This window comes from Aethalodelphis obliquidens, unplaced genomic scaffold, assembly GCF_003676395.1.
Source record: "Aethalodelphis obliquidens isolate GAN/ISIS:26980383/991018 unplaced genomic scaffold, ASM367639v1 scaffold69, whole genome shotgun sequence".
In the NCBI taxonomy this organism is placed as follows: Eukaryota; Metazoa; Chordata; class Mammalia; order Artiodactyla; family Delphinidae; genus Aethalodelphis; species Aethalodelphis obliquidens.
Genome location: NW_020838013.1, coordinates 6791775 through 6854850, shown reverse-complemented (window position 1 = coordinate 6854850; position 63076 = coordinate 6791775). Strand labels below are relative to the sequence as shown.

The 63076-nt window shown below is 53.1% G+C and overlaps 2 protein-coding genes and 1 long non-coding RNA gene across 20 annotated transcripts in view; 1 reads left to right on the top strand and 2 right to left on the bottom strand.

Annotated features, from left to right (window-relative positions):
- Positions 1 to 3852: 3852 nt before the first annotated feature.
- On the bottom strand, positions 3853 to 37060 carry CTTN (cortactin). 8 transcript variants are annotated; one of them, XM_027090128.1, is made up of 19 exons: positions 36964 to 37059; positions 33064 to 33160; positions 30744 to 30830; positions 30534 to 30607; positions 28382 to 28511; positions 25049 to 25162; positions 24664 to 24774; positions 23568 to 23622; positions 22290 to 22400; positions 19953 to 20063; positions 19300 to 19410; positions 18430 to 18540; positions 17133 to 17188; positions 13380 to 13449; positions 11175 to 11323; positions 8430 to 8519; positions 6445 to 6586; positions 5568 to 5639; positions 3853 to 5119 (listed from the first exon to the last, which is right to left on the bottom strand). In XM_027090128.1, the coding sequence occupies exons 3-19, from the start codon at positions 30828 to 30830 to the stop codon at positions 4983 to 4985; spliced, it is 1731 nt and encodes a 576-aa protein (XP_026945929.1). In that variant the 5' UTR covers positions 33064 to 33160; positions 36964 to 37059; the 3' UTR covers positions 3853 to 4982. The 8 variants fall into 8 exon arrangements, with proteins under 8 accessions (XP_026945929.1, XP_026945932.1, XP_026945930.1 ...); XM_027090131.1 differs by lacking the exon at positions 36964 to 37059 and adding an exon at positions 36940 to 36960; XM_027090129.1 differs by lacking the exon at positions 36964 to 37059 and adding an exon at positions 36814 to 36933.
- A 1337-nt stretch (positions 37061 to 38397) lies between these two features.
- On the top strand, positions 38398 to 43829 carry LOC113611324 (uncharacterized). 3 transcript variants are annotated; one of them, XR_003429401.1, is made up of 3 exons: positions 38398 to 39033; positions 39713 to 39848; positions 40221 to 41473. It is a non-coding gene; the product is annotated as an uncharacterized LOC113611324 (long non-coding RNA). The 3 variants fall into 3 exon arrangements; XR_003429400.1 differs by lacking the exon at positions 40221 to 41473 and adding an exon at positions 42390 to 43829 and having other exon boundaries at positions 38401 to 39033; XR_003429399.1 differs by having other exon boundaries at positions 38403 to 39033; positions 40235 to 41471.
- Positions 43830 to 49099: 5270 nt separating this feature from the next.
- The window catches only part of PPFIA1 (PPFI scaffold protein A1), a 121728-nt gene continuing 107751 nt past the window's right edge, over positions 49100 to 63076 (bottom strand). For 6 of the 9 annotated variants that reach the window (XM_027090412.1, XM_027090410.1, XM_027090408.1 and 3 more), the window contains 7 exons: positions 58318 to 58496; positions 58121 to 58218; positions 56101 to 56276; positions 55322 to 55390; positions 53932 to 54097; positions 51194 to 51262; positions 49100 to 50520 (listed from right to left, as the gene is read on the bottom strand). In XM_027090412.1, coding sequence (XP_026946213.1) covers positions 51204 to 51262; positions 53932 to 54097; positions 55322 to 55390; positions 56101 to 56276; positions 58121 to 58218; positions 58318 to 58496 — 747 coding nt within the window. In that variant the 3' untranslated portion in view covers positions 49100 to 50520; positions 51194 to 51203. The remainder of the gene's footprint in view (positions 50521 to 51193; positions 51263 to 53931; positions 54098 to 55321; positions 55391 to 56100; positions 56277 to 58120; positions 58219 to 58317; positions 58497 to 63076) is intronic. The other 3 variants (XM_027090413.1, XM_027090414.1, XM_027090415.1) reach the window with 3 other exon arrangements.

Below are 63076 nucleotides of genomic sequence, written 5' to 3'. Positions count from 1 at the left end.
CACACACACACACACACACACACACACACACACACACACACACACACCCTGAGCTGTGAGCTGTGAGTTGAGTTTTACTCAGGTTCTTACTGAACGGAACCTGAACTGGAGACCACCTCTGATACCTCTGACGATCTGCTCTGAGAGGAAGGGGGAGGGGCCTATCTGTATATGGCCGGCTAGGACCATGCACGGCCAAGCATACATCTCAACAAAAGGTCACTGTTGGGACTTCCCTGGCGGTCCAGTGGTTAGGACCCAGCATTTTCACTGCCAGGGGTCCAGGTTCGATCCCTGGTCGGGAAACTAATATCCCTCAAGCCACGTGGTGCAGCCAAAAAACATTTTTTAAATAAAAATTAAAAAACAAAAGGTCACGGCTACTCACGAGCAACAGGTATGCATCTCATTTAACGATGTGTGTGTGTGAGTGTGTGTTTTCTGTGTATGGGAAGATGCAAGAATCTGGGTTCATTACAATTCTTCTGAGGTCTCTATCTACCTAAGGGGCCTGTCTTTCCGAAGTAGCTTTGTGCTGTCCTTCGTCCTCAGTCCCTCTCAGGGTGCACTGTCCAATAGCAGCTGCAGTGACTAATGATTTAATCCTTGTAGAACTGGATGGTGGGCATCATTCTTTATTTTAGTTTATTCCTCTGCCTCATTAAAAAAAAAAGTACTGAAGCGGCAAGACTAGTGTGGCCACTCCATGACGCCATCGTGAACCCAAGCTCTGCTTCTGCTCCGCCATCCTCAGAGGGGACCTTCAAAATGCCTCATAGTCCAAAACAGCTGGCAGAGGCCAGCCATCACACCCATATTCCAGACGACAGAAAGGAGAAACAGGGGAATGGGGACTGGCTGTGAATGAGCACGGGATCAGGGCCTCACCTACGAGGGACACTGGCCAAGGGGAACGACTCTGGTTTGAAGCCACTTCTCAACACTCACACCACAGCAGCTTGGGTCACTCGTTCAATCACTACATCAGCTGCGGATCATCGATCCAGCACCTTCTGGGAACCTGATATCAGCCTCGTGGGGGAGGAGAGGGAAAACAGGGACCCTGCTCTTCAAAAACAGCCTAAGGACGGGAGATTAGCTCCCCGTGGCTGCTGTCACAAATGACCCCAAACCTACTGGCCCAGAACAACAGAAGTCCATTACCCTACAGCTCCGTAGGTCAGCATCCAGCGGGCGTCTCTCTGGGCTAAGATCAAGGTGAGGGCGGGGCTCGTGGCTGCAGGAGGCTCCCAGGATGAACCCGTTCCCTCGCCTTTTCCGGCTTCTAGAGGCGTCCCCAGTCCTTGGCTTGTGGCCCCTCCCTCCACCTCCCAAGCCAGCACCGGCGGGTCGAGTCCTTTTACAGGCCATCGCTCTGATCCCCCTTCTGTCTCCCTCCTCCACTCTTAAGGACCCTTGGGATTACATGGCACCCATCGGATAACCCCAAACCAAGGCCAGCTGATTAGAGACCTTACTTGCCCTTTGCCATGTAGTGTGACACAGTCACAGGCTCCCGGGACTGGCACGTGGACATCTTTGGGAGGTCACTATTCTGTCCACCTGAGGGTTATCAGGCCTACAGAAAATGTTCACACGCATCTCCTCACACAGCCCACTCAGGAGGTGGTGTTTCCATTTCTTTGTTTTTTTTCTTTATGTTATTTATTTATTTTTCGCTACGTTAGGTCTTTGTTGCTGCACACGGGCCTTTCTTTAGTTGCGGTGCGCGGGCTTCTCATTGCGGTGGCTTCTCTTGGAGCATGGGCTCTAGGCCTGCAGGCTTCAGTAGTTGTGGCACGCAGGCTCAGTAGTTGTGGCACGCGGGCTTAGCTGCTCCGCGGCATGTGGGATCTTCCCAGACCAGGGCTCAAACCCGTGTCCCCTGCATTGGCAGGCGGATTCTTAACCACTGTGCCACCAGGGAAGCCCGGTGTTTCCGTTTCTAATAGGAGGTTTAATCAACAGAGAAAATACTGACATTAATCTAGAGACGGCAGATGTTAGTGGGAAATCTCTACAGCTCACAAATGACAACTGAACTGTTTCAGATGGTTCTGAACATCACTGAAGAAGCAATATTATAACTCTGATTGTGGGCAGGAAAAAGGAAGCTTCTCAGCCAACCTATTTCTATTTGCCACGTTCCCTTCCATTTGTCATTTTCACAACCACAGATGCAGAGTTTGTCTTCCCAGGGTAGAACAGACAGGTCAGAAGAAATATCCAAAGGGATATTGGGAGGAAAAAAAAAAAAAACACAACAGAATTTAAAACCTGGGTCTGAGAGGATAAGATTAGGGTCTCCTAATGTTTCAGGAAAAACAAATTCCTAAAACGTATTGTTATGTCTTACTGGTAAGATGCATACACTCTACCCATCAGATCCTGAAGGTGTATCCTGGCAAAACACTCCAAATTCAAGCATGGAGAATGAGCCCTGAAGCCCCTGTCTGGGAGGAAAGAAGACATTGTTTTTAATCCCTTTTTCAGATGAAGAAATCAGAGCGTAAAGTCAAGCAGGTGCACGCCCCACGCGGCACGTCCAGGGCGCAGAGCATCAGAACAGGCCTTCCTTTCCCGAGAGGCCCCACCTGCCCGCCAGGCTCTGCGGTCAGCAGGACACACACAGACACGTCACACGGACACGGCCAAGAGGTGGTCACAGGCGGAGACAGGCTGGGAAGACGCTGGGCCAGCGGGGCCTTCCTGCCCCTGCCTTTGTCACGTTCTGCCCTCACCCCATGGTGGGGAAACCTCCCTGCCCCGTTTCTTCAGGAACAGCGTCCCCCGCAGGCGGCTGCAGGCAGGGCGGCCCGACTCCCAGCACTGGGGCCTCCCATCCGACCCCACACATTGCCGTGGGGGGAGGGGCCTCTCAGGCTTGGGTCCCGCGAGCAAAGCTGGCCCAGGGGGCAATGGTGCTACCTCCAGGCTTGAAGGGGCTCAATGGGGCAACTCAGCACCACGAGAAGGTTCCACAGGGGGGTCTGGTGGGAAGGAAATGAGCCCAGGAACTCAGGCTCCCAGCTCCCAGGTGACCCAGGTCAGCTCCCACCAGACCCGGGGAGTCAGGAACACGATGGGGGGTAGCCAGGGCCGACTTCCAAATTCCTGAATTTTCAGAGAGCGCCACTGTAACAGTCCTCCAGCCTTAGCTTGAAAACAAAAGGTCACCACCTCACCTGCCTGAGGGTCTAGGCAGCCCACCAGGCCAAGGTCCTCAAGAGGGGGCTGGGGAGAGCACATCTTCCAGAAGCCTCGAAGCTCTCGTTCCGCCAGACGAGCCGCCTGCAAGGGGAGCCCTGGGAACCAGGGAGCCGGGTAGCACGCAGCACACCCCACCCCTCACCGTCGGAGGCTCCGAAGCAGGAACCTGCACAACTGGGAGCGGACCACCACTGAGCGGGGCGGCCTGGACGGGTCAGTCCTGACGCTTCGCTGCTGCCGCCCACGACCTCCGGGGCTTCTCGGCTGACCTGGAGGCTGCAACCCCTCTCCCCCCACCACCCAAGCCTGCCCTTCCTCCGCTCAGCACCACTGTCTCCTGGACACGGACTGCTGCGCCCCAGAGGAAAATGATACCTTTGGCTACACGGCAATCGCCTCGCGATGTATTTTGAAAACCGTAATTCAGAAATGAGTTTTAAACACAGCATTTTCCGTCTTGCTTGGGATCCTTGCACAAATTTCGAGAGTTAAAACGTTTCATCTCCTAAAAAATACCTTTTAAGGAGCGTGCTTCTTCAAAAGGGAAGCTGGTTGGCCCAGAGCTGAGAAATACAAGGCTTTACCTCGCCGGGTGGTGACAGCAAGGCCGTCCCCCACTGTAGAATGAAGTGAATCAGCAGCAAGTGGATCAAAAAAAGTTTATTTTGAATGTTTAATTTAAAAAAATCATACCTATGAGGTGTGCTACAGAAATTCAGATACAAGAATTGCATATAAAACCCGACCTAATCGTGGTAAAGCAAATGCACTTCAGGAAAGAAAACGTGTACCTCTTGGTCACTGGCATCCCAACACCAGAGACATTTCCACGTGGTCCCCCGGGAGGACACTGCCGCGGCCACGTGCGGGAGCCGGGTGGGCCTCGCGGTCCCTCCCGGGGGAAGGGCTCCCCGCAGCAGCCACGGCAGCGTCTCGGGCCACAGCACTCCCTCTTGTTCTCAGCCAAGTCAATCCATCAGATTTTGCTGTCACTTAACATGATATTTTGGCAAAAAGAGCACGGCCTCCTTGATGGGAAGCATTTCTGCGGTTCACCATGGGGAAGGGACCTGCCTTCCCCCAGCAGCGGCTGTCTCCCCACAGGGCGGACACAGGCCAGCTGCCCGGGGCTGGGGACAGCGGGAGGACAGTCTTTAAGGGACTGGTGACACTGAAGCGGGGGCGGGAGCAGGGGCCCAGCAGCCCTCCTGGAGGCCGGGCGTCGGGGGGAGGCGAGAGAACGAGGACAAGAGGAGGGAGCCGCGGAGAAAGGGGGGGTCTTTGCTGAAACCCAGCAAAGACTGTGGGATTTCACAGCGCAAGGGGCTTTTCCGACCGAGCCGACAGCTCCCGTACTTTCTAGCGACTGCCCCACAATTCTAACTTCCTATCAGGCCCTCCCTCTTCCTCCAAAACCCTGGGCAGGGACTCCTGCCCCCACCTCGTTGGAGTGGAGGGCGAGAGGCGGGCAGGGACAACACGCACTCAGGACCAAAGGTCCCCGAAGTGGCTCCAGGCAACAGTTGATTTGGCAAAAAAAAAAAAAAAAAAAAAAAAAAAAAAAAAAAAAAAAACAACTTAAATGCATAAAAACAATCACCGAGTCCTCCAAGGAGCATGATTACAATATATTAGCAAGTTCTGTGGCGTAAACATTTTCAAAAGCATCAGCAAAGTATTAAATATAAAAGCAGTGCACACTCCCCTCGGCACCCTGAAGAAAACACCGGAAGGCGGGCGTGGCCACAGACGGCGAGGGCGTGGCCAGCTACCTACTGCCGCAGCTCCACGTAGTTGGCGGGGAAGAGCCCATACCTGCCCTTGCACAGCCCGCGCCACCAGCCATCGTCAATCATCTCGATGTTGGTGATGATGTCGTCGGGGTCGAAGGAGATCTCATCATCGCCCGCTAGGGAGGAGGGCACAGAGAGAGGGCAGCGGTCACACTCGGCGTTCCCTGCTCAGCCACCAGAGGAAAAGCCTCCAGCAGTCCCTCGAGCTGGCGGTCTCCCACTGAGGCTCCATGGGGGTGCAGGGTTCTGGGGGTGCAGGGTCCTGGGGGTGGAGGGTTCACTGTCTCCCCTACTCTGTGAAGGGGGCTTTGCACGCACAGGGGCGCACACAGAGACAGGGCAGAGCCCTTCGAACAAAACCCTAACCCAGAGCAGATGAAGTGTGGCTGAGGGAGATACAGGAATTCCTTGGACTGTATCTGCAACTTTTCTATAACCTTGAAATTGTTCCAAAATAAATTCTTTTTAAAAATCGTAAATAACGCTCTGAGAGTCAGACTTTGACGAGACGAACGACTGGAAGCCCCGCCACCACCATTTCCAGCCCTCGGGGCGGTGTCTCACCAGCCTGGTAGTCGTAGAGGGCGATGGCTGTGATTCCAAGATCGTTCTCATATTCACCGTAGGTACCCTCCTCTAGAATAAACCAGAACAGGGTCTGAGAGGGAAGCAGAGCTCACTCTCACTCCCGTCAGACGCCCCTTCCTCAGGTCCGGGTGGAGGAGCCCGTCAGGAGAGGACGCTGCAGGGGTGCCGAGCGTGGATCGGGAGGGTGCGCCGTGGGCCGTCGGGCTCCTGCTCCCAAGGGGAGGAACCGGCTCCGAGGAGCGAATCCACGTGTAACGATCTCGATAGAGGCACTGGCAGTTCTCAGGGTGTCATTTTTTACATTTTAAAGATTGAGCACTACTTTTAGGAAAGGTCATATCATGAACAAATGAATGCAAGCAGCAGACGGCTGATCACACCTCGCGCTGCGCTCAGGGAAGGTGAGAGCCCTGCCCTGGTGTGGATTCTGATACTGATTCTCATGTCACTCCAAGTGGGAGAACGGGCTTGTGTTAAATCTGTCCAAACACATTAAAGGAAACCTCATCTCTAGAAATCAAAGACCACTTTGAGTGTTCATCCATCCATAAGATGTTCAGAGCGCGCAGAAATCTCCCTCTTCAGAGACCTCAACGTACTCTGGCTTCCTGGAAGACCTCACGAGCTTCTACTCTGATACCACTGCAGCAAGAGCCCCTTCCTCCAAGCCCACCCCTCTCAGCGCCCTCAGCACAAGCAAGGATCTCCTGGAACCCCCCGGGAGGCCAGGCCAAGCCCCCTGGGGTCTGGGGCCCGCAGCAGGACAGGAGCCCCGCAAGCATGGCAGAGGTGGGGCAGGTCGGCCAGCAGGGGAACAGAAGCAGAGGGGGTGGAATGCAGGAGACCCGTGTACCTGCTTGGTAGTGGCCCGGGGCCTCCGTGCTTTCGTAGACGGCCTCCGGGTCATAGGCCTCCCGGTACTCGGTGGCCTCCGTGCTGTACACCGGCTCAGGCTCACCGGTGTGGCTCGGCTCGGCCTGGAACGGAGCCGCGGCCTGCGGAGAGTCGAGGAGACAGTTCCCGTGGCCCGTGCCGGGTCACGGCCACACGGCCAAGAGAGACACGCGGACCACTCTCGGCCCCGGCTGAGACGAGACAGACACAGGGACGGGGAGGCGTCACCTGCTCACACCCCGCGGATGCCTGGGCCCTAATGGGTCCCGCAGTGCCGAGGGCCAGGCTCCCCTTCACAAGCCCGTCCTCACACCCCCGATACCCTGAGTCCTGCCGTCACCAAAGACCTGCCAGCTGCGAGAGCCCCACTTTCCTGGGGCAGGTCTGGCCCGTTTCCTCTTTGGGTCCCAGCCCTCCCGGGCCTCTGCCGGCAGCTCCACGGCATCACCCCATCCCACTGGCTAGGGCAGCTGAGCCTGCGGGTGGCGGGTTCCATCCTCACCGAACCCTCCGTGGAGGTGAGGCAAGGAAGTGACCAACAAGTCCCACGCAAGAGGACATCAAGAGCGCTCTGCTGACAGCCACCTGCGCCACGACCCCAGTTCCCAAACATCCACCACCGACAGCGGCTTCAACCAGCGTTTCCGACCAGGGTCCACCTGAGGGCACCCTCGCGGGTCAGAAAAGGAAGGTGCCCACGGAGAGCCCCAGGAGAGCCGGTGGTCAGGCCTCGGCTTCCCACAGAGGGTGACAGAGGGGTGCGGCAGGCCGGAAGCGCTCCTCCAGAGGCCACAGGGCAGGGCTCCACCTGGGCCGGGCACCGGGCGCCACTCCAGGGCTAAACAAGGGGGTGACGGACTCCTACTGGCAATTGCCCCTGGACGTGAAGGGAACAGACCGGAGGGTGAGGGGCCAGACGGTGCTGCAGGGTCACGCGGAGCCGCTCAGTGGTCAGGGGGTCACCCCGAGCAGGTCACTGCACACAGCCGCCAGCAACGCCCTAACCTCCTATCTTCCCGCAGCAGCCCCCCCACCCGTCACGTGGTTGGGCAGGGCTCCCTGCCCCACCCAGGACAACGTGTCATTCCAGCCTTCTTAAGGGACCAACCGCTAGTGACGGGCCCAGCAGTGGGCCCCGACGGGCGGATGCACAGGGGCCCCCTTTGCACGGGATTACAGATTCTAAGACCGCACCCGCCATACCTGCCACACCCGCCAGGCAGAGGGGTGAGCCTACGGACCACCCTGAGGCCCAGGCCCGCCCACGGTGCTCCCGCACCCTCAGCCCCTTTAGGCCCCAGCCGAGTTGAGCCAGTTTCAGTCCCTGTGACTCAGTGAGCTCTAAGTGGTGACGTCCAGGTGAAAGGGACAGCGGGACAGAGGGGACTCGGGCTGGGCCGGGTGTGGGTGTGGACGGCAGGGGCCGAGCTGCTCTGGAAGGGGGGCCCGCAGAGCCTGTGGAGACCCGGCCGTGGGCAGGGGGGCAGGTGGCTCAGTGACACAGGGGTCAAAGGAGCAGGTCCTGGGGACTGAAGACTGAGGAGGAAGGGCCAAGGACAGAGCCTCCGGAGAACACGGTGCTCGAGAGAGACCAAGGGAGGAGGGCCGCGGGGCGGCGGCCAGGCGGGGACGAGGGTCCTGGAAGGGGGTGTGGTCCGGGTCGAGGGCAGCAGGGAGTGGGTGAGGGAAAGACCCGGGCACCGGCTGACCCTTGGAGGCTGACTCAGGAGAGCACAGCGGGGCCGGCGGGCGGGTGAGAAGGCCGGTGGGTAAGCCGAGGCAGCGAGCGCCCCCCCACCGCCCCCCCCCTCCCCCCGCGCTCAGGAGGGCTGCCCTCGGGGCACCTAGCAGCACAGGGCGGGACCCCATCCACGGGGTGCTGAGCTGGGAAGGGCGTCTCCAGGGCGTCAGAGACTCATGGGCAAAGCGGATAAAAGCACCAACCTCGCAGACAGGGCTTGAAGGCAGCCTCTCCTGGGCCGGCTGGGGGGTGGGCGACGCGGGGGGCGTGGGCTTCTGGGCCCGGGCTTGCTCCTGGAATGCAGAGACAGCAGCAGTCAGCACGTCGGCAGGCCTCCCCGCGACTGCTGCTGCTGCCGGAGGAAGGAGCGGCAACACGGAGCAGAGGCGGGGCGCAGAGACGTCAAGGGAGCGTCTGCTCTGCAGGCAAGGTCATGCGGTCAAGTCTGCTCTCAAGACACGGCCCTGGTGGCCCACGCAGTCCTGCCCCCAGGGCTGACGGAACCAGCCAGAGGCGGCAGTGCCCCCCGCACACCTGATCCGCACGCCGTCCCCTGGGCTCCAAGCTGATGCTGTAACGGATTGAGACCTCCGGGGACCTTCTAACGGAGTGAAGGGATTTTGCACGTAGGACGGACGTGAATCTTGGGGAGGCCAGAGGATGGACAGCGGTGGACAGATGCTGACATCCCAACCCCCAAAGTCCTGTGAATGTGTGCCCTTACAGGGCAAGAGGCTGCAGACGTGACCATGGTAAGGATCCGAGACAGGAGGTGACCCTGGATTACCCGGGTGGGCCCAGTGTCATCACAGGTCCTTACAAGCGGTCCTTACAAGCGGGAGACAGACAGTCAAAGCAGAGCTTGGAAGGGGCCACAAGCCAAGGCGGGGGTGGGGGGGAGGGGAGGGGGGCTCTAGAAGCTGAAAAAGGCAAGGACGCGATTCCCCTCTGCAGCCTCCAGAAGGAAGCAGCCCCGTCACCCCTCCCAGGCCTTCCGGCCTCCAGCCTGTGAGGCGGTAACCGTGCGCCGTCCTAAGCCACGGCACGCGGCCCCGGGAAACCGGTGCTGACGCCTGTGAGGTGGACCTTCTCCACACCACCGATCAGGAACCTGACGGCCCGGGGAGGGAAGTTGCTCGCCCAGGGACAGGACGGGGGCAGCAGACGCAGGAGCCGCACCGTCCCCACCCACTCCCCGCCTGCTCTGCCAGGCTGCCTGACAGCCGGCGGCGGCACTGCCCACTGGAAACCACCCCCTCCGGAGACCACGCGGCTCTGGACCCCAGTGTGGCTTTGCCTGACCCGCACCAGCAGGACGGTCACGAGTCCTCACGGCGCCGGCAGCTCGCCCACGAGTTAAATCCCTGAGGCAGCGTGATTCCCCGAAGGGGCCAGGCCTAGGCCGGGCCTGCCGCCCACCACGCAGTGGCACGAGGACCCGTGACGGCCCCCCTCCACCCCGCCACACCCCAATCTGGCGGGGAACAGAGACGTTCCTTCTCGGGGGCACGCTCGCTCCCGAGAATGTGCGGGTCGAGCATCCGTGGCCGCCCCACCCGCCACAGGGAGCGCTCGGACGCGTGCGGGCCGCGTCCTGCCCCAGGAGAGCGCCTCACAACCCAGAGGGCTCTGGTGCGAGCGGTACCGTGCCCATCGATGGGAGCCACTCGGGGGACAGGCGGGCGGGGAGAGGCTGGCAGGGGCTGGACACAGCGAGGGACAACACGGCGGAAGGGACGGCGAGAGAACCTCAAAGGCAGAGGGGCTGGACAACAGCGACCGAGAGCCTCCTTCTTCTCAAGCCCTCCAGCCCTTCTGCAGCTTTCAGACTGCAGGGGTCCAATTCCGAACCATAAAACGAGGAAGGCGTTACGTGAAAACGAGACCAAGTTATCGGAAAAAATGCCTCCTAGTGTGCACGTGTGCGTCTGCAACAAAGAAAAACTTACAGGCGCCTAACTAAAAACTTAAAGGAGAGGCAGCTTTGAAGTTTCTGACAATTAAGGGGCGGCATGTGGTAATCATACACGTCTGCCACCATCCCAACTTCACCACGCGTGGTAAGAGCGTGCTATCAGGGCTTATTTAATTCCCGGCTCCAGCGCCCAGCGTTTCCTGCCCGCTGCATGTTAACTGCCTCAACCGCCCACTCACCCTTGACGGGCTCTTCAGAGCCCTAACCACTGATTTGAGGAGGAAACGTCCTTAGGTTTAAATAGAGCTTTACAATCTACAAAACGACACACGCGTTATTTCAGATTCGACTTCCTAGCCACCCGAGTCATGGCGCCCCCACACCCGTTTCACGGGCAAGAACGTGGGCCGCGGGACAGTGCGCTGATCCGCGTCAGGCCGCCCGGCTGGTAGGTGGCGGAGGGGGACCCGGGCCATCAGACGTCAGTCCAGCTACAGAGTTTTAGGAAGGAGCGAGTCCACACTCTCCGGCTCACCCCTCACAGCTCGCACCTTCTCCAGCGCAAAGACAGTTTGTAAAGTATCACAGAAACACCTGCCGACCCGAGCTCCAGAAGCAAGGGCTACAGAGCCGGCAGACGGCCTCCTTCACGGGGATTCCTTCTGTGTCCTCAACCTGCCACCCGAGGGGACAGCGCGTTCCCGAGGGTGACGGGTGGGAACAGACTGAGGGGGAGATGTGTGGACGGGGGCTGGGCCAAGGGCACGGGGGCCGCCAGCCTGACGGGGGAGGACAGGCCCGCAGTCGCCCAGCACTGGAGCAGCACGGCTGGAGCCGGGGCACATCGACCGTCTCGTGTCTGGTGGCAAGAGACTGGATCGTCTGTGTGGCTGAAGGCTAAGTTCCTGAGAGCACAGCCTTCGGCGCGAGTTCAAAACGCTTTCTACTGACCACTTTCTGCAGCAGATGCAGGAACGAGCCAGACACAGGGCCCCGCGCACGCAAGGGGGGCCTGGGCGCCGCCCGCACTCACGTCCAGCTGCCTGCGCGCCGCCTGCTGTTCCCGCTGCTGCCTCGCCATCCTCTGCGCCCGCTCCGCCTCCGCCTGCCGCCTGTCCTCGTGCTCCTTTTCCCTCGCCAGGTTTTCAAAATTCGCTCTGATGTCACTGGTTTTGCTGCTCACTGCAGAGAAAGGAGAGATTTACTCAGGGCACCACCATCTCCCCCGGACCGGGCCCGCGCCAGGGCGGCCTGTCCCTTGGGAAGCAGGCACCCCAGCTGAGGGCGACGCGCCCCCTCGGCTGCCGGCTCAGTCCCCCACCAGGAACGGCCTTCACCGTTGCGTGTGCTGTACCCACAGCGGGAAGATGGCATAGCCCTGCATCTGCAATGCTCTTACATTCCGAACACCACTGTTTTCTTTACCACCAGACACTCACAAGGAAAGAAAATCCCCCTAAGGATGCCCTTGATGAAACAGTAGAAAGTACTGATCGTGAGTAGATCTCAACCCTTTTAACATTTTGTGTGACAAAATGGGAGGGCGGAGCCCACTGCGACTGCCCCTGTGGACGTGCCGTGGGGCCTCCAGGGAAAACACGTGCAACTATCTGAGATGCAGGCCGAACTGATTTTTTCCTGGAACATCATTTTCCCGGAATGGACAAACTACGGTTACACCGTTTGGGTACGTGCCAGACCCCTTCTCCGAAAGGAACGAGCTGAGCCTATCCTGTTAAAAAACAACTACAGTATTTGTTGTCAGTAGGAAAACTCAAGCTTTCAAGCAAAATCAGAATTTTGGAAAATCCGTGTCCACTGCCGTGAGTATGACAATTTCCCGGTTTTACTCAGAGACTCCGCGACGAGGTTGATACCGTCACCGAACGTGACCTGGGGGACGCTGTATAATGAAAGGTGCCAGGGTGTGGAAGATCAGCGTGACTCAGTGATCGATACTCTCCAATGACCCTGACGTGATGTCACAAAGTCTTGCTGCGCAAGAGAGACCAACCTTTAAGAAAACCACTGGACAGCTGCCTGCTGGACTGGGGTACAGAGAATACGACCGGAAACGGCCAGTAGAATACTCTTCCCTTTTCCCACTGCTTATCTGGGAGTCCAGATTTTCTTCACCACCCTAACGTGTCACGAGAGACTGAAGGAGTGAGAAGCACCTAAGAGAGCTCAGCTGGCCAACACTGAGGAGATTCCACAGAAACGTAACACAACGCTACCCTGGAACCTAGCCAATATCGTATAATAACTGTAAACGGAGAATAATCTCTAAAACTTCTGAATCACTAGGTTGTACATCTGAAACTCATATTGTAAATCAACTAACTATACCTTAATGCAAAGAAATGCTACTCTTCTGCACTTTCTGGTTTTGAAAATGTAGTTATTTTTTTCATAAAAAGTATTATGCTAATAAGTGATAGTTTCACTGCTTTTAAATGTTTAAGTGCATTAATAAAATGGTAAATTCTTCTCGCCTCTATTTTAATTCTAACACAGTAAAGATCAGAAAACATAACCCATGTAAACAAAAGTTCTTTGGGGCCTCAGCAATTTCTGCCAGTGTCCTGAGACCAGAGTGTGTGGACTGTTGGCCCACAGGGCGTCCACAGGAAATAAAGGGTCGTCTCCACTTGCTGCGTTTAACTGACCACTTCTATCACGTGTAATAATTCCCCCAACTAAACGATGTCCTCCCAGGCTGGCCCATGTTTAACGGCTCCCCAGCAGACACCAGGACCGCAGGAGGCCCACGCACGCAGCAGGCACCGGAAGGGCGGGTTGCGAGCAGCCCGGTCCTCGCCCGTGAGTGAGGAAGGAGAGGGCTGCCTGAACTCATGCAGACGCGGTGACATGCTGCTCAGACATGCCACGGCCGGGGCAGCGGCAGGTTCCGCAGGAACCTCCCAGGGCCCTTGAGGACGTGCAGTTAACCTAGCTCTGCTTTGGGAAGCACCCCCCAAAACAGATCCCCGCCGCCAGAGAGCTGCAACGCCCGTGTCTGAAAGGTGCCTCTGAACCTCTGCAGGAATGAACAGCTTCAAACGGGTAATCAACTGCTGTCCCCAAAATACACAGATCAACCACGGTCTCCGTCAATGCTTCATCTGCTCCTGCCGACGCTCCTCTCCCCCTTTAGCACTGTCCTGGGGACACCACACAGCGTGGAATTTCTCCCAGGAAAAAACACGGTGCTGCCAGGGGGTCTGCTAGGACTTACCTGCTTCGACAGGGACAGTCTTCTGGTAAGTGGGGGCCACCGTGGCAACGTCCTCAAAGGTGGAAGCGTTCTACCAAGACAGGAAAGGGGAGATCAGGAACGTATTTTTCTTTCTTCCTTTCCTCTCCCTGCACAAAGGCCTGCCCCAGGTCTTCCAAAAGAACCAACCAGAGAGCCCAAAGATTTCATATCCACCTGTTCTGCACATTAACAGAGGAGTGAAAAGTGTGTTGATAACACGTTGGCTGGTGACCATACGGGTCACAGTCAGAGAAGAAACACACCTATGGGGAGTGGGGGGTGAATGGGCAGGGCCAGGATGTTTAGGGCAGTGAAACTACCGTGTAGGAATCGACAGTGGTAGATACGAGTCACTACACGCCTGTGCAAACCGGCAGAATGCACCATCCCGGGAGAGAACCCTAAAGCCGACCTCAGCGCTGGGTGCCTACGACGTAGGCTCAATGCAGGTTCACAGACCGTAACAAATGGACCACTGGGTGGGGGAGGGGAGGTAGGGAGTATACGGGAAATCTCTGCACCTTCCTCTCAGATTTGAGCAAATTGCTCAAAAAAGCAGAAAAACCAAAAACCCTACCACATGCCTCCACTTCACAACCATAAACCAAGCACGTGTTCCTCCCAAGCTCTCGCCACGGATAGAATTTGCAGGGGAGCCCAGAAGCCTCTGCTGCGCTGGGAGAGGACCCTGGGACGTACAAAGGCCCCCCGATCGTCCACCTCTCCCAGTAAGCGCGACTCTAGTTTGGTTCTGTAGGGACCCAACTCTGTGAGACTAAAAGGACAGCGACAACCGGCCACGTAAAGGCTGACACGGCGCGGACTGACAGCTCAGGGCAGCACTGGCCGCTGGGCACAAACGCTTCCCAGGGAAACACGCCAGGGGCTCAGGACGGTCACTGCCTTCTTGACACAGGAACCGTGAGAAAGGATGCGTGGAAGGAAGCCTGTGACCGGCTGACCCTGAGGCCGGCCGCGAGCAGCAGCTTTGGGAGGTGCGCACGGCCCGCACCAAGTTCAGGTGCAGGCAGCTCCACGAGGGCGGCAGTGATCCATGGGCTCTGGTCGGCACGCCTGGGGGCCGGCCCCGACCCTCCCGCCAAAGCCCCCTTCTCCTGCCTCCTCCAACTCCGAGGTAGCTGCTCGGCTGCCCAGACCACCCCCCTCCTCTGCTCCCCAAACCTCCCCATCTCTTTCCAGAACAACCTCTAAGGCCCCGCCCCCACCGGCTCTCCCACAAGGCTCCTGCCTGCCCTGCGGCCTCGGTGGGGAAGGGGTCAGCGCCCCCCCAGCTTCCGGGCCGTGGCTCCCGCACACCCGCTGCCCGTCCCGTCCGACCAACTCTCCAGCACGATGCTCAGAGCCACCTCTCTGCCTTCGCCCACAGGCTTCTGGCAAACACCACGACCCCAAGCCTCTAGTTTCCAGCTGCGGGGTCCCCACCACACTGCACCCCCATCACCAAGACCCGCCCACCGACTACAGCCTTCCCCTCTCCTGCTGGCCACCCTCCTCCACCTAGACCCAGCTCCCCGCTCCCCACCGTCCAGCCTGACCGACTCAAGGTCTCGGCCTCTCCTGGGGCTCACCTGCCGGAAACCTCACACCTGCTTCCACCACCCACGGGGACTACGTCAGACCTGAGTCCCTGCGCCGCCTATCCCCAGGGATGATCTCATGCTGCCGCCAAGGCTGAGACCTGGGCAGGTGCCTCACCCTTCTAAGCACCGGGCTTCCCAAGTGCACAGCACAGACCACTAGCTGGCCGCAGGGGCACCCCGCGCACCCCCGCCACGCCCCAGGGTCTCCCTGCACCTCCCTGTCTATGGCCTGGGCTCCTCCCACCTTAAAACAGAACCATCCCCTCGGCTGACCAGTGCCCAGTTCTCCCCGATCATGGCCCAAACGTGGTTGGCACGGCTCCCTCCCTCCCACAGCCCAGACCCCTGCCAGATGCCAAGTGCCACCACCTGGCTCGCCCAGACAGGATGTCCCCAGCAGCGCCTCGGGGCAGAGACGGCCCCTCCCCCCCCTCACAACTCTCCACCCTCAGACCAGCACCAGTGGACCCTGTGGGCTCCCCGCACCTCACCAGGTGCCCTGCCCAGTCTCCTCAGACCAGCCTGCCCACTGCCATCCCACAGGCGTGGCCCATGGCCCCCTCGCCGCTCTGCAGGCTCCCCAACTCCACCTCCGTCTGCAGGCACCCCCCCACCCCCTCCATCCGAACTACCTGCGCCGCCTGGCAGCCCAACCAGACGTGCCCACGGGGAACTCATCCCACCCAGCCCTGCCCCTCCCCCAAGTTCCTGAGCTCAGCAGACAGCCCCACCATCCACCCGGGAGGCCCTCCCCCTCACCCCTTAAGCGCAGGGGCTTCAGCACCCACGCTGCCTCAAGGAAGCATCTCTCTCCCTCCACTGCCATCCCCAGGCCGAGCCAGAAGCACCCCGATCAAGGCGCTGAAGCCGCCTCCTAACCGGGGCCACAGCCTTGCGGCTTCCCGCGCGATCCACTCTCCACCCCGGGGCAGGGAGGCTGCTTGGTGCACGTCCTATTCACGTCATTTGCCTGTCAAACCCTTGCAGGGCCGCTCAGAACCCATCTGACGAAACACAAAACCTCACCGGGGGTCCGCAGGGCTCCCTGAAGTGGGTCGTGACCAGCCACTCACCACCTGCCCCCCTGCAGCGGGCCCCGTCTGGCTTCTCTCAGACCTCCTGTATCTGCCACAACACCGACCGCAGGCCCGCCAGGTCCTCGGTGTCCCCGTCCCCACGTCCACACACACACTGGCCTCGTCCTCCCTGGCGAGCTCCCACCATCCGCAGCGCCGAGCTCAGACTCGCACGCCCTCAGGACACTCCCGGCCCCGCGGCCAGAGCCCTGTGCCCTGCCGCTCGCTCCCAGGGCCCACACGCGGTCACGTGATGGGGTCCCCCGAGGGGTCAGCTGGGAGCCTGATGGAAGGGGAACTCCACAGGGACCGGCCCTGGCGCCCAGACTACCGACCGGGCAGGGCAGCCTCAACCTCGGTCCAGCTGAACCGACGGGAGACAGACCACGCCCAGTCCCCAGCGAGGACCGCTCCACGCGGCTCGTGGGTCTGCTCCTCTGACGCGGTTGGAATTTAGACCAGAAACCCAACCACCTGACGCGCTGAGACTCTGAAACCAAGCAGGAGGGACCAGCTGGACTAGGGCACCACAGGGAGAGCAGAGCGTGGAGCCGCGCGGCCGTGTCACCCTGCCTCTGGGGACCCCCTGCGGCGACGTGCACCTTCCGGATCCGCCTTCCCCAAGACGGCAGGCCCCGCGACGCGGCCAGCGTGACCAAAGAGCTCGGTTTCCAGATGGGTTCACTGCCAAGTACGGTCACAGCCACGTGTCTGGGAGGCGTTCGCGACGGTGGCCCTGTGCTGCGCCTGCCTGGCCAGGGACCCCGCCCCCCCCCATACGTGACAGGGACAGCAACTGCCTCACAGCGTGACCTCGAGGGGTCGAGGAGAGGACACCCGTGACACAGGAGACGAAGCCCGGCACGTGTGCCAGCTAATGGCACCGCCACGGTGATGACACACGCCTGCCTGAAACGTTCACACTTCTGCAAACACGCGCCAGGCACCCACCAGAGACCAGAGACCACCCAGGGAACAGCCATCTGCCCGCCCAGAGCGTCAGACGCCCGATCCTCTCAGCAGAAAACCCCGAGCCCTGGACGTGAAGCACTCACCTTATCCATCCGGTCCTTCTGCACCCCGTACTTCCCACCGAAGCCTCTGGAGTAGTCTGCAACGTGACAGCACGGCATTTAGTCTCGGGCTGAGGTCCGCCAGCTGCCGGCAGCAGGCGCATGCAAACAGGTCCAGAAACAGCCCGAGAAAATGCACCCAGAGCGACAGAACGAGAACGTGGAACGATGAGCCTCTGCTTGCGAGTTGGGCTTCTACCCGTGGTGCTCGGCAGCAGGCAGGTGAGAGGCAGGAAAGAGGTGTGGCATGCTCCCCGCGTGCTCCCGGGGGACAGGGGTGCGGGTGGCAGGCAGGGCGCCACCTCCTAGCACAGTCTCTGCTCTGCGCTCCTGCTCTACTGAGTGCTAAAAAGAGGCTCAAGTGCAGGGATTCTCTCGTTTTACTTATTTTTTTTCTCTTGCTTTTTTAAAAGAGAAAAAGTTTCCCGGAACTTCTACCAGCCAAATACTTATGTTGCAGCAACACAGATCTACGTGACAGTCACACTGCCGTGCAGTATCAACGCCACGCCCACGCGGTCTGCCGGGTCAGCCCGAGGTGATTCTCTCCCTGAACGCTGGGGCTGAGCGCCTAAACTCAGCCCCGTAAAATGAGGACACGACTCTTTGCCAACTGTGTGTCCCGGTTCTAATGATCAAGCCTGAATTTTGACAGACATTAGATAACTGCTCTGAGCAAAAGCACGTTTGCCATCTGGACTCCCAATATATGCACCCAGAAACCTCCTGTCGAGTTCCAGCTTTGCGTACGTACTGTCTGGTTCTGTGTGAAGGAGTCACACAGAGATGGTGTCATCAAAAAAACTAGCAAAAACCAAAAAAACACAAATGAGACACAGAAACCACGTGGACACGCCTGCCCCACGCCCCTGGTCCAAGGCCAGTGATCGGGCTGAACCAGACACGTTTCTCCCGGTCTCGGAGGCAGGGAGGCGGCCTACGCGACACTCACAGGAGTCCCGGCAACAGCAAGCACTGCTGCGGAAGGCCGCCGGGAGACCAGAGACAGCCCACCCCAGGAGCGAGGCGCGTCACGGGGTTAGAGTGACCTGCACCTCGCGCCACCTTTGACCAGACACACACCCCAGCGGTTACGGGAGAGAAAAAAGTCAACAGGGAAGAAAGGGTGCGAGTGAATTCCGCTCCGGCACAGCACTGGGCTGGAAGTGCCCAGGGGCCCCTGCAGGTGACAGCGGGTGACTCGGAGGCTGAGCCCTGAAGTCTGTGCTAGAAGTGGCGGCACTGGGCGGGGCTGGGGGGAGCCGGGGAGCAACTGTGCCTTGCTGGGACTCGTGCTTGGCCAGTCTCTCCTTGTAATCAAAGCCCACAGCACAGGGGTCCTGCCTCTCGGACTGAACACCAAATCTGCCTCCGAAACCAGTCTTATAATCTGAAAATCCACAGGTGACAGTGGAGAAAACAACCGAAAGGAAACACAAGTTTGGTTAGACTCAAACACGTCGCCTGGAGGAAACAAGGGCTGCGCCGAGCTCGGGGACGACAGAGCCAGCTCCCAGTCTCACCAATAGTCTCACAAAGGGCTCAAAAGGTTAAAGGACAGACAACGTCTGAACACGCGGCCCAGGCCCGAAAGCAGGTTAGCAACTGTATTTGAGCCGATTCGGAAAGGCCGCTCCGTGCTCCGGGACTCTCTGCAGGGCCCCACCCACGCTGCAGACAAGAGCACGCGTCTCTGCTCACTTGAAGAAAGAGACACGTTACACACACGGCCCACCCCACAGCCACGCGGCAGCCCCGCTCCCCACCGCGCTGGCTGCAAGCCCAGGGCCCCGGCGGCCACGCTCCCAGGGACGGGGCGCCTCTCGGGCTGGGACCACCGCGCCGCCCCTGTGGCCGCCCGGAGCGGCAGGCAGCAGCCCCTCAGGAACCCTGCTGCAGCGGCTGGGGCTTCAGGGCCCAGGCGAGCACAGGTGCCCTGCCCCGCCCAACCGCAGCCCCCCCAAGGGGGAAGGGGGAATCACTACGGGCGGAGGGGTCCTTCCAAAGCCGTGGGGACAGAGGACGCCTCCCCCACTGAAGACAGGACAGCACCGCGACACAAGTACCGTGAGGCCAGGCACACGTGGACCTGTAAACAGAAATGAACTTCTCGAAGGGCCTCGCGGGCGAGCAGCCAGCATGAACGTACCTTTTTGGGATTCGTGCAGATGCAGCTTCTCCTGGTGATCCCAGCCAAGGGCACACTTGTCCTGTCTGTCTGTCTGCACACCGAACTTCCCTCCAAAGCCTTTCACGTAGTCTGCATAGACAATAAAAGGCCATAATCGAGTATTAATGGGCAGCCTGCGTAACAGGGAGAAAGCAGGTTTTCCGTGAAGTTCAACATACACAATTCACTAAACCATCCTTTCTCTTCCTGACCTTTGGTGAAATTTCAGATGACATTAAGAGGACCGCCTCGTAGTGTGTCAGGAAAATAACCTCATCTACCATCTCCGCACCATGGGTTAACACTGACGGGACCCCCTACAGGAACCCGCGAAGCATGCAGCGTCACAGCACTGACGCGCCACTGGGTCTCACCACTTACACAGACGTGCGACACGTGGCCCCTGCTACAAGCCACGCCACTGCAGTGTTCAAGCTAAAAGAGGTCTAAGGACCGGATTTCTTAGTTAACGGCTCTGTTTTTGGATTTTCTGTTTTACAGTTCAATGTTTAACAGAAAGAGACATCCACCCTAAGTGTTCCCGGTTACGTTCTGTGTTTCCATTTCTGTTCTGGTTATCACCTATCACGTTAATAGCTGCTAGCTGGACAATAAGGTAAAGCTGAAGCCACCTTTCTGGGACTCGTGCTTCTCGGTTTTGCCTTGATACTCAAAGCCGACCGCGCTCTTATCCACCTTGTCCTTGTCGATACCATACTTGCCACCAAAACCTTTGGAGTAATCTGAAAACAAGAAGAGTACTGTTCATAAACCAGTCACAAGATCAGCGAGCACGCTGTGGATTTCAGCAGTCTTTAAGGAAGTATTTTGATCACTCAATTTAAAAAAACAAACCTAAAGTCTCCGAGGCTCACTCTAAGATCACTTACGTAGGAAACATTTAAGAGTATTATTTGTATATAATGATGGAACTATGAAGTGCAGCAAATAGAGCAGACGAACAACTGCAGCGCCTCTCCTTCACCCCAAAAGACAGCATGAGGTAACAGGTGACATCAAGTTTCTGAACTCAGGATGAGCCACCGGGGAAGCTCTTGGAGGGTCACCCTACCTCTGAACCAAAGCCAGCAGAGCTGTGCCGGGGACACCGCCAAAGGAACAGGATAAACACGGACTACCTTCCAGAAATGTCAGTTCAACTCAAAGCTAAGTTATTATTACACTAAATCGCTATCTTTACACTAAGGCATGACTCCATCACGGACACATTAACGGAGTAGAACGTGCACAGAGATCAAATCCCTTCCCAGCACGCCTAGGGCTGCTCCCGGCACTTCGGCCTCTGCTCCCCGACTGCCCAAAGGCGTATTTATTCTTCTTCAAGGGCATCTCGGGGAGAAAATCTGGTAAAAATGAACAGGATCCAACAGCAGGTGCTGACTGGCAGCAGGCATACAGTGCAAAGGAGTACAGGTGTGTGCCTAGCAGAGAGAGAAGGCAGAGTTTAAAGGAACCCCACGCAGCAGGCCCAGCAGCCTCAGGGCAGGCAGGCCCTGCCAGGTGTAAGGGAAGCACCGCCCTCATCAAACAGGAGCCCCTCAGGCCCAACGGCCATCCCCCTGGGGAAATGCCAAGCCAGTGGGGTTTCCGGTGATGGCTTTCATTTTTGTTTCTTAAAAAAATCTGGGGTTTTAAAAAGTACGTGAGCTCCCAGTTTGTACGCTGGCCAATGTTCAGATCATTTAAATGTGCCAAACAAAACTAACGATGCAGAACCACCAACAGATCAGGAGCGCTGCAGCGGGGGCTGAATCTTTAAGCCAAGCTCCATAAACACACCCTCAGAGGGCAGAGGGCCGTAACTGCTCACTCACATCACAGCGAAGGGAAAGTCAGGATGGCTTCTAAGGACAATCTAGAAGGCTCTATCAAAATTTTAAATTCAACGTCTTTTGGCCCAGCAACTCCGTTGCTAGGAATTTATTCTTTTAAATAATCACTTATGTATATAACAGAATATTCCCTGCAATTTTTTTTTTTTTAAACGAATTTACTTATTTTATTTTCGGGTCTTGGGGTTTACTTCGGGCTGGGTCTGTTGCTGCGCGCGGGCTTTCTCTAGCTGCGGCGAGCGGGGGCTGCTCTTGGTTGCGGTGCGCGGGCTTCTCCTTGCAGTGGCTTCTCTTGTTGCAGAGCACGGGCTCGAGGCGTGTGGGCTCAGTAGTTGTGCCTCGTGGGCTCTAGAGCGCAGGCTCAGTAGCTGTAGCGCGTAGGTTTAGCTGCTCCGCGGCATGTGGGATCTTCCCGGACCAGGGCTCGAACCCGTGTCCCCTGCACTGGCAGGCAGGTTCTTAACCACTCCACCAGGGAAGTCCCTGTAGGCAATTTTTAACATCAAAACTTGGAAATAACCTAAATTCCACATTCCAGAGAGGAACAGTTAACCTGACCACGGAACAGAGGACTCAGCAGTCATCAAAATTACGACAAACCGTGACTTCCTTGGTGGTCCAGTGGTAAAGAACCTGCCTTACAACACAGGGGACGTGGGTTCAACCCCTGGTCAGTGAGCTAAGATCCCACATGCCGGGGGTCAACTAAGCTCACGTGCCTCAACTAGAGAGTCCTTGTGCCGCAAACTTCAGAGCCCACGTGCCCTGGAGCCTGCGCGCCACATCTAGAGAAGAGAAAACCCAAACGCCACAACTGGAGAGAAGCCCACGCACCACAACGAAGAGCTCACGTGCCACAACTAAGACCTGACGCAGCCAAAAATAAACAAAATGGATAAATAAATAAATCTTTAAAGAAAAAGAAATAAGACAAACCACCTACACCGTCCAGAAAGTAACAGGGACATCCAAACACTTGAAGTTAGAAAAATTATATAAATATAACATAAACCGATTTGCATCAGGGAGAAGTCCCCTGGGTGTGTGTCGGTGAATGCATGAGAAACAACGGGGCCCGGGGTGCCTGACGGTCAGCAGGGCGCCGCTGCAGCCCACCTCTCTGCGACTCGTGCTTCTCCGTCTTGCTCTGATAGTCGAAGCCCACGGCGCTCTTGTCCACGCGGTCAGACTGCACGCCGTACTTGCCACCGAAACCGCTCGAGTAGTCTGGGGAGACAGGGCAGCGGTCAGGAAAGTGTGTCAGGCCAAGTGCCACCTTGGTCAGACGAAGCAAGACTCACCAGGAGGTCAAGCACGCATCTTAAAATGTACAACAAGCTACCCGCTGCCACACACGGGTGACGCTGGACGCGTCTATGCGCCTCTGCAGTCTGGTCCCCTTCGACTACTGAAGGGCAGAGGTGAGCTGCAGGCCCACTTTGGGAAGTAACCGTTCAAATAAAGGTCAGTGTATAAAGACAGCTAGGCAGCTGCATGGGTCTTTCTAGAAAAGACACGACCCCTCCAACACATCGAGCCAGGAGGGCTGGGTGGACCGGCGGGGCCTAGAGCACTCCCAGGCCGAGCTACTTCCCTGGGTCATCGGATGACCCACAAGAGGCAGAAGTAAACAAGCTTGCAAAAACCACCTCAAGGTGGCTTCCCTGGTGGTGCAGTGGTTGAGAGTCCGCCTGCCGATGCAGGGGACACGGGTTCATGCCCCAGTCCAGGAAGATCCCACGTGCCGCGGAGCAGCTGGGCCCATGAGCCACAGCCGCTGAGCCTGCACGTCCGGAGGCTGTGCTCCGCAACGGGAGAGGCCACAACAGTGAGAGGCCCGCGTACCGCAAAAAAAAAAACCTCAAAGGACTTCCCTGGCGGTCCAGTGTTTAAGACTCCACGCGTCCACTGCAGGGGGCACAGGTTTGATCCCTGGTCAGGGAACGAGGATCCCATAGGCTTTCATTTACAGAAAGGCTTTACCAGGGAGCACTACCTCATAAAGATTAGCCTACGCCATGTCAAAAGACGCACGTACACGCTGAAAATGTCAGTAATTTAACGGCTGTTTCCATCCTCTGGGGAGAGTTAGTTTTGCCAACCAAGTTAGAGAGGGAACTGTTCGGGGGCAACGCTGCACGGATGAGGGGAAGCAGCTTCTGCTGCCACACGGGAGGTGGCACAGGGACACGAGATGCCAGCACTTCATGGGCTGCGTGGCAGGGACCCCACTGTCACACCACACCCGGAAGACCAGACACCTGAAGGCGACAGCAGCGAACTGCCCGTGGCAACACCCCTGCCCCCAGGAAGAGGCCTCGAGTGACAACGTGCTCCTGCCCTTCAAAAGCAGGCGGGGCTGCCTTCCCATCACCGGGGTCTTTCACATCTCACCTTTCTGCGAGGCGTGTTTCTCAGTTTTCCCCTGGTACTCAAAGCCCACAGCAGACTGCAGTCACAGAGAAAAGGGAAATGCAGTTTTAAATGCCTGGATCCACGATGCATAGGACACTTTAAAAAACATGAACCGTGTTACCTTTTGATCTTTGATTTCTCAAAGCCCTGCTGTTTTGAATTCGTAACCCATAAAATGCTCACAGAAGCGGGGGCGGGGGGGGGGGCGCTGCCCAGGCCAAGCTGCAAGCATAGCGGCCTGTCCCTCCCTGCCTCCCCCCGGTGGCCGACCCCCCCACAGGACACCGACCTGGGCCGACTCCCATCAGCCCGCTTCTCAGATGGGCTCCCCAAGAGCCACACGAACGCAGGAACAAGGCCCGGCGCTGAGGTGGGCACCACGCACGCAGCCCGGGGGAAGGGCGAACGTGGGACCGTGGCCACACACAGCCAGGCCTAACCCCCAAGCCCAGGCTCGCAACGCTACGACATAAAACAAAGGGGCTGACGGCCCTGAGCCAGGGACTCGAGAACAGCGGGGCAGCATCCGGACGCTCAGCACAGCGCGGGAGGCGGGAGGCACTCTGCCAGTCCGCTCTGAACACCCTTGGGGGATCCCTGTCACAGTGACATCCAGGCAGGGACAGTGGGTGTAAACAGTCCCCGCTGGCATCCTTGGACGAATCTAAGGCTGTCCCGGGGTCATCCGATGAGTAGATACCAACATGGGGGTTTCTACAGCAATCAGTAAAAAAAACCCTTACACTTGACTGTTCTTCTGTTTGTCTGTTTGGCCACACGGCCTGTGGGATCCTAGTTCCCCGACCAGGGATCGAACCCGGGCCCCTGGCAGTGAGAGTACGGAGTCCTAACCACTGCACCGCCCGGGGAAGTCCCTGTTCTCGCCTCTTAAAGGGCCAATCATCTCAAAGCAACTGGAAAGGCGGGCCCTGTGAGCCCTGTGGTCAGGACACCCACCCTGCAGTCCCACGGAGTCAAGAGGCCCGGAGCACACACACCTGGCGGTGGGCTCTGACCTACGAGGACTGGCTCCTTGCCCTCCCCGGGCGCCAGCTGCCCAGGATGCTTCACTCACCTGGTCAACTCTGTCCACCTGGACGCCAAACTTGCCTCCAAACCCCCGGACGGAGTCGACCTGCGAGCAGTGCTTGGAAAGCTTCGACTGATACTCGTGGCCGACAGCTGACTGGAACAGGTTGCAAAAATAAAAGCGTCAGACACCCGCCGGTATCACCACAGTGCCCACCCCCCATGCGGGGTCTAAGGGGGCAGCCCGCACCTGTGGTCAGCGTGGGTGACCCTAATTGAAACCACTCAACGTGGAAGTCAGCCTGGGGGAAGGTGCCTCCCGGGGGGCATCGCAAGCCATGGCCACTGGTCAGGTGTTCCCCAAACTCTCTCCGTTACCGGCCTCCCCGGAGACTGCCCAAGAAGCCCGGCCACAAGGGGGGGCTTCTCACATGACTGGGCATGAAGAGCCAGGAGGCCAGGCCCCATCCGGAAACCGCAGAGCCAGCAGCCTGCAACATGACTCCTGAGACCCAGTTCCGGGAAGACCGCTGGCAACCATCACCCTACTCCAACAGGACATTTTCACACCACAGGACCCAGGAATCAGGACACAACATGCATTTTGCTAACAAATGCAGACACAGACAGGTGCGCTGGAGTCACGCCTCGCGTTCAGAGTCAAGAGCCACTGTGCGCCCAGCCTGTCCGGGAGCGGAGTGGGCCCGTCAGCACATCACCAGCCCCACGGACGGGCAGGAAGGGAGTTTGGTGCCATCCTCTCAAGGTCACGTGCCGAACAAGCAGTCCACCCCAGGGTTCCCGCGGCGCTTCCCACGTGCGCTCAGCAGACCACGGCCCAGGGCCCACGCCCGGCACTGAGGCTTTTTGCAAATAAAGCTTTTGGGAGCACACCACCTCCACGCACTTGCAAAACGTCTACGGCTGCCTCTGTGTCTCGACAACGCAGCTAGTTCGGGAGCTGCCTGAGACCCCATGGCGGCCGCGAGGCTGAAAACACTCCCCGAATTCTGAGTGGCCCCCGTCCTACTCCAGCCTCCCAGGCCCCTGACCCTCAGTGCTCGGCACCAGGGTCCCAGGCTCCCTCAGCAGGATGGACAGTGGTCACGGACCCCTTGACGGACATCGAGGACACAGGACGCGTGCCTGCCACGTGACCCAGCGCGGGGCGAGAAGGCACACCCAAACCCCGGTTAACTATGACTCCAGTGAGCCACCCCGCCTCGGGCCCTCCTGCAGTGAGGGACCCGCTAGCGCACTGTGGACCCCCTTCCTGTTCATCTACAACTTCAGCAGCTGGGTTTGGGATCCAACCACTGCGGAGTCACCGCCACAACTGAGAACTCTGCAGGCCACTCGGAGCGTGCATTCTTTCCACAGCCCAGGGAGCAAAGTAGATTCTACTTTAAAGTTTGGAGCTGTTACTTTCTCTCCTTTCCGGGTTGGTTCCGATGCCTGTAGCTAACAGCAGATCCACGGCACCGCAGCCTCGGAAAACCTCTGCGGCAGAGACCACCCACCCGCAGCTTCTGGGTCTCACCCAGAGAACGTCAGCAGAGTACCACGGAGGCAGCAGCACGCAGAGAGGATCCCCAACTTGATTCTTCATCACAAAGAAGTTCTAAGGACACTGCTCTGAAAATATGGCCAGTGACAGCTTATTAATTTTTCCAACTTTTTGATCAAAACAGATTTATCCCTCAAATTGCCCTTGACCTTACGTTGACAAGACAGTATTTATTATCGAACAGTCAGCACCGGGCAGAGCGCTGCCAAAAGCAGGAATGTACACTGGTCCCGACATGTGCCTGGCGAGGAACAAAACCTGCATCGTGGACCACGGCCCCCGTGAGCCCCGAAAGAGGCGTGGGAGATGCTCAGACCACAGCGCACATGGGATCCCGATGGCTGCTGCACCTTCCCAGTCCACAATCCTCTCACAAGTAGGAGCCTGCCCAAGATGTGTTTTTTTCTGGAAGTCTCTATCACACATTCTCAACACGCAGATCTCAGGGCTCTTTTTCAACGTCTGGAAAGGACAAGTTACAAACAGCTTCAGGGTCACTTGTTCCGGTTTGGAACCTTAGTGATTTCTGATGACAGGTTGGTCCAGTGGCGCTCCCGTGAGCTGCAGGGGAGGAAGCACCCACCGACCGCGGCGCCCCCCGCTGGGTCCACCTGAGGGGAACCGCCGGCTGGAGTGAGAGCTCGGTTCCCTGAGCCGCCCGGGTGCCGTCAACACGTGGCTCCAGGCGCTCACACACCGTCCGCTGAGCGCCTTCACGGTGCCAGGCCCAGCACGAGGCGAGCACAGCTTGTCCAGGCCTCGACAGGAAGGACAGCACAACGCAGGAGTGACGCTGACAGAGGGCAGCACAAAGCACGGGGAGAGGCAGCTGCGGGCCGACAGGAAGCCTGCAGGAGCCGAGGGGCCTGGGCCGCGGGTGCCGGGGGGATGAGGCTCAGCCCGCACAGGGCAGTCCGGCAGCAGCCCCGACAACTGTCTCACTGTCCTCATCCAGGGCTTCCTGGTGCATCTGCAACGTTCTCCCCAGCAGGTTTTTCCGACCCAGAGCTGGGGACCCAGATTATACTGAACGTCTCTTTGCTTTCACTCCCCGTAACCCTGAGAGCCTGGACTCTGTTAGGTGGGAAAGGCTTCTACCTACATGATGCTTTCATTGCCCGAAAAACATGGGGATTTTGCCCGTCTGTGCTCCTAAAAGCCACCACACTTTCTAGGATCCAAAGATGGTTTCTGCTCCCCACGCCCCTGTGTGCTGTCCAGACGTCTCTGGGAGTGACGGGGTCACTGGGGGCGTCCCTGTCTCTTTCCTGCAGCCTGCCCTTCATAGACTCCGTCTCCAGGCTCATTTCAGACCTGGCCTGGGGTGCCCACAGGTCCCCATGTATCCACTCTGTGGTGACACAGCCCAGATGGCATACTGTGACACAGCCGCGTCATTCCAGGCCCAGCTCAGATGCCGAGTCCGATCCAGGCACAAGGGGGACAGGGGTGGAATTACAGCCCAGAATCCAACCCAGTTGATACCTCTGCACAGAATAAAGGCAGACATCTCGCATTACCAGCCTGGGAAAAACCTACCTCTCTGGGGACGTCTAAAGACTGCAGACCTGCTTCACTGCAAACGCGCTACGGTCTACCATCCTCTCTGCAGGGCGGACACCAGCCCCGCCAGCTGATCCAGTCCCTTCTCTAGTGCCAGCAAAGGCTGCTGCACTGTTAACAGCTACAGTCTCCACCTACTTGGACTTGCCTGCCCCCAGCCTGGTGGGCAGTGGCATGACGCCGGGGGCCAGGGTCCTCTCTGAAGTTCACTAAATGTGGGAAGGACGACAGCACGCCTGGCGGCTGAATTTCCACCCTTGACGTGAACCAAGGCCCGCAGACTCGGCTCCGGTCTGCAGATGGGTAGCATTCAGGCTGCAGGCTGAACCGCCGTCAGGCCGCTTCCAGGCCTCCATCCTGGTCACAGAGCGGCCTCTGGCAGAAACTGATCTCCCGCTCCGGGGCTCCCGACACACCACCCACTCCCCAGCAACTCAGCATCTTAAAAGACCTTCCAAAAACGGGAGCCCTTCGCGGGTAAGGTCAATGGAGAGAGGATTACTTCTGGCAAATCCGTCCTCAACAAGTAGACTCCCAACTTTTCATCTACGGGGGAGGCTCCTGAGTGACCACTGTGCCGACCATGGTGAGGTCAGGCACGCCAGGACCCACCGCGACGTGGCCGGGCACTTACTCTGTCCATTCTGTCCTGCTCCACACCAAACTTCCCTCCGTAGCCGTGCGAGGCTCTGGGTCCCGTTTCGAGCTCCTTCTCCTTGAGGGTCTGGTGTTCTTGAAACACATTCTCCCTCAGCTTGTGTATGCTTGGGGGGAAGAGAACAAACAGGAAGAAACCGGTCAGACAGACGTGCGTCCTTGTTTTCCAGTGGGACAGACGAGGACAGGACGTGTCATCTCGGCAGACCTGCAAGGTTTCCCTACTCCCCAGTCCGTCTCCCTTGTGGTCGCTTTACTGTCCCACCAGCTGGTCCCCCAACTTCGGCAGTTCTCAGATGCAAGTTAACAGAAAAAAGAAACTAATCTGAATTCACACAGTGAGTCATCCCAACGCCCCCCCCCCCCAACACACACACAGAGCTGTGCTGAAACGTGGACTTTCTCCCGTAAGGGGAAAAGCTCCTCAGGGTTTATCAGACACCTGACTTGGGAGAGCTAGTTCTGTAAACGTCCCCAGAGGCAGAGGGGAAAAGCAGAGTCAACAGCCCCACACCCCAGGCAGCCCTAGGACAGAAGCCCAGACACACAAAACACTTAGACGGTTGCTCTTTCCTTGGAGCACTCCAGCTTTTCATTCAAAGGTGAAGTGAGGGGTTTGCAGAATTTACAATGTGAGCGCCACTTTTACTTTAAACACTGGGAACAGTGGGACAGATCACAAGATGTGGCCAAAACCGGGCAGGCCAGGAAGTGTCTGCAGCTGTCTCCGTCGGGAGACCCACAGCAACACGACGGCCACCTGATCCGGTTCCTCTCTGCCCAAGGGACAACATGTCCACACCTCAACATCTGGACAACAATCCCAGAAGTTCGGCTACAAAACCAACCAGGCCTGGCCACCTCCCGACCCCCTGACGAGCACAGGAGGAAGACCAGCCTCCCAAGAACACGGAAGGACCAACAGCCGTCCTGTCCCTGTGTGCTCTCTGAGCTCTACCCACCCAGAGGCTGCCTGATGAGAGAGCTCCTTTCTCCTCCAACCTGCCCTCCCCAACATGTTCTGATGCCACAGGGAACAGAAGAGATGAGGCCCAGATGGCATCAAGTCAGAAGGCAGCCTAACCCCACAGCGGGCGACCCGAGTCAGCCCCTGGCACCACCTCCTCCGGCCGGTCCCAGGCCCTTCTTCAGGGGCTTGTGGGGAGAGGGTGGGCTCAGCGACTCAGGGCGGGAGGAACACTGGTGTCTAAAACGCCTGAGCTGCAGACTTCACCTCCTTTTCGGGACGATCTACTGAGTCTCTCTCAAGAACAGCTTCATTTTACTGCAAAGATCCCAGGGCCAAGCAAGACCAGCTCTCTGCCAGTGACCAAAGCGGGTCAGCAGTCCATGAGGACACCTTCACAACCAGGGCATGGGAGCACACACTCTGAAGCTGGCACAGACTGAGCACATTCTAAAAGGTCCCTTTATCTACACCTCCCGACAGGAAAACAAGCTGCCCCAGAGGTGGCCAGTTGCGACAGTGCCGAGTCAGACAATGACACGCTTCAAGCAGCTCTCCTATTTGAGGTTTTTAAGAGAACACAATGCTGAGAATTCAGCTCGTGGCATCCAACTGATCACGATAAAATAATAAAAGTATAACAAAAAAATTAAAGAAGGGTGTTTATGGTCTAAGGTATTCAAAGACATCCACACTTTAGAAACCTCCCATCAGCAGAGAGAAGAGCTTAGGTAACTGTGTTCCTCGATGAAAACCACAATATTGAAAAACAGACTCTAGAATTGGAAGCACGGAAGTCACTTGCCATGGGAATTTTTAAGTTACCGAGCACGTCCGTATACATACACGTACACAAACACGCAGATGTACACATCAGGTCTTACATTCACCTACTGTATAAATATCGAGTCACAGCATGCAGCGACAAAGACCCACTGCAGCCAAAACATACACACACACATACATACATACACATACATACATACATACATACAAAGAACAATGCTGCAAAAAATAAAAAACAAAATAAAATAAAAAATCGAGTCACAAAACAAAACAAAAGCAATTCCACCATATGAAGCCATGACCTTATCTCTTATCCCTGCCTTATCTTCATCTTTCAGAACATCACTGTCACACAAATACCGAGAAAGTCTCTTACTTGATGTGCTCCTGGTGACCAGACCCCTGGACGGTTTTGGCCCCCCATCGCTGCTCTTTTTCACTTACGTCATTCTGAAAAGAAAAATAAATGACGAGTGCACCCCACAGCCTGGATTGTAAGACAACCACCCACCCGCCCACCCAAACCCAAACCCTGGGGAAATCCACTCCGGGAGACGTGAAAGGCAGGCAGACTGGTGACTTGTACCACGAAATCAGGGTCGGTTTCCCAGTCGTCGGCTCCCGCGTCGTCCTGGGTGATGGACACGGTGTGGCCGGCCGAGGCTTTCCACATCTGGAAAAGCAGCCCCGCAGTTACAGAGGCCCGGGAGAACCCTGCGCAGAGGCCGACGCAGACACCTTTGCCTGTGACCCCAAAACCCTAGAGGGCACAGAGCAGGCTGGGGGGCTATAAGCTCAAATAGTCACTCATAATCCCTGAGTGACACCCGTAGGAACAGAAGAAACGCAACATTTTTTAGCTCTAATACTGCTGTCGACCGGCATCAGAAACAAATAAGAAATGCTCCTGGCTTCAACTCAAGTGAGGAAATTTTCTGGAAAATAAAAAAGTCACATGTGCACTTACTTCACTCATTGGGAATATCTTCCTCTCCCACTAGGTCTCATGACGACGATACTGTCCAACACTGGGAGCGCACCGAATGTCACCAATGGTAAATTTTGTTGTATTTTACCACAATTTTTTTGAAAAGCACCCGTCTTAACTTCAAAGTGGAAATTTGGAAATTACTGGAAACCTAATAATGATTTTCTTAACTCGGACTCTGACAAGTCAAATATTTCAAGCGTTGCTTTGCCATCTACTTGGGAAAATAGCACATAAATGCCAACCTGTCCTCTACTAGGCAGCTCTGAAGACTGGCCACCCTGCTTCCTCAGCAGAGTCCTGAAACTCTGTATGTTTTATCTAGTGGACAGAACCATGATGCAGCTTCACAACTGAACCACATCGTTCTTTTCTTAACTGCAAAGGCAAAATCTAGCTTTTAAGGGTTTCAAAAGAAAACTATGTATGAGAAGAATGGATTCATTCTCCCCAAAAGTACTTATAAAATTTCACATAGGCCAGGAAACAACTGAAAGCTTATTTTCATCTAATCAACCAGAAGCCCCATCCCAGCATCTGAACTGAGGACGAGCAAGTCTCGCTCTGTGGGGTCACCGTGCTTCTGTGTGAACCCAGACTGGACGAGAGCCCTTCAAAAGCCTGAGACTCCCCTGTCCAGGTCCACCACCCCCGCCAGCTCCGCTGGGTCACAAGTCCAAGGCGGTGGCAGGGGCGAATCAGGGTGCAGGGCTCTCAGATTTCCAGATGCAACTCCCGCCATGTCACCTGGGCAGGGAATCATGTGCCACCAGGTGGGACAGGACCAGCAATGTCCCTTCATGGCCACTTCAAACCTTGTTCCCCTCTGACCAGGTACGGCAAAGCATGGCAACAATTTCCCAGACGTGGACTTCCCTGGTGGCTCAGTGGTTAAGAATCCGCCTGCCAATGCAGGGGACACGGGTTCGAGCCCTGGTCCAGGAATATCCCACATGCCACAGAGCAACTGAGCCTGTGCGCCGCAACTACTGAGCCTGCGCTCTACAGCCCACGAGCCACAACTACTGAGCCCACGTGCTGCAACTACAGAAAGCCTGCACGCAGGAATAAAGACCCAACACAGCCAAAGATAAATTAAAAAATAAATAAATAAGTAAATAAAAGACCAGTTTCTTTTGAGATTAAAGTAAAACATAGAACTTAACCAAGGAATAGTTTCTTTAAAAAAAAAAGAATTTCCCAGACGTGAACTGCTTTTGACACAATTTTCGAGAGCCGACGGACTAGGTTCAGCACAACCAATGCGCCCATTCACAGATGGGGAAACAGCTGCCTGAAGCTAAACGGTTTGCCCTCAGCCTCTGACTCCCTAAGCCAAGTGTGCCCCGTGACACCACACTGTCCTGGAGAAGGGGCTGCCCACCTGCAGGACTCTAGCTGCCTAGAGTTCCAACCATTGAGGAGACGGTCACACAAAAGTCGGGGGTCTCCAGCGAGGCTCACTTCCCCCCGAAGGCAAAGGTGAAAGCCGATGTCCCAGCCTGAGACTTTTCCAGCCTCATGGGGCTAACGCTAGCAGAGCCCACTCTTCACCCATCTTTCTGGAAGCCGGCTTCACTCGTGCGCAGGTGAGCACTTCCAGGCTCTCCCTAACATCGTGCCCGCTGCCTCCCCCGCCCAACATGGGACAGGAAGAAGGCGCCAGGTGGCTGCTCAGACAGGACAGAGATGCTCCAGGTCCTGCACTCCAGAGTTCTGCAGAATCCCCTCCACTTCCTAGACCACAGGCAACACTGGAAATTGACTTTATTTTTCAAAGAAGGAAATTTCCTCCCAGACAGTTATCATCCCAATCTCTGCAAACCCAGCAAAAGAACACCCCTCGTGTTCCCTGTCAAAGGGGTTTTACCTTGCCCACCCACGGGAGAGCACAGGAGAATGTTCACAGTGCACAAACCTTTCTTTTCCAAGTAAAGATGAAAGGTGCTCACAAAACTCTGTTTAAAACACGGGAATCCAACGAGGAATTTCCAGGCATTTGTGAATTATTCTGTCTGTAAAAAGATTAAGAGTAAAAAGCTCAGAAGGATATGTGCTGACGGGCACCCAGGGCAAATCTTTACGTGTGGAGGCCCTTTTAGAATATCTCTGAAATCCTCGCAAACATAACGAGGTTTTGCAGAGCAATCTGAAAGGAGGGTGGGAAGAGTTACATTTTACTAACCAAAAAACTCAACCGATTTTCAGCCACAGTGAGAAACTACAGAAAATAAAAAAGTTCCAAAAGATTTATAACTGTTTGAAGTTTCTTCTTAATGCAACCAGAAACTATTGCCTCAATTGCTAACATACATTTCCTGTTCGCTAGAATCCTGACTGCTTTCCATTTCTGGGCCATCCTAATTTATGACTCTACTAAAAATCATAAAATTCTATTACCCTGGGTTTTTAAGAAAAAATAACATAAGAGAAGCACTCCCTGAAGGAAGGGATCATGATGTGGCTGGGATGAAACCCAGGGTGGCGACGGCTATTGGAATGTGAAGGGGGCGACTCGGGGAGCAAAGGAGAAGCAGGCTGCATCTCTGATGAACGGGTATGGTTACTGCACAGGACCAAGACTCTAATTCCCCAAGCCACCAGCTCAGCACCTCTTGATTGGACACTGCACTCCCAGACATTACAGATGAATACAATCCCCTTGTTCTCCAGGAACAAACCAGTCACAGGCAAACACCATTTGTATCGGCACACGGCTTGCCATGCTTTAGGAACTAGAGGGGTGATGCTCTGCTGGCCCTCCTCACACTCAATTTCCCCTTTGGAAACCCTAACTTCTGCAGGTTGCTTACTTAGTACATTCTGGGTATCGCAGTTATCAGCCAGCATCTATAAAAGTCTACCCAAGGGCAGCTAGTGATAGGCTCAAATCTACAATAATTTATTACCCGCTCAACACTTTAAGTTTTTGAAAAATTAAAAGCCTGGCATTTTTTGGATCCAGAGGTAATGCCTCTGGACCCCTACCTCACACCATACACAAAAACTAACTGAAAAATGGATCAAAGACCTAAATGTCTGAACTAAAACTATTAAACTCTTAGGGAAAAAAAAAAAACATAAGCATAGATTTTTATAAGCTTGAATTTGGCAATAATGCTTAGATATGACACCAAAAGCACAAGTGAAAAGAGAAAAAAATAAATTGGACAAAGTTTTAAACTTAGTGCTTCAAAGGACACCTACCAAGAAAGTGAAAATAATTCACAGAGAGACACATATATTTTCAAATCATAGAGAATATATAAAGAACTCTTACAATTCAATAATAAAAAGGACAATTAATCGTATTTTTAAATGGGAAAAGGACCTGCACAGACATTTCTCCAAAGATACAGAAATGGATGATAAGCTCAAGAAAAGACAGTATCATTAACCATCAAGGATATGCAAATCAAAACCAATGAGATACCACTCCACACATTCTAGAATGGCTACTATCCAAAAAACAAACAATAATAAGTTTGCTAAGGGTGTGGAGAAATCAGAACCCTCTTATGTTGCTGGTGGGAAAGTAAAATGAAAAAGTCCGGCAGTTCCTCAGAAGGTTAAACACAGAGGTGCCGCAAGTCCCAGCAATTCCACTCCTAGGTATATACCCAGAGAAATGAAAACTTCCACAGAAAACTTGTAAAGGAATGTTCATAGAGCATTACTCCTAACAGCCCCAGAGTGAAAATAACCTAAATGTCCATGTTATGTAATAGATACATAGCAGGTAGTCTATGCATACAATGGAATAGTATTTGGCAATAAAAAGAGTGAAGTACTGACACACGCTACAACATGCATTACTCTTGAAAACATTATGCTAAGTGAAAGAGGCCAGACACAAAAGACCAGATATTATACAGTCCCATTTATATGAATGGCCAGATCTGGCAAATCTACAGAGACCAAAAGTAGATTGGTGGTCGCTTAGTGCTGGGGGGCTGGGGGACAGGGACAGGGTTTCTTTGTGAGGTGATGAAACCACCCACGCACAATTAGCTTTCCATTAACCTCACCCTCTCCAGGGCAGCAGGAAGCCAAAGGGAACAGAAAGGTATCTGAGCAGCCAAAACAGACATCACAAGGCCCACTCTCTGCACCACAACTGCTCAGAGGACTCCCCTCCCACCTGGCCTCCTCCAAGGTGACTCAAAGCACCGCCTGCCCAGTGAAAGAGGAGAAACCTGATGGACAACGCGCCACCCCAGGACATAGGCCACTGCAACACAAGGCAGTTCCCGGGGCTCACCACCATTCTCTCCCTCAATCATGTGCCTCCCCAGCCCCTACTGAGTGCCACGGACCAAAGATCTGCATCACCAATGCCATTCATACAATTTAAGTGTTTTATAGATACGTCCCGCAAAATGTTTCAACTAAAAGTCACAGGTAGTGCGGGCAAACTGCCAGTTGGAGGGGGGAGGGGCAGAGCATCAAAGACAACCCTGCATCCTCCGCTCTTCATTCTTGTGTCCGGAGGGGCCTTTAGGACCCTTCCTTGCTCCTTGGGCTCCAGGAGTACCTTCCATCCAGGAGAAGAGCAGGCCCACCTGCGGCACCGGCGTGGTGACTCACCCCGCCGTCAGGCCCGGCCCAGCGCCGGCCTGCGGGGCCGCCAGGCCGAATCACGCGGTCGGGCCCCGGCGGCTTAAGCCCCGACCAAGCTCCGCGGGACCAAGTCACCGCGGAGCCCCAGCGGGGAGCGCTCGCCAGGGACGCCTCCGGAGCTGCGTCCAGCGGGAAGAGGATTCCTCGCCCCGGAGCCCGACGCGGCCAGATCCCAGGGGGAGGAAGCCCTGTCCCCCTCCACCCGAGACCCTCCGGCAGGGCCATCCAGCTCGCGTCGGAATACTCCCCAAGAGCCCCTTCCAGCTCATTTCCAGCACCCCCAGAGGAGGGGCTGTTCCCAACCCACAGCCTCTCAACTCTGCAGCTGCGCCGGTCGCTGCATTTCCACTGACCTGATTGCAACACCTCCCGCTAGGTGCGGGCCCGGGAGCGGGGTGGGAACTGCCCCGCCCGGCCGCCCGGAGACCCCAGCCCCTCCGCCCCTGACCCCCCCCCGGGTCCCGGACCCCTTCTTGTAGGGCTCCTCTCCTACCCTAGTCCCCCTCTCAGCCCTCCGCCCCGGCCCCTCCCTCTCGGCTCTCTGCCCCCGTCTCCTAACCCTCCAGGAGGTCCTGGATCCCCTCCCCGTAGGCCCCCTCTCCTCCTAGTTTCCCTCGGCCCTCCGCCCCCTTCCCCTAAATCCTCGGGGCCTGACCTCTCCCCCTAAGCCCTCTCTCTGCCCCTTCCCCCGACCTCGCGGGTCCTGCGTCCCCTCCTGGAGGGCCCCTCCCCTCCCCTAGAACCCCTCGGCCCTCTGGCCCCTTCCTCCTAGGGACCCGGGCACCCTCTCCTCATACCCCGGACCCCTCCGCCTCTGGTCCCTCTCCTCCCCCTTCCTGCCCGCAGCCCCGGGCCCCTCCCCCTCCATCGCCCCCGACCGCTCAGAACCGCGTGCCCTTCCCCCTCAGGCCCCGACCCCTTCCCCTTCCCCCAACCCGCCCCCTTTCCTCTGACCTCAGCCTCTCCCTCCGGCCCAGGCCCTCCCTCAGCCCCCAGCCAGCCCATCCCCTTCTCTCCGACCACAGCCCCCTGCCCCGGGAAGCCTCACCCGCGCTCCCCCCGCGCCCGAAACCGCGAGCGGAAATGCGGCGAGACCGCCGCGGCCGCCGCTTCCTTCCCGTTTCAGGACCCGGCGGCGCCCCGGGACCGCAACTGAGGAACCGGCCCTCCCCACCTGGCGGAAGGCGCGCTCGCTCACCACCACTGCGGTCGCTCCGGTCCAGCCCGGCTCCGCCCTGCCTCCGCCGCTCCGCCACTTCCCGCCGCTCCCGCTTCTCCTGCCGCTCCTAGGCGCCCCTCTCCACTTCCGGTTCCGCGTGCGGGGGCGGGGCCGCATCCGGGTCCCCGAGGCCCCGCCCCCTCTGGCACGCCCCGCCCCCGCCCGGTCAGAGGCCTACGGCCTTGCTGAGACAGCGGGGTGGGAACCGTGGTCAAACCCCGGCTGACTGGCCCGCGGTCCCTGCAGCCTCCCTCGTCCACGTGGCGCCGGAAGCGCCCACCGCTGGCGCAGGCGCGAGCTCCGCCCAGGTGCCAGCCTGCAAAGCATGCTTAAAAGTTAGATGACTGTACAGAGTACATTTAGGCCCACCATGCGCGGGCCAGACTGTGCTCAGATGGACACAATCCAAGGTGCTCATACTGAATTCATAGCACAGCCCGAGGGAGCAAAGGGAAAATGAGCCGGGAACGGGGACAATGCCGAGTGCGCTGAGCCCTGAGGACACAGGAGGTAACTGTGACGGCCAGTCACCTAGGAGGAATAGCGCCCTCCTCATCCATCCGTCTGGCCATCCATTACCCATACGTACATCATCCATCCATCCATCTTCTCCATCCATGTTCCATCCATCATCCATCCACCCACCCATCCATCCACCTGTCCATCCAGAGAAGGCCAGATATGTGTCAGGAATAGAGGTCAGCAGAATAAACGTGGTCCTTGCTCTCAGGGACCTTTCAGCCTAGAAGAGGGGTCAGGCATTAATCGAATAAGTATATACTTAGGAAACAAGGTATATGCTATAGAAGAAGTCAAAGGTCATGACATTATATTGGGGAGAAGACGGGACCCGAGCTCATCCAGGAGATTGGAGGTTTCTGTGAGCGATTAACATTTGTGCTAAGATCTGAAGGCCAAACAGAAGTAAACAAGGTAAGATGGGAAAAATTTTCCAGGTAAGGAAAGAGCCTGTGTGAAGGTCCTGAGTCAGGAAAGGTCTTGCCACATGGGAACTGAAGGAAGTTCAGTGCAGCAGAAGTGTGGTGATGAAGCAGGGTAGTGGGGCAAGATGGGGCCAGGTCATGTAGAGATTGGGAGGGCAGAGCAAGGACCTTAGTCTTTATTCTAGAAGAAACAGGAAGTCCTTGGAGGAGATTAAGCAGAGGGGAGACATCATACAGTTTGAACTGTAATGAAATCCCTCTGGCTGCTGGGTGGAGAGTGGGTGGGAAGATGGCCAGGTAGGATCCTAATATCCTGCTTGCTACCACCAGTTCAGGCAGACTGTTGGTAGCAAGTAAGATGGAGAGAAGTGAGTAGGTACAAGATACATTTAGGAAGTTAAATTGTCAGGTTTGAGGATGGACTGGGGGTACGGGGTGGAGAAGGAGATGTCAGGGGCCAAAGGATAATTTTTTAAAGATAAAATCATGATTTTCATACACATGTAAAATGAACACATGTCAAAGATCTTATTTCACTTAATAATAAATGAAGCAAAAATGTGTCACAACTTGTTCAGAGGAGAAGTCAAAGGCATGCTGAAATGAATTTGCAAAAACCGGTCTATCCATAGGGCAACGTCAGTTGTATTTCATTGGACACAGGTAATTTGCCTTTCTGTGGGTGCAAATTATTTGCATCTGTTTTCTCCAGGTTAACTTCTACCTCCACAGAGGTACGGAATAATCTAGGCAAAAATAACAAAGGCACACATCCTGTAGAATCGTGTTTATCAGAGGCTCCAGCATTCTGTTAAAAGAATACCTAAGAATCATTTTTGCCCGTTCTAAAGTCTGGAATTTTTCCTTCCAAAAGGATGACTCCTAGTATCTGAGTAGGTGCTCAGACAGGGCAGATGGGCAGGGTGGGGAATGAGGGTTGGGGGAGAAGATACACCAAGATTGCGATGGAAGAGTGAGGATACGTTTGTGGACTTGGTACCTTTGAGGGGCCTGTTGCATGTCAAAACGAGGTCCACGAAGTGATGCTGGAGAGATGGCTTTTGAGCAGGAGCTTTAAGACTAAGCAGGATAAGGACGTAAAAAGGTAGGAAAGGCCATCCCGGGAAGAGGGAGGGATTGCAGCAAAGGCACAGAGGTGGCAAAGAACGGGGTCGCATAGAAAACCTTGAGGTCAGATGGATAGAATCGAAGTGCTTTCGCTTCCATCATTACCACGGACAGTGCAGTGCTGTGTGCAGTCAGGCATCAAGCTAATTGCTTGGTGGACTAAGGGAAGGCTCCCTTTTGATATAGGATTTTAGGCTCTGGACGCAGAGGATCTGACAACAGATCCCAACTCCAAGGCCTACTAGCTTTGTGACCGTGGGCAGTCACTCTGTCTTTCTGAGCCCCGGTCTCCCCATTTGTGCAGCTAGCTGTTGTCTCCTGGAGATTGTAATATGCAGGTCCCACGTTGCTTGGTTAGCCCAGGGCCCGGCATACAGTTAGTGCCCAGTAAGTGTTGGCCCTGTTGACTGAAAAAGGATGCACAATGTGAGAGTTGTGAGTTAAGTTTTATTTGGGGCAAAGTGAGGACTACAGTCTGAGAGACAGCCTTTCAGATGGCTCTGAGGAACTGCTCCAAAGAGGTGGAGTTGGGGGGGTCAGTAGACATGATTTTAGTGAAGGGAGGGGCACATGCAGTCAAACACACATTTTCACAGAGGCTAGCTGCTAGTCACGAGGTGCAGATGTCCCTGTTAATAATTTTAGTGCTTTTCTAGGTATGAGAAGACGCAAGAAATTGGACTCAGAAAATCTTCTGCTGAAAATATCTAACTATCTGAAGACCTGTTCTGCCAGTTTTTCCCAGAGTACAGAGCACTTCATTCCTGATCTCCACCCTGACCTCCTTTCAGGGTAGGTTGAAAGTCAGTGACTGCAGTGGCTCATGACTGCATCCTTGTAGAGGCAGAGGGAAACATCCCACCTGGAAGTAGGGGAACTAACATTTGGGGACAGCCTGGCTTTGTCAGACACCACTGTGAGATTTTTAAAGTATAAGTGTGATACTGTGATTTATAAGAAATATGGGGACTTCCCTGGCAGTCCAGTGGTTAGGATTCCGGGCTTTCACTGCTGTGGCCCGGGTTCAATCCCTGGTTGGGGAACTGAGATTCCCGCGAGCCACGCAGCGCGGCCAAAATAAAAATTTTTTAAAAAGAAGTATGTATTTGGTCATTCAGATGACCAAATGTATATTTCTCATATATAGTTGATGTTCATTCACAGTTCCTGTTTTACAGCTCCCCAAACCCTTGGAATTTCCTAACTGTTAAGAGCATAAATGTGTCTCGTTATATGAATGAGCTGACTTTTGGAAAGCACCTAAGGATGGGAGCTGGTTGCCAGGAGAACCAACTAAGTGACTAGAGGGTTGGAAATTTCAGTCCCACCCTTGAGCTCTGGGGAGGGGAGAAGTGAAGAACGGCGGGTTGAATTAATCGCCAAGGGCCAAGAGTTCATCAATCGTGCATATGTAATGAATCCTCCATAGAGACCCAAAAGGACGGGGTTCTGGGAGCTCCCGAGTTGGTGAACGTGTGCAGATCTGGGGAGAGCGCTGCCTGGAAAGCATGGAAGCTCTGAATCCTTTCTCACACCTTGCCCTGTGCACCTCTTCCATCTGGCTGTTCCTGAGTTCATAACCTTTTAAAAATAAATCTGTGATCTAGCAAGTAACAAGGTTCTCTGAGTTCTGTGAGCCACTCTAGCAAATTCATCAATCCCAAGGCGGGTTGGGAACCTCTGACTTATAGCCAGCGGCTTAGAAGCACAGGTGACAACCTGCACTTGGGGCTGGTGTCTGAAGTCCAAGGCGGAGGTCGTGGGAACCTCCAGTCTGCAGCCGGTGAGTCAGAAGCGCAGGTAGCAACCGAGACTTGCAGTTGACGTCTGACGTGGGCGTGCGGGAGTTGTGCGCCTGGATCCGTAACCTTCAGGCTCTGACGCCACCTCGGAGCAGGTAGCATGAGAACTGAGCTGAATTCTCAGGCGCCCTGCGGGTGTCTGAGAATTGTTTGTTGGTGGGGGTGGGGGGGACTACCCCGACATTAGAAGTGGAGTCTCAGAACACCAATAGGATATTTCATTTTCCCCTCAAAACAGCTTTCTGCGTTGAAATTATTTTTTAAGAGTAGTTTTTATTGAGCTGTAATTACATAAAATACAGCACACCCACTTACAGCATACGATTCAGTGGTTTTTAGTATTGTCAGGAGGTGGCACTGTTACCCTCCAGGGCTCTTGGCCCCCTTAATCAATAGAAATGGATCAGAAGCCAGACGAGAAATTCAGGCAGGGCTGTACTGGGGCCCCCGCTGCAGCAGGGGGGAGGGAGAACAAGTAAGAGGTTCCCTCGCTCACTTCCCGAGGGGGGCAGCTGGGTCCCTCTATGGGGGGCGGGTAGGGGTGTGTCCTGGGGTCGGGCTAGAGCGGTGACTTAGGAGGTTTGCCCAGCCCTTTTTTTTTTTTTTGCAGTACGCGGGCCTTTCACTGCTGTGGCCTCTCCCGTTGCGGGGCACAGGCTCACGGGCCCAGCTGCTCCGCGGCATGTGGGATCTTCCCGGACCGGGGCACGAACCCGTGTCCCCTGCATCGGCAGGCGGACTCTCAACCACTGCGCCACCAGGGAAGCCCCGCCCAGCCCTTTGGTCATGGTGTGTGCAGGGGTCATGCGCAGTACCCTGCTTCTGCTCCCGGCTCTTCAGAAGTGGCAGTTGGGTTTTGGGGCTTTTTGTATCTTGTTGTCCGTAATTGCCCCAACTGTACATGCACGCAGTTATTTTTAGTCCCTTAAAGTTTCTTTGTATTTTGTTGCTCAAGGAGATGTTTGTCCAGATGTAAGCACTGCAGCAAAGGGTCCCAGGTCCCAGGTCCCAGCCTGTCTCAGTGCAACCGTCACCACAACCGACCTTTAGAACATTTTCATCCCCCCCAGAGGAGACCCTGCTTGTTAGTGATCAATTTCTATCCACCCCACCCCACCCCAAGCAACCACTCATCCGCTTTCTCTCAATGAGCTGGAATTATTTTTTTAATATTTATTATATTACATAATTATATAATACATATGCCACATTCAATGAGCTGGAATTACTGCTTCCATTGTCCAGATTAGAATAACCAAAGCTCACAGGAGACTGGTCAGCAGGAAGGTGGCGTGAGCTTTGTGACACACAAAGACCACTCTGGCTGCTACGGGGAGGACAGACCGCACGGCATGTGGGTTCTTAGTTCCCTGCCCAGGGATCGAACCCGTGCCCCCTGCAGTGGAAGCACGGAGTCTTAATCACTGGACCACCAGGGACGTCCCATTGTATGCATTCTAAGTATAACGTTAGGGATCCTTAACATTACGGTGTTAGCCCTTACGGCGCCTTGCTGCTTCTGGTCTTGCAGTCTTGGAACGTGAGACTGCACTGCTGTGAAGAACTCCTGGAGTGTGAGAGACGCCACATGAAGGAGAACCCAGGCCTCCCAGCCAAAAGCCAGCACCAGCTTCCAGGTACCTGACTGAGACCATCTCGGACTTCCCAGCCCCACAAGAGCTGTCAGGTGACTGCCATCACGTAAGTGGTTCCAGGAAAGACCAGCGGAAGAACCACCCAGATTGCCAGTCCACCGGATCAAGAGAAACAAGAAATCATTGTTTTTACCACTAAGTTTTGGGGTGGATTTTTACAAAGCAACAGATAAGACAGCAGATGGAGATCTTTCAGGGAATTGTGAAATCGATTTTCTGGGGGAGGAAAACAGTATAAAAAGTATATAAGACGGCAGAATAGAATATATGAGTTCATTTCATACAGAATCGTTGCAATTATCTATTGCTGTGTAATAAGGCACTCCAAAAGTTCATGGTGAAAAAGCCACCACCATTTTATGCTGAAACTTCATATGCTGGACCAGGAGTTTGGCAAGTGCAGGGGATGTGGTTCATCTTTGTTTTCAATGGAGCCTCGGCTGTGATAGATCAAATTTGGGGCTGTGGCTGGATGAACTGATTAGGGCCGTACGTCTGGGGCCTTGACTCTGTCTGCTGGGTGCGTTCCTCGTTTCTTCTCCCCATCATGTCTTCAGGAACAGGAACGTCCAACTTGGCTTCTTCACTTCCAATAGGCTGGCAGGAGCCGCGAGGATCTCGCTCTGCACAGCTCTCCATGGGGCCAGCTTGGGCTTCCTTACAGCATGGTGGGCCTGGGTAGCTGGACTTCTTACTCGGTGGCTGGTTTCTGCAAGGCTTCTGCTGACCTCGCTTCAGAAGTCCGTGAACATCACACCTGCTACATTCTGTTGGTCAACGAGGTAAGTCGCTGAGGCCAGCCCAGGCTTAAGGAGGTCGGGAGGGGGGGATTAAGACCCCACCTCTCAATGAGAAGAGCAGCAAAGAATCTGCAGCCTAGCGGGTATTTTGTCACTGTATTTCTAAGATGTCATTGCTTGTAAGACACATCCTGACTTCACGGGTAAAAAGATGTGAAAAAACGGTCATAATAAAATTGATGAAATGTAGTGTATACATGCAGAGCTGTGGTGTAAAATGTTTTCCACTGTGGCTTGCTTAGAAGTTCAGAACTAGGCTAAATTACATTCCAAAGTGAGAGCCAAGAAGCAATTTCCAGACATCTAGTCCAGACTAAGACAGTTTGTCACATGGAGGATGTCCCTAAAATAACTATTAAAATTTTTGTTATGCTAAAAAAATTCACACGAATGCAAAAACAGATTAATATAATAAACCTTCATGAAACCGTTACCCATCTTTTTTTCTTTTTTAACATCTTTATTGGAGTGTAATTGCTTTAAAATGTTGTGTTAGTTTCTGCTGTATATCAAAGTGAATCAGCTACATGTATACACATACCCCCCTTCCCTCTTGTGTCTCCCTCCCACCCTCCCTATCCCACCCCTCTAGGTGGTCACAAAGCACCGAGTTGATCTCCCTGTGCTATGCAGCTGCTTCCCACTAGCTATCTATTTTACCTTTGGCAGTGTATATATGTAAATGCTACTCTCTCACTTCGTCCCAGCTTCCCCTTCCCCCTCCCCATGTCCTCAAGTCCATTCTCTATGTCTGCATCTTTATTCCTGTCCTGCCCCTAGGTTCATCAGAACCTTTTTTTTTTTTGTAGATTTCATATATATATATGGAATACATATATACGGTAGTTGCTTTTCTCTTTCTGACTTACTACACCCTGTATGACAGACTCTAGGTCCATCCACCTCATTACAAATAACTCAATTTTGTTTCTTTGTATAGCTGTGTAATGTTCCATTGTATGTATGTGCCACATCTTTATCCGTTCATCTGTCGACGGACACTTCCATCACCCATCTTTAACAGTTATCTCCCCACAGGGTCAATTTTTTTTGATCCATATCCTGACTTATCCCTGCCCCAGGATTATTTTAAAGCAAATGCCAGACACTGTATTATTTCATCTGTAAATACTGGGGAATACTGTCTTTCCACGTGCCTTTTTTGTTGTAATCACAGTAATCCACTTGGCTTGGCAATAGATAATATTTACAGCCTTATTAATGGAAACAGTGGACATGGATTCAACCAACTTTGATTTAACTGTGTTGGGAGAGGAAAGGGCAGGGCAGAGGAATGCTAAAATTCCCATCTACCATAAAGAGTTGCCAATCTGCAAAGTCTAAAATTGGTGAATCAAGGGTTTCCCTGATGGCGCAGTGGTTAAGAATCCGCCTGCTGGTGCAGGGAACATGGATTCGAGCCCTGGCCCGGGAAGATCCCACATGCCGCGGAGCAACTAAGCCCGTGTGCCACAACTACTGAGCCCGAGAGCCACAACTACTGAAGCCCACACGCCTAGAGCCCGTGCTCTGCAACAAGAGAAGCCGCCACAACTAGAGAAAGCCCGCACGCGGCAACAGAGACCCAACGCTGCCAAATATAAAAACAAATAAATTTATAAAAAAATATAAATAAATAAAAAAAATTGGTGAATCAAGGGGCCACATTAAGCACAAATTACTTAGGAGTAAGGAAGCAACTAGAGGAAACAGTTAACCCAGCTGCACATGGACCACAGAAGGGGAAGTCAGAGAGTGGGGCCGCTGGGGTCTCACTTAAGTGATATACATGTTATTACTTTGATTAAAATAAAACATTAAAAAGAAAGTAAGGTGGGGACTTCCCTGGTGGTTCAGTGGTTAAGACTCCATGCTCCCAATGCAGGGGCCCCGGGTTCGATCCCTGGTCCGGGAACTAGATCCCACATGCATGCCACAACTGAGTTTGCATGCCACAGCTAAGGAGCCTGCCTGCTGCAACTAAGGAGCCTGCCTGCCACAACTAAGACCCGATGCAACCAAATAAATAAATATTAAATTAAAAAAATTAAGATGTTGGAGAATTGATGACTAAAATCTCTTCGGCCCTATAGGTAGTGTAATACTACAATTCCTCAGTTACGTTTTCTTTTTTTTTTTAATAAATTTATTTATTTCATTTATTTTATTTTTGGCTGCATTGGGTCTTTGTTGCTGCACGCGGCTTTCTCTAGTCGCAGCGAGCGGGGGCTACTGTTCATTGCAGCGCATGGGCTTCTCATTGCAGTGGCTTCTCTTTGTTGCGGAGCACGGGCCCTAGGTGCACAGGCTTCAGTAGTTGTGGCGTGCAAGCTCAGTACTTGTGGCGCACGGGCTTAGCTGCTCCGCGGCACGTGGGACCTTCCCGGACCAGGGCTCAAACCCATGTCCTCTGCATTGGCAGGCGGATTCTTAACCACTGTGCCACCAGGTAAGTCCCCAAATGACTTTTTAATAGAGCAGAGCCCGTCTGTCTACCTTTGCAGCTAGGGACACTCGACACACTCCAGTTGGAAGAATACTTCTACCAGTCAAACCTGTTTGCACGCCACGGGTCATTTTGATTATTTTTAAATATTTTCCATGTTCTACCTGGCCAGTCTCTGCCAGCACCTGCCAGGTCACTGTGAGCCGTCTGATGGTCCTTCCCCCCACGTCCCAGCCCAGCCCCCTGCTCGCTGCTCACAGCGCCCTTCATGGGATGTCGAGGGTCCAGTCCCCACTAGAGGGCAGTCCCTGGGCAGGGCCAGTTCTAGCCATCCTGGTATCTCCAGGGTGGCAGGGTCTTCTCCAGAGTGCCTGATGGTGGTGGTCCCACAAAGATACGTCTGTACACATCTCTGCAACTGGTGAATGTGACTTTATTTGGCAAAGTGATCTTTGTAGATGTAATTAAGGATCTTGAGATGAGATCGCCTTGGATTACCTGGGTGGGCCAATGAGAGGTGTTCTTATAAAGAGACAGAAGATGAGACACTCAGAGGAGAGGCCACGTGAAGACAGAGCAGACTGGAAGGATGCGGCCACGGCCACGGAAGCCAGCAACCACCGAACACTGGAAGAGAGAATGGACCCTCCCCTCGAGCCTCCGCAAGGCCCTGGCCCACCTCCTCTCCCACTGCACCTGCACGCTGGGCGTAGAGCTGCACACAGTGCTGGTCTCAGACAGCAGTACTTGAAAAGGTGCCCCGCTGAGTCCAGGACATGAAACAGCAAAGGCACCGGCTACCCATTCTCACCAAGGGATTAAGCCAAGGAAATGTAAGAAACAAAAGGATCTGCGATATTTAGAAAGGTATTGAGGACGTCCCTGGTGGCACAGCGGTTAAGAATCTGCCTGCCAGTGCAGGGGACATGGGTTCGAGCCCTGGTCCGGGAAGATCCCACATGCCGCGGAGCAACTAAGCCCGTGGGCCACAACTACTGAGCCTGCGCTACAGAGCCTGTGAGTCACGACTACTGAGCCCTCGCGCCACAACTACGGAAGCCCACGCGCCTAGAGCCCGTGCTCCGCAACAAGAGAAGCCACCGCAATGAGAAGCCCGCGCACCGCAACGAAGAGTAGCCCCCACTCGCCGCAACTAGAGAAAGCCCGCACGCAGCAACGAAGATCCGATGCAGCCAAAAATAAAAGTAAACAAACTTATAGAAATGTACCGAATGACACGTGGGTAGTTACAGCAGCAGCTGTGGTAGCACTTGGATATGCACCTACTCATCTATCTGGCAAGAACACAGGAAAGACAGACTCTTCCGGATACCCCGGAAACCCATCTTGGGTGAGGAGAGGACTTAGCTCGTAAAAGGCAAAGAACAAAAACTAAAACCACAGTGACCTCAAAAACGCGTGACATGAAACTTAGAGAGATCCTTAAGGGTAGGATGTGTAGCCTAACAAAGAGTTTCTAATGGTGGGAAGAGTCAAGACCCTCTTTAACATGACCACACCTGGACTGCAGACTGACTTCCCTCCCATCCCCGTGAGGGGCAAAGCCCTGGGCACTGGCTGTGAAGGGAACAGACCTGAGAAGCATGGCTAACGAGTGTTCTAAGAGAAGCAAAACTACAGAAACGTCTCCTTACTGCTTTCTTTGGGTATTTCTCCATCGACACTTGTTTTTAAAGGCCTAAGTGGAATCCATGAAACAAGTTGTCATAAAACACCTGCAGCTTATGAATCAGGCATGACTCCGTTTCCAGAATCTTTCAGATACTCACGGCTCGCTTGGCTTTGTTCAGGCAAAAATGGAGTGTGAGATGGGAAAAGCACTCTGTGGTTTTCAATCTCACGCTTAAGTTAACCCTGAGAACTAGGAAATGCAGAAAATAAGGCCGCTCCTAAGTTAAACTGGAAGACGAGCAAAGCACAGGTTCTAAAGAGGGAAACACCCAATGACCTGACAGCTATGTTCACAGAAACAAGCCGGAATGCATTCATCCACATAAACAACACATGTGCCATTCAGAAAGGGAGCCCGTCAGCCCTGGAGGGACAGTCGGGACAGGAATGAAACCGAGGCCATGGTCAGCAGCGCCCACCCAACAGGGCCCACCCAACAGGGCCCAAGTAGGGTGGTGGCAGTCACCAGGCTTGCTGCGTCCTCAGACCTGATGGCAGAAACACCTTCGTGGTGGTGAGGGCGGGAAACGTCACCTAGTGAGCTAAGGCGTCCGTGCCCTCGTCCTAGTGCCGCCTGCAGTGGCCCTTCGGGAGCAGCCACCTGCACCCACCCTGCCACCCACTAGTGCCCGGCTGTCCCCCTGGGGATCCACTTTCAGCCCTCCAGCTTGGGTGTTCCCACCCCACTGCCACACTGAACCTGGATGTGACTCAGGACTTGGCTTGAGCTATCACAGAGGCCATGAATCTGGAAGGACACAGCCCTGGGACCCTTGTGTGGCCACGTGGGAAGAGCAGGACACCAAGCCTGCCCAGAGGCGGCGGAACTGAGGAACGCGCGCGCGCACCGCCACCAGCACGAGTGCCTCTGCTTCGCCACTTGCTCCAGCTCTGGCCTCACCTCAGCTTGGAACAGATCCCAGCTGCTGCTGCCCCACCGGTGGCTCCTAAAAATGCACCTCCTGCAAGAGCTGCTGTTCCGGCTGCCCTGAGCGTGCCCAGGGCTGTGGCGGCACAGGGGCATCGGACAAGTGTGGCTGCCGTGCCTGATGCGGGGGGAGCCTGATGCCGGGGGGAGAGCCTGCTCCCAGATGTACCCAGAGCTGTGATTACGATTCTGCATTAAAAATCTTTTTTCATACTTCCCTAACTCCCTTGCTACATTCCTGTTTCTATGGAATATGTGAATAAAATTTGCTGACTAAAAAAAAAAAATTAAAAGGCACCCACACCCATACACACGCACGCGAGCACACGCACACCCCCGGGTGTCCTCCTTCGGGTCCAGGTCTGGGTTGCCCTCGGCCGCCCCATCCCTGGACTCCACAGGTGAGCCTACACAGCGCCACGCTGTTGCCGACAATCGGCCCGGTGCCTGTGGCAGCAGAGGCTTCCAGGGCCCGGCTCCCCGTAGGTACTGATGAGAGGGCGCCTCTGGCCTCCAGAACCGAGGGCACGAACACCTGGTCACCCCCTGGAGGACACCTGACCCTACACTCCCATCGTCCAGCCTTTTCAGTCTGTCCGTCCATTCCTACAACAGAATTTCCATATGACGACACTGGCTCCAATCAGTCGGCCTGGAGCGGGAGATGCAACAGCTGCGGTCAGTTCTCAGCAGGAGCACAGCTTACCCTCGTACTCTGTATTGGCAGTGGAAAATTCTGCTTCGGTACTTTATTGAAAGAAAGCAATAAATAATACTGTGATAAAAATAGTTCAAAAGTAGACTGTACATACTTTGTTACATAATCAGGAAGTTCACAAAAGATGAATAGAAAAACAGAACGGTAACAGTGAACTGTACAAGTAAATTAAAGGCAGAGCCCGAAGGTAAAAAGACGCGCCACCTCTGTCCACCGGTACAGCAGCTGCGTAATGAATAATGCGCCATGATCTGAACACGTCTCCTGCTGGCTTTTTAATATGCCATTAAAAAGTAGAAGTTACATTTGCTACTTATGCAATCCAAAATGGCTATATCGTCAAAATCTAAAAATGTACGGCTAGGTCCATTCTTTAAACATGTTTACAGACAAATGTAAAAGGATGATTTACATCAGAAAAATAAGGCCTTCATTAGAGCCGCACTACGTTATTCTCAGCATCTCAGTGCCTTCACCTTCCGCGTGCGCCAGTGTCTCCTCAGCGAGTGCAGTGCTTCGTGATTGGTCCTCTAAGAGTCGGCGCCCTTGACCCGGCTTCCCAGGAGGGGGGCGGGGAAGGGGGCGGGCGCGGCGGGCTGCGGGGGCCCAGGCCCCACCCCCCCACCGGAGTCGCTCTTCCCCCAGCTCGCGGCTTCTGCCAGCCACCCAAGACGAGGTGTCCGGATCCACAGAGGCCAGGCTACGGGAGAGCTCACCACCGGTCCGAAGGGATTTTCAGAGCGTTCTAATGATCCCTTCAGTCCAAATTTGATTAGAAGCTGCTCTTTAACACCCCGTATTTTTAATCTCTTCACGCTACAGAGTAAAGCATTTCTTGCTAGAAAAAGGATAGCTAAGGTCAGTCATTAAAATACAACAACAATTGCTTGAAAGTAAGTTGGCTTCTTTCAAAATGATTGTTGTAGGGCTAGGTTACATTTTGTAAAGGGTAATGCACACTGTGTCATGATTTTACAAACGCGGTAAAATCCTTTGCTCTGTCATGGTTTATCATTAAAAAATTAAACAAGAATAATTACAATAAATGCATAATTTACAAAAGCCCTATATTTGTTCATAGGATTTATACATACAAGCATTACAGTACATTCCTTTGAAAGACTAAAATCAGATATAAGAACATGAATTGATCTGAAAGGATATTTATAGCCTGGATATACATGAAAAAGTAAGTAACTATATAAATGAAGTCATAAGTTTACATAAATATAAGAAACATTAAATTCTAAAATATTTTCTCTATGGTATTCATGAATTTTTCACTAATTAAAAACTCTGTAATAAAATATCTTAGGGTCCATATAACAAGTATTAACAGATTAAAGATTCCGTTGAGCTCAAAATGTAGTCTTCGCTGGATTCAAAATGCTGCATAATCATCTGTAGAAGTAGTGTGGGTAAACTGGAAAATAAAATAAAAGCGAACGAGTCAGTCTCGAGACAGCTTCAAGCGCCCGAGCTCCTACCCCTCCACGACCCGTCCCCAAGCCCTACGTTCTGTGCTTCGGCTGCTTTTAGAACGTAGGTAAGCATCAAGGACCAAGCGGCTCACGGAGAGAATTCCTTGACTGACTTTCTTTTGACACACATCTAAAAGCTACTAATAAGAAAACCAATCATGCATTCCAGCTGAGACGTGACAACAGAACCCTGAGGGCAGCGAGGGGAAGGCTGGGCTCCCGGGCCCACACCCACCCACAGCACCACCTGCAAAGCAAGGGTGGCCCCTCAGCAGCGGCCGACCCCGAGATGCCAGCGCAGTTTCGTTTTAAAGACGGGCCTCTGGACTGAGAGGCACACGGCGGTGCAGCCTCGTGAACCCTGATGCTTTGGGGCTTGTTCCCTTCGAGCATGTGCACGCAAGACACGGTGCTGCAGCACCGCTGACGCGGGAGCGACACCAGCACGCAGGGCAACGCGACGGAGACCCGGGCCGTGCACTGACCACTCCCGGCGGCAGCTAAGCGCCAAGGTCACCTTCCGCTCTCCTGCCGCCCCATCCCCCCGGACGCTCCGGCGCCAGGGCGTGGCCTCCCCGCACCTGCGGGCCGGGGCCAGGGCCGCCCTGTACTCACCGGCGTTGGCTCAGCAGGAGTAAGTCCTGACTGCAGCGGAGTCCAGCCTCTGCGCTCCCGCCACGCTGCCTGGTCCGACAAGCACGGGAGGGAGGAAGCGTGCAAACACAGCGTGCGGTTAGTGGTGGGACGCCACACGGGGGCACAAGGACGGACACGCACTCACATCCACAGCGGCCACCTCCTGAGGGCTCTGGGGGAAACCACCAGAGGGGGAGGGGCGGACGAGCCAGAGAAAGGGAGCCTAAGGGCCACCACGTGAGGGTTCCCTTCACCTCCGCCACCCTGGGGGGCACGGGGAGGGCACACTACAGCAGCAGCCGCAGTCAGATGACAGAGAAACGCCTGCACGGTGGGTGACGACTACTCAGCGTGACCACGTGGTCCCCTCCTTAAACCCTCTAGATTCAGAGAGCGCCTGGACTTCTCTTTCGCTGTATCCGCGAGGACGGTAGTCGGGCAACAGTGACAGCGGCCATGTGACGGGCCCCGCCAAGGGGACTGAAGCCCAGCACCGATGGCCCGGAGGCCCCGCGCTCTGTTGCCCCAGGGGGACCCGCCTGCTCCCTCTCCCCGGGAGCCTTCCGCAGCGGCTTCGACAGAGGGCAGAGGGCAGAGGACGGGGATGTAGGTAACAAAGCGGAAGCCCAGTGTCAGCTTCCACCCGAAAGGATGTCACCACTGACGATTTTTTTCTTGTCAAGAAACAGGCTGCGGGGCCCAATAGGTAAGCCCTCACCCCGCTTTAAACTGAGTAAGAAATTTCCATAACCCCGAGCAGAAATCCGCTGCTCCCAATTCAACATTTTTCGTTTCCCCACAGGTCCACCAGGAACACATTTGACCAATATTTGGCCGCGGTTCCAGAAAGGGCTTAAGACGGCTGGCGCTGCTGATCGGAGCAGATCTTTTTTTTGTTTTTAAAGCCATTGATTTGGACATTTTATTTTACTTTATTTATTTATATTTGGCCACACCACGTGGCACACAGGCTTAGTTCCCGACCAGGGATCGAACCCACGCCCCCTGCACTGGAAGCGTGGCGCCTTAACCACTGGGCCACTGGGGAAGTCCCGCACAGCATCTTTCTAAATCCTTCTGATCCTAAGAACCCCAGGGACCTGCTGCACTTTTTGCCTTCAAAAGCCATGAAAACAACCCATTTTAATAGTTTATGCCTTCCTTATCACACAAGGGTAAAAAGTCATCTCCCATATAATATACTGCCTACACCTCTTTCTAGGAGTATTTTTAATTTATCAAAACTCTAACGTTAACATCACTGTGAGCATTTAACAGCGAAATGCGAGTTATAACGAGGAGAATGGAAATGAAGCAGTGAGGAAAATAAGAAAGCACTCACTTAGACTATCCAATAAATTGAAGGCCAAGCTACGGTTAAAATCTGTAAAAATGGGGCTTCCCTGGTGGCGCAGTGGTTGAGGGTCCGCCTGCCGATGCAGGGGACACGGGTTCGTGCCCCGGTCCGGGAGGATCCCACATGCCGCGCAGCGGCTGCGCCCGTGAGCCGTGGCCGCTGAGCCTGTGTGTCCGGAGCCTGTGCTCCACAACGGGAGAGGCCACAGCAGTGAGAGGCCCGCGTACCGCAAAAAAAAAAAAAAACAACCCAAATCCGTAAACCGCCCTCACTAAAGGGTCCAGCTTAGTTAGCAAAGGCTTCCCTAAATGTACTTTGCGCTGATTTTCATACAGGCAAGTGAGAGCAAAACTTACAAACCTACGCATGGGAAGGGCTGATAACAGGAGCAAGCTGCAAACCCCGTCAGCACACTTCGAAAGCCCCTCGCTCTCCGGCAGCCCGGCCACGGCAGGCGTGGGGACGGCCTGAGTAACAGCAGCGCCGCGGCGGCCCTAAGGGCTCCGCCCTCACGGGACTGAGGACGTGCCAGGCGCTTTCCTGAGCCGCGACCCGCTCTGTGAATCACTTGTGTAACCGGCACGGGCAGCCGGGGAGGAGGGTGCCCCAAGACGACCCTTTCCCAGATGGGAAACTGAGGAGCGGTGCTCAAGGCGCCTCCTAGGCCGCAGGGCCAGACTCAGACCCAGGCCGTCCGTCTTGATTTTGCTGCCGAGTGGGGACACAGCAGCGCTGAGAGCCCACCCTTAACTGGCGGTGCCCTCTGGCAGAGCGGTTGTCAAAGGGAAGAGCAGAGCTGGGCGTGAAATGACTATCGGCCCAGCCATGCTCGGGTGATGACTTCTCTCAACCTCACCTTCTTCCTTCTCCCCGGCCTTCTACAGCGTGCAAGGGACAAATAACAGTGAGGACGGAGGGAGGACAGGAAGGTGGAGGTTATTTCAAATGGACTCAGTCACCGTTCTAGCGCGAAGAGAAGTCGAGGGGGAGCTGGTGGGGTCTGAAAACTACTATGTGCTATTTTATGAAACAGCTTCTGAGCGCTGCCTGCCACACACACATCTTTACGAGCATGGGTGTCGATCTAACGCTCTGAGAATACACACGATTCTTAGTTTTATTAGTTAGAAGAGTATGCTAATATTCAACCAGACAAGAACTTAAGAATTAAGACTCTATTACTGTTAAACTTTTATAAACAGATGTTAGGATTAATTTTAAACATTTACACCTGGGCATGCAACAGTACTCAAGTGCCTTGTCACATACTAAGTAGGCCATTCTAGATCATTATCAACGTTCCAGTCCCAGAGCTGCTCAAGCCGCCTACCAACGGCTGGGGCAGCACTGCATCACCTACCGTCCAGCTGCATCTTCTTTGGCTGCACAGAGGGCGAGGACAGAGAGGACGGGACCCGGAAGTTTGCGGGGAGAGTCTCTGCTGACCCAGCAGCTAAGCCACGAACATCCTTTGGTCTAAATTTTTTTCTCCAAGAAGGTGCTCTCCTAAAGCTTTTATCATCATCCTGATGAATTAAAGGACAGAAAACAAGACGGATTTAAAAATAAAGGACAAAAACATAAAGTTACCAGCCCTTTAAAATGACTGAGCTTGTTACCGCATCTTTATTTCACCCCGTTCGTGACAACCATATGATTAGCTGGGAACTGTGGAGAGTGGCCGGGGGCCCGGTACCACTGATGCTGGGACCCTAACTGAGCATCAACCAGGACTGCCTGGGCCGCCCGGGTGTACGTTCCTCCTGACAATTACCAGGCTTCACTTCTTATCTTGAAGGAATCACCTTCTTGCTATATAATATAACACGTTTTTATTTGTCTTTAAAAACAGTTTTCGAGCTGTGAACAATTCTGTCTCATGCTGGGACAGAGCCAGCAAATGCTGCTTTAGGTGCCCTTCTACTCTCTTTGTGAAACTCAAGTTTCCTTAACGTCCAATGAAGAGAATAACGATAAGTGTGGGAATAAATGAGTCATGGTTTTGTGTAAGGGGAAATTAATATTTTGTACTTTCCAATATACTTATGAAACAGTCCCCCAAAGCACAGGGGCTCTGGATTAGGGTAAGATATCCAGCTGGTCCCCAAAACACAACTTAGACTCCATTCCTAAGCTGAAACCAGTGTTTCACGATATAAAAAAATACCTTTGAGGGGTATCAAAAGTTAAATAGCGAAAATTAAAAAAAAACACAAACCCCTATCTTACTGAAGCCATTCATTTTTTAAAAATTAATTTTATTTATTTATTTTTGGCTATGCTGGGTCTTTGTTGCTGCCCACGGGCTTTCCCTAGTTGCGGTGCGCAGGGGCTACTCTTCGTTGTGGTGCGCGGGCTTCTCACCGAGGGGGCTTCTTTTGTCGTGGAGCACGGGTTCTAGGCGCACGGGCTTCAGTAGTTGTGGCTCGCGGGCTCTAGAGCGCAGGCTCAGTAGTTGTGGCGCACGGGCTTAGCTGCTCCGCGGCATGTGGGACCTTCCCGGACCAGGGCTCGAACCCGTGTCCCCTGCATTGGCAGGCGGATTCTTAACCACTGTGCCACCAGGGAAGTCCAAAGATATTAATTTTTTAATAGCTCATTTGTTAATAATTTTTTAAGAGCAAAGCTTAACTTGTAAAGTAAAATTGTCTCCACATTTAGAAGAAATACGCTGACTACATGGTTCATACAAGTATGATAAGATAATGACTTTTAAAGTTGCATTAATGTAAATTAAGCTGAAAACTTACTTCATCGAACCTTCTGTCGGTCCCCATGACCAAAAGGTTGTTAAACTCTCTTTCCAAGACAGCACGAGCCTGAAATCATAAAACAACACCACCCTACAGCTTTCAACAATCTCACTTGAATATCAGCATTTCTGGACTGCTTTTTAAACCAAGACTTTAAAAACAAAACAAAACAAAGAAACTCAAACTCTGACAGTATTTTAAATCAGGGGTTTAACATGGAGTCCATGGATGGCCTTTTGGGGAGAGGGATCCATGACCTCTTGGAAATTACATACAAAAGTGTGCTCTGTGGGTTGGTGCTGGTGGGAAGATCGGGGTACTGGCAAAAGATATACAATCTTCCGTAGAAGAATAAAAAAATGTCCTCATTCTCAAATGAGCCCACGAGTCAACAAGAATTGCAATTACACATAGAAACAAAATTAATAAAACCTTCATCTGACACACAAAGTATTTCTCTTTCCACGGAAGAACTAAATCTCGATACACGTCACTCTTACCAGAGTACTGACTTGAATGAAAGTTCCCCTTATTATGTTTACTGTAAGACTCTTATGCTTCCAATGGAAAATGAAAAGTCAATAGGCAAAAAATACTGCGGAATGAAGCATTACAGATTTTGAACTATTATATGACGGATTTGGTATGGAATGAGATTACTAGTGGTCTGAGATGTTGTTAAGTTTGGGCTCCATTCAGATAGGCAGCAACATGTCTGCATGGGGAGAACGGACCACACGCTGTGCCCCAGTGAAGGCCCGGCGTCTGGGCTGTACCTGTGTGTTCTGCGTGGGGATCTGTAACAAGAGGGCCAGCGCGTTGAAGTCGAAGGTTTCGTCTAGGGCCAGAAGGGCGCCGTGCACACCGCTCTCTACGAGGTTGTTTGCGTATTCCTTGAGACCAATGGACAGGGTCCAGCGAATCACTCGATCGTTGCTCCAAACGAGCACATCTGCAGATGAATAAAAACACTTTTAAAAGTGGCCTCAGAAAGCTGTGTTCATCACGTACACCCTGCAGGCACGGCGGAAAGATCCCTACCGCGAAACTGACCCTTCAGCTCCTGACAAAAGCTGGGAGACACCGTTAGGCGGGCAGCCAGCCCCTCCTGCACTGAGACGCTGATGGCTTGGCCCTTCCCCACTCCAGTGGAGACTGTCCCATTAGAACTCATTCTTCAAGTGAACCCAAGAGGAACGAAGTTATTACGTACACGTAGTTTCTAGAGAACAGAAAACGAGGATCCGGGGATCAGAAATAAAAGGACGCACAAGGATGTGAACGCCCACCAGGTACGAACACGTTTCAGATACGGACTTGAGAGTCTTCTGATATACTTTCTTCCCGTCCCAAGGAGGAGCTGGCGCCGTATCTGGACACCCTGCTCAATTCAGCATCAACCTCTCGCTTATAACTGTGAAGCCTTTTTTCTTGAAGCCATTTTTGTTGTCTCTCTTTTGTTAAAAAGAGAGAAACTTAAAGATATTCTCCAGCATATTAGAGATTTGGGGGGAAGACTTCATATTAAGCCAAGTCATAAGTGATTAAGTCTGTGCTAGTAGAGAGCTACACATAGCCACAGGTGACAGAGAGCTACACAGAGCCGCAGGTGACAGAGAGCTACACAGAGCCGCAGGTGACAGAGAGCTACACAGAGCCGCAGGTGACAGAGAGCTACACAGAGCCGCAGGTGATAGAGAGCTACACAGAGCCGCAGGTGACAGGGAGCTACACAGAGCCGCAGGTGATCACCGATTACTTTCAAAGGCAGCTCCCATCCACCGTAAGAAGATTTAAACCATTTAAACCATAGAGAAAACAAGTGAAACAGATTCACAGATTTCATTTCCAACGCCCTTTTCTGGATAAAGTATAGAATATATAGATGTTGGCTTCTGCCTTTTCTCATGATTCACATCAACTCGATCACGACTCAACCATCCTTCACACGGGCCGCATCTCCCCAACCGTATTTACCTTTAGTTTGCTTCTTAGTAAAAGCTGGGGATGGAAACAGCACTGACGCTCACAGTGCTGTGGTGAGGATTAAATAAAGTAGCCTTTGAAAGTGCCTGGACTCGTTCCCTAAGTCTTACTATTATTATTACTATTATTAGATTTATTTTCTGAAAATGCTGGGAGGTTTTGCATCGAGCTTAATCACTAGCACCTCATGTGAAAGCACTCTATCATGCCTGATCACTGAGAGGCGCACAGAGTGAGACGCTCCCCCTCGGAGACAAGCATCTGACATCCCCCAGTGGGACAGCCCACGTCCTCCCAGGCCTCCGCACCGCCTTCTAGCTGAAATGCCTCTGCGCTCCTCCCTGGCTAAGCGGCTCCCACTGCACCTTCAAGGCCCGCTCGCCCCAGCCTGGGAGGAGAGCCACGTGCTGCCCTCCTCTGCACTCCTCAAGTCCTCTGACAGACGGCCAGAGCAGCGTTTTTCACACTTAAATCAAATGAGTGAACAGCAGGTCTCGTTCTTTTCGGCTCTGGAATGATCTACAGTGTGTAGCAGCATTTCTGAGTGAAACAGGACACGTGTCATAGTAACAGGAAATCTCTAGAGTCATGGGGAAAATGTTTGCCTTGAGACACTTAACCTACAGACTGAGCACAGGACACAGGCACAAGTGCTCTGGCCACAGAGGAGGATCTTAAAAACACTCCCTCCTCTGTAATGATGCCAGACACGTTTTCTCCACTTAAAGCATTTCCTGATTTTTTTCTTTAGAACAGGAAATCACTGAGGCTGCTAGTACACTGGGAAGCAAGAAACACGATTGTACTAACCTTTCAGTTCATTCTGGCTTTCTTCTCTTTTTCTTTCCAGTTCTTTCCGGTCATAATTTAACCTTCGCAGGCACATAATTCCACACTGGAAACTGTTTCTATTTCCAAGAGAAAAAGAAAAAAAAAGAAAAAATTTAGACCGGGCAACAGTCAAACGTCTCCCAGCCAATTAGCAAGAACTACTTACGGTGACTAACCTGTGAAAACTATCGACCATTTTCAGCTGCCCGCGAAGGTCTTTCTTGGTCAAGTGGTCGAGCATCCGCGCGTCCACGAGGCACTCCATGAAGTAGCTGCGGTACTGCGGGAGGCCCAGGCTGGGCAGCCACTCGTTGCCGATCCACTCGTGGTTCATGTCCCCGTACGCCAGTGTCTGCTTTCAATAATCAGGGACGATCAGCTCAGGAAAAAGCCCATGAAAGCAGCCACAAGGACCGTTTATAGCATCTTTAAACTGGATTTTTAATCTGTTACATATTCTCAAAGGCTGATAAGCTAACGACAACGTGATTGCTTATAATTTCAAAATAACTTGATCTCTTATTTACTACCTTATAAATTTGCTGGCAAAATTTTATACAAAAGGAATTATGCCATTAAAACTCTATGACTCTCTTGTGTGTATAAATTTAACGTATTTAACAACCACGATAAAATCATAACTGACTACACATTACTTTTCTGAAATAGCTTTTATACATAATAATCACGACTCATGAACAAGTTTGAAGGATCCATCTAACTCTACTCATTAACAATATCTCTGGCTGTCTTTAATTGTATTTTTAACACTTTGTTTTCCAAATCTCCTTAACAAAACATCTGTTAATTTCCAAGTCAGTCCAGTGAATTAAAAAATAGTTTTAAAAGAACCGATAAGCAAAGCAGTAACTGACAGGCTGAAAGGAGAAAGAGACAAACGCACAATTAGTCAGAGACCTCAACCCTCCTCTCTCAATTATTCAGTAACTGATTGAACGAGGAAGCCAAAACAGACAACCAACCAACCCCAGTAAGGATAGAGAAGCCTTAAATAACGCTATCAACCAACCTAACATAACTGACATTTTATGTAACACTCCATCCAACGGCACCATACGTTCTTTTCAAGGGGATATGGAACACTCTTCAAGGCAGACGAGTCTCAGCATACTCAAAGTGACTGAAATCATACAAAGTATGTTCTCTGACCTCAACAGAATTAAATTAGGAATCAATGAAGCAGAAAGAAGAAAACAAAGGAGCAGAAATCAATGAAATGGAAACCAAAAAAACAGAAAATAAAACAATGAAACTAAAATCAATTTCTTCATAGATATCAATAAAATTGACTAACCAGAGTGATCAAGAAAAAAGAGAAGACATAAACCACCAATGTCAAGAATGAAAGAGGGGACATCAGTACAGATCCTATAGACATTGAAAGGATAGCAACAAGGGTAAACTGTGAACAACTTTAAGCAACTTACATAAAGTAGTCTAATTTCTAGAAAGACACAATTTATGAAAGCCACTCAGTAAGAAACAGATAACCTGAATCTATTAAAACTCAAATTTGTAGTTACAAACCTTCCTACCCACCCATACATGCACACACATAAAATCTCTACCCTAAATGGCTTCACTAGTGAATCCGATCAAGCATTTATGAAAAAAATACCAATTCCACACAAACTATTCCAAAATAGTGAAGGAAAAAACCGCCTAACTCATTCTACGAGGCCGGAATCATCTTGATACCTAAACCAGAGAAACATATAATAAGAAAACTGCAAACCAATATCCCTCAGAGACACAGATGCAGAATTCCTTAACGAAGTATCAGGAGATCAATAATCAATTAAACGAACAGGATATCGTGACAAGTAGGGCTTATCCCAAGAACGTAAGGTTGGGTCAATGTTTGAAAAACCAATGAAATTCACTGTATCGATGAACTGAAAAGAAAAACCATAATATCATCTCGAAAGACAAAGAAAAGGCAGCTGACGATATTCATCATGTATATACGGAAACCTCAGCAATCTAGGAATGGAAGAAAACTGCCTCAACCTCACATACAGAGCATTTACAAAAAACGGAGAGCTGACAACACGCAATGCATTCTCCCTAAGGTCAGGAACAAAGCAAGGATGTCTGCTCTCGCAACTTTTATTCAACACTGTATTGGAACTCCTAGTCACTGTAATAAGACAAGAAAAATGAAACCAAAATCATATGAACTGGAAAAGCAATAAAACGGTATTTGCAGATGACCTGGTTATTAATGTGGAAAATGAATCCGCAAAACAGTTACAAGAATAAAAATGAGTTTATTAGCAAAGTTGCAGGATACAAGGTCAACATATAAAAATGCACAATACTTGTAAATACTAGAAATAAACTGGAAATTGAAATTTTTAAAAATACCACTTATTATAACATCATCAAAACCCATGAAATCCTCAGGGATAAATCTAACAGAATATGTGCAAGGTCTGCACAATGAAAAATAAACACATCATATGTATATACACACACACCAAAGACAGGTACTTGATGTTCTGCAGTCCAAGAAGACTAAGGTATATTCAGAGGAATTCTGTACATTATGCAATCCTTGGAAATAGTATCTCTCGACTACCACCATGGTCTGTCTCAAAAATATGGCCTCTAATCTATTTTCTTTTTTCTTTTTTTTTTTTTTTGCTGGGCCTCTCATTGTTGTGGCCTCTCACGTCGTGGAGCACAGGCTCCGGACGCGCAGGCTCAGCGGCCATGGCTCACGGGCCCAGCTGCTCCGCGGCATGTGGGATCTTCCCGGACCGGGGCACGAATCCGTGTCCCCTGCATCGGCAGGCGGACTCTCTACCACTGTGCCACCAGGGAAGCCCTCTAATCTATTATTAATACCAACAAAGCTGGAAGGAATGATTCAGACTCCAGCAAGAACACTCAAATTCTAATAGGAAAAAAAAATGTTTCTAATAGAAAAAAAAAATTCTATAAATGGTCATGAGTGGAGATAAACATCAAACACTTTTGGGACATCATCACAATATCACGTTTCTTCACTCTTTCAAACCCAACTCTCATCTCAAGCCTGACACTTACAGCATGAATATCTCTCATAGCCTGACACTTGCAGCGTGAATATCTCTCATAGCCTGACACTTACAGCGTGAATATCTCTCATAGCCTGACACCTACAGCGTGAATATCTCTCATAGCCTGACACCTACAGCGTGAATATCTCTCATAGCCTGACACCTACAGCRTGAGTATCTCTCATAGCCTGACACCTACAGCATGAGTATCTCTCATAGCCTGACACCTACAGCATGAATATCTCTCATAGCCTGACACTTGCAGCATGAATATCTCTCATAGCCTGACACTTACAGTGTGAATACCTGGTATTATTTCCTTGCTTGTGGATTATGTGTTCTTAAAGAGAAACAAGATGCAAAGACATTTCTAAACAGAGAATTCCACGGAAGCAGAAGCTTCTGTATCTTTGTTTACTCCTTAGGTACTCTAGTCACACCTAAATGGTCGATCATATAGGTTTCTGGGAAAATCAGGCTCAATCCAAGGGAGACCCACACCTCCTAGGCTGTCATCACAGCCTCTGAAAGAAAGCACACAATGGGGCTCTCTCATGGTCAGAGAACATCTGGGATACAAGAGACTCTACAGGGTCTATCTTTCCATCACTGAAATGATCACAAATACAAATCAGTTTTCTGAACTCTGTACAAGGTGAGAGTGATGGCACGGATGCGGCTGTCCTGCTCGATCCTGTACCACCAGTGGGCAGTGTAGTCTCGCGCGGACAGCTGGGTGATGCTACTTGCTAAAGGAAGGCATCCAAGGCTTTGACAACACCTTGATGTCTTCTTCCCCTGAGTGCCCAAGGGAATCTCAAACTTCCCCTTGGGTTAGGAGCTGGTCACTGTGCTAATACCACAGGGAATACGCACTGTACGCCATCTGCCCCTGGCAGCTTCACGGACACCAGGAAGCCTCTTTGCTTTCCTCTCCTCTAGGAGAGGGGTGGAGTGAAAACGGTCCTTGCTTACGCTGAGGACTCAACGTTGGCAATTCTGGTGTCATCGGCAGGGCTCATCCTTGTTTCTACTTCCGTTGCGAAAAGCAAACGTCCAGCTTATTTAATTTACACTTCGTGCCCCACGACGCAGGGAATTTTATATTCAAGTGCTCACCAAGTGCTGCTTCTTAGTGTAAAATATACTGATGTTTAAGTAATTATGAAATGCACTCTTTCAAATTCACTGATACTCATTAGTGACCAGGTTAAAAAATTAATGAGGATGTTTACCTGGAGTAGTGGCACAGAATACCTAAATGGTGGTGGGGGGGAGCTCACAGCATCATATTATAGCGTTTCCTCTTCTGTTAAAAAGTGATATAATTGGCTTTATTTCAGGAGTACAAATAGAGGGAAGCAGGTGTTTCAACCAACAACCTGTGATCAGGAAAATTCTGATTTAAAATTCCTTTGACTTTTCGGTTAAACAGTTATCCTCTCAAGGTCCATGAACAGGTGCCACTAGTGAGCGCCTCAGGGAAACTCCAGCCGCAGCCGGCAGGCTTCGACTTGTCGTGAGTCACAGGGCAATGTCGTGGGATCACACGTGGGGAAATCACTGTTTTTAATCAACGGGTCTCAAAGTAAAGCTGCAAAACAGCTGTGACAGGGCTTTTCTCGAGCTGAACTGGGGACCTAACAATTCCACACGCAGGGTAAGCAAGAATGGGCTCAATTTCTGAGAATCCCACCAGTAAGAAAGCCTTTGGAACAACACTGTATTAGGACACAATGTAGCAAATGCCGACAGAGGTAGAGGCTCTACAGCAACCCTTGTGTTGGAAATTTATTAGAACACGATTTCCTCCTCAGTAGGTCTTGTAACTAACTCTACCCCCACCAGGGACTGAAATACATCATCTCAG

Bases quoted from the DNA above. Each gene is read 5' to 3' on its own strand.
- CTTN (XM_027090128.1), bottom strand. From the start codon at position 30,830: ATGTGGAAAGCCTCGGCCGGCCACACCGTGTCCATCACCCAGGACGAC. The intron at 22,401-23,567 runs GTGAGATGTGAA...CTGTCTCCCCAG, and splicing joins GAAACACGCCTCGCAGAAAG to ACTACTCGAGCGGTTTCGGT. The intron at 20,064-22,289 runs GTGGGCTGCAGC...TCTTGTTTTCAG, and splicing joins GAAGCACGAGTCGCAGAGAG to ATTACTCCAAAGGTTTTGGT.